This window comes from Hemitrygon akajei, unplaced genomic scaffold (assembly GCF_048418815.1).
Source record: "Hemitrygon akajei unplaced genomic scaffold, sHemAka1.3 Scf000034, whole genome shotgun sequence".
Classification (NCBI taxonomy): domain Eukaryota; kingdom Metazoa; phylum Chordata; class Chondrichthyes; order Myliobatiformes; family Dasyatidae; genus Hemitrygon; species Hemitrygon akajei.
In genome coordinates this window covers 2422518-2494606 of record NW_027331920.1, presented here as the reverse complement: position 1 = coordinate 2494606, position 72089 = coordinate 2422518, and the positions used below count along the sequence as shown (strand labels likewise).

Here is a 72089-nt window from a genome sequence, read left to right as displayed (position 1 = left end):
GGGGGGTGACTCGGGCAGCGCGGCCCCGGGGATCGGGGGGAAACTCGGACAGCGCGGCCCCGGGGATCGGGGGGGAAACTCGGACAGCGCGGCCCCGGGGATCGGGGGGGAGACTCGAGCAGCGCGGCCCCGGGGATCGGGGGGAGACTCGGACAGCGCGGCCCCGGGGATCGGGGGGTGACTCGGGCAGCGCGGCCCCGGGGATCGGGGGGAAACTCGGACAGCGCGGCCCCGGGGATCGGGGGGAAACTCGGACAGCGCGGCCCCGGGGATCGGGGGGAGACTCGGACAGCGCGGCCCCGGGGATCGGGGGGAGACTCGGACAGCGCGGCCCCGGGGATCGGGGGGAGACTCGGACAGCGCGGCCCCGGGGATCGGGGGGAGACTCGGACAGCGTGGCCCCGGGGATCGGGGGGGAGACTCGGGCAGCGCGGCCCCGGGGATCGGGGGGAGACTCCGGCAGCGCGGTCCCGGGGATCAGGGAGAGACTCGGACAGCGCGGCCCCGGGGATCGGGGGGAGACTCGGACAGCGCGGCCCCGGGGATCGGGGGGAGACTCGGACAGCGCGGCCCCGGGGATCGGGGTGGAGGGGAGACTCGGACTGCGCGGCCCCAGGGATGGGGGGGGGGGGTGGAGACTCGGGCAGCGCGGCCCCGGGGATGGGGGGGGGGGTGGAGACTCGGGCAGCGCGGCCCCGGGGATGGGGGGTGGGGGGTGGAGACTCGGGCAGCGCGGCCCCTGGGATGGGGGGAGACTCGGGCAGCGCGGCCCGGGGGATCGGGGGGAGACTCGGACAGCGCGGCCCCTGGGATGGGGGGAAACTCGGGCAGCGCGGCCCGGGGGATCGGGGGGAGACTCGGGCAGCGCGGCCCCGGGGATTGGGGGTGGGGGGGTGGAGACTCGGGCAGCGCCGCCCCGGGGATCGGGGGAAAGGCCGCTGGGCCTCAGGGTTAAATGTCTCCCCAGGGGTTTTCCGCTGGACGGAGAGCAGAGACCCCTGGCCCTTGACTCCTCAGACAGAGGAAACATCCTCCCTCACTCCTGCCTGTTGACCCCTGAAAGAATTTTGTGTTTCCATGAGATCTCCTCTCATTCTTCGAAACTGGGAACAGAGAACATAGAGCACAGGAACAGGCCCGTCATACAATGTTCACATTCATTTGTGTGTGTGAAGTGGAGGAGTGTGATGGTTTGAGACAGTAAAGGAGGTGATAATGGGAACCAGTAGGGGAGAGATGAATGGCAGATTGAACCAGGAGGGGGAGGGGTGGAAAGCCTGTGGGTGAACTGTGTGTGTAGACGTAATGAGAAGCTGGAGGGGGCAAAGATGGGGGATGAGTATTCCTTTGTCCCCTTTCCCACAACCCCATCCCCCGCAGCCCCTCATTAGGACAGGGGATGAATTTGCAGGAACCCTTAAGCAACACAGGTCCTGATGTAGTGTTTCAGTCTGAACCGTCAACTGTTTACTCTTTCCCACAGAAACTTCCCGGCCTGCTGTTCCAACAATTTGTGTGTGTTACTCTGCTTTAAATATATTCAATTATTTGGCCTCCACAGCTGCCTGTGGCAGATTCACTATCCTGTGGATAAAGGAATTCCTCCTCATCTCTGTCCGAAATGGACATCCCTATAGTCGGAGGCTGTGCTTACCGTTCTCGACCCACCCACATCCTCCCAACATCAACTCTCTCCTGACAGGTGTCAAAGAGATCTGGGGAGACCCTTCATCAGGACCTGTGTAGCTTGGATTACCAGCATCTGCAGATTTTCTCCTGTTTGATTTTTAAAGCGGATGTTGATAAGTAAACTTCTTGATTAGTCACCGAGTCTCAAAAGTTATGGGGAGGAGGCGGGAGAATAGGGTTGAGGGGGATAATAAATCAGCTATTCTTCTAAACTCCAGTGAGTACAGGCCCAGAACCAACAAACACTACTGATATGTTAACTCTTTCATTCCCGGAATCATTCTTGTGAATCTTCTGGACCCCCTCCAATGCCAGTACATGTTTTCCGATAGAAGGGACCCAAAACTGATCACAATACTCCAAGTGTGGTCTGATCAATGCCTTATAAAACCTCAGCATTACATCCTTGCTCTTGCACTCTAATCCTCTCGAAATGAAAGCAAACATTGAGTTTGCCAATCTTACCACTGACACAAACTGCAAGTTAACCTTCAGGGAATCCTGCACAAGGACACCCATGTCCCTTTGCACCTCTGATTTTTTAATTTCGCCCTGTTTACAGAATTGTCTATGTCTTTATTCCTTCGACCAAAGTCATACCTGCCTAAGTTTCTACCTGTCAAACTCTACCTGTGCTACAAGATCCTTATTACGTATACTGGTGGATTCAAATAAGACCATAAGACAAAGCAGCAGAAGCCAGCCATTCGGCCTTTCGAATCTGCTCCGACATTTTATCATGAGCTGATCCATTCTCCCATTTTGTGCCACTCTCCCACCGTCTCACCATGACCTATGATGCCCTGGCTACTCACATACCTATCAATCTCTGTCTTAAATACACCCAATGACCTGGCCTCCACTGCCGCAAGAAATTCACAGATTCACCACCCTCTGGCTAAAAAAATTTCTTCACTTCTCCGTTCTGAATGGTCGCCCTTCAATGCTTAAGTCATGCTCTCTCGTAGTAGACTCCCCCACCATGGGAAACAACTTTGCCACATCCACTCTGTCCATGCCTTTGAACATTCGACATGTTTCTGTGAGGTTTCCCCTCCTTCTTCTAAACTCCACGGAGTACAGTCCAAGAGCGGTCAAATGTTCCACATATGTTAACCCTCTCATTCCCGGAATCATTCTAGTGAATCTTCTCTGAACCCTCTCCAATGTCAAAACATCCTTTCTTAAATAAGGAGCCCAAAACTGTACACAGTATTCCAAGTGAGGTCTTACCAGTGCCTTATAGAGCCTCAACATCACATCCCTGCTCTTATACTCTATTCCTCTAGAAATGAATGCAAACCTTGCATTCGCCTTCTTCACCACCGACTCAACCTGGAGTTTAACCTTAAGGGTATCCTGCACGAGCACTCCCAAGTCCCGTTGCATTTCAGAACTTTGAATTCTCTCTCCATTTAAATAATAGTCTGCCCATTTATTTCTTCTAACAATGTGCATGACCATACACTTTTCAACATTTTATTTCATTTGCCACTTCTTTGACCATTCTCGCAATCTATCCAAGTCTCTCTGCAGACTCTCAGTTTCCTCAGCATTACCGTCCCCTCGGCCTATCTTTGTATCATCAGCAAACTTAGCCACAAAGCCATCTATTCCATAATCCAAATCGTTGATATACAACGTAAAAAGAAGCGGCCCCAACACGGACCACTGTGGAACACCACGGGTAACTGGCAGACAACCAGAATGGGATCCCTTTATTCCCACTCTGTTTCCTGCCTATCAGCCAACGCTCTATCGACGTACGTAATTTTCCCGTAATTCCATGGGCTCTTATCTCGTTCAGCAGCCTCATGTGTGGCACTTTGTCAAAGGCCTTCTGAAAATCCAAATACACAACATCCAGAACATCTCCCTTGTCTAGCCTACTTGTAATCTCCTCAAAAAATTTCAATGGGTTTGTCAGGCAGGATTTTCCTTTAAGGAAACCATGCTGAGTTTGGCCTATCTTGTCATATGCCTCCAGGTACTCCGTAACCTTATCCTTGACAATTGACTCCAGAAACTTCCCAACCATTTCTCAAGCTAACAGGTCTATAATTCACTTTTTGCTTCCTTGCCCCTTTCTTAAATACCAGAGTGGCATTTGCAATCTTCCACTCCTCCGGAACAATGCCAGAATCTATTGACTTTTGAAAGATCATTGCTAATGCCTCCGCGATCTCCACAGCTACTTCCTTCAAAACACGAGGGTGCATTCCATCTGGTCCTGGAGATTTATCTACCCTTAGACTATTCAGCTTCCTGAGTACTTTCTCTGTCGTAATTGTGACTGCGCACACTTCTCTTCCCTGACACCCTTGAGTGTCCGGTGTACTGCTGATATCTTCCTCAGTGAGGATTCATTTCCTCAGCCATCTCCTTATCTCCCATTACAATTTCTCCAGCATCATTTTCTATCTGTCCTGTATCCACTCTCACCTGTTTTTTATTCGTTATTTACTTGAAAAAGCTTTTAGTATCTTCTTTGATATTATTTGCTAGCTTCTTTTTATAGTTCATCTTTTTTCCTTTTAATGGCCTTCTTTCCTTTTGTAACCTTTTAAAAACTTCCCAATCCTCTGTCTTCCCACTAATTTTTGCTTCCTTGAGTGCCCTCTCGCTTTTACTTTGGCTTTGATTTCTCTTGTCAGCCACGGTTGCATCCTTTTTCCATTCGAAAATTTCTAATTTTTTGGAATATATCTGTCTTGCACCTTCCTCACTTCTCGCATAAACTCCAGCCACTGCTGCTCTGCCGTCCTCCCGCTAGTGTCCCTTTCCAGTCAAATTTGGCCAGTTCCTCTCTCATGCCACTGTAATTTCCTTTACTCCACTGAAATACCGACACATCGGATTTCGGCTTCTCTTTCTCAAATTTCACAGTGAACTCAATCATGTTACGGCCACTGCCTCCTAACAGTTCCTTCACCTCAATCTCTCTAATCACCTCTGGTTCATTACACAATATCCAATCCAGTACCTCTGATCCCCTAGTGGGCTCAACAACAAGCTGTTCTGAAAAGCCATCTCGTAGACACTCTACAAATTCTCTCTCTTGAGATCCAGTATTGACCTGATTTTCCCAATCCACTCGCATGTTAAAATCCCCCAAAATTATCATAACACTGCCCTTCTGGCAAGCCTTTTCTATTTCCTGTTGTAATTTGTAGTCCACCTCACTGCAGCTGTTAGGAGGCCTGTAGATAACTGCCATCAGGGTCCTTTTACCCCTGCGATATCTTAGCTCAACCCATAAAGATTCTTCCGATCCTACGTCACCTCTTTCTAATGATTTAATATCATTTCTTACCAATAAAGCCATGCCACCCCCTCTGCCTACCTGCCTGTCCTTCCGATACACCGTGTATCCTTGGACGTTCAGCTCTCAGAGACATGCATCCTTTACCCACGTCTCAGTGATGGCCACAAAATTATACCTGCCAATCTGTAGCTGTACGACAAGATCATCCACCTTATTCCTTATGCTGTGTGTATTTAAGTATAATACCTTAAGTCCAGTATTTAATACTTTTTGATTTGATTGCACTGCAACTCATCCCGGTGGCTGCAAATTTGCCCCATCACCTGCCTGTCCTTCCTGACATCTTTACTGCTCACTATCTTAGATTTATTTCTGTTTTCCCCCTCCTCTGCCCTATCATTCTGGTTTCCCACCCCCCTGCCAAATTAGTTTAAACCCTCCCTAACAGCTCTATTAAACATTCCCGCTATAATATTGATCCCCTTCGGGTTCAGGTGTAATCTATCCTTTTTGAACAGGTAATACTTCCCCCTGAAATCTCGCTTCAGGACCTTCTCCCTTTTCCTCTCTATGTCATTGGTACCAACATGTACCAAGACAGCTGGATGCTCGCCCTCTCCCTTCAGAATATTCTGGACCCGATCCGAGACATCCTGTACCCTGGCACCTGGGAGGCAGCACACCATGCGGGTATCTCTACCAGGCTCACAGAATCTCCTGTCTGTTCCCCTGACTATGGAATCCCCTATGACTACCGCATTCCTCTTCTCCCTCCTTCCCTCCTGCACAACAGCGCCAGGCTCAGTGCCAGAGACCCGGTCACAGTGGCCGTCCCCTGTCAGGTCATCCCCCTCAACAGCATCCGAAACGATATACTTGTTGCTGAGGGGGGCAGCCACAGGGGTGCTCTCCACTATCCGGGCATTTCCCTTCCCTCTCCTGACAGTCACCCAGTTTTCTGACCCCTGTAGCCTAGGGATGACTACCTCCCTGTAGCTCCTGTCTATCACCTCTTCATTTTCTCTAATAAGCAGTAGGTCATCAAGCTGCAGCTCCAGATCCCTAACACGGTCTCCGAGGAGCTGAATCTCGGTTCACCTGGTGCAGATGTGGCTATCAGGGAGGCTGGAGGTCTCCCAGGATTCCCACATCTGACACCCTGAACAAAGCACTAACCCTGCAGACATGCTACCTAATTCTACAGGAATGAAACAAAGAAAGATAGCTCTACTCACCCACAAACTTCGCCAAGCACACAAACCTTTTAAACCGTTAGCTAATGTGCCCTGCTGTTCCCCCGTCCGTCCGGGCCGATTTGCCAAGGGGAAAGAAAGAGTTGGTGCCTCGCTCTCGCCTCTTCCTGTTCCCGCCTAAGGCCGTTGAGCCAAAGCCCTACACTCTGCTGCCACCCACTCCGCTGCCCGCTGTATAGGGTGGTCATCTTTTTAAACTCTCTGCGCTGTCCTGCGCAGTCTCGCCGTTCTTGAACGCAAAGTTTTTTACAGAACTGCCTTCCTTCAGAATTTAGCTCCCACGCCGCCCTTCTTGTCCCAATCTAAAAAAACACCTTCAGTCCTGTATTCATCAGCCTATTCCACACTGTCCACATGAAATTCAGCAAGGCCTTTGATGTCGAGGATAGACCACACTTGGAGCATTGTCTGCATTTCTGGTTCCCGAATATAGGGAGGATGTCATTACACTGGACAGGAGGCTTCAGGAGGATGTTACCAGGACCGGGGGCTTGGGTTAAAAGCAGAGAGTGGATAAGCTTGGGCTATTCAGCTGTAGTGTACGATGTTCAGGTATGACCCCTTATCGAGGTAAATAATTCATAAGGAGCTTAAATAACGTTTCTTTTTCCAAGAAATGGGAGTACAGAACCAGAGGCCTCAGATTGAAAGTGAGACGGGAAATTTTTCTGAGTGGTCTATCGGGTAACATTCTCATAGAGAGGGAGGTTGGTAAATGGAATTTGCCCTCAGACGCTGTAGAAACAGGTAAAAATAAAATATTTTAAAATAAATTTGGGCAGGTACACAGATGGGAAATGGTTAGAGGGATGGGGGGGGGGGCAAACACAGACAAATGGGCCATGCTCAAGAAGACATCTTAGCCTTGCAGATTGATGAAGTTGGCCGTGAGTTCAACATCCGTTAAACCCTCCCAGATCATCCTCCTGAGGTATCTCACCCCGGAGTCTGTCTGTGAAGTGTTGATGTTACGTCACGTTAGAGGGCAGCTCAGTGCCACAGAACAGACAGACTGGGTAAGGACGGCAGATTTCAATCCTAAATGGGAATTTGTGCCTATTTCTGTGGCTGTGTGTCACACTTGATTGAGTTGTTTAAATGAATAAATGACTGTCTCTGAAGAGACTGGTTTCCAGGTTACTGAGGGAAATAACAATGTACATTGCTGAGGCTCTGGCTACAATCTGCCAGTCCTTCCTGTGTATGTGTGTGAGGGAGCTTTGCCAGGCCGGTTATGCTGTGTGTGCTTCTCCTGAGATGAAATCTTGACCCATGTCAATGCTTGTTGGTGTGTCCGAGCTCATTCTCACGATGTTTCAATGTAGTGGTCTGATCACCATAAGACATAGGAGCAGAATTAGGCCATTTGTCTATCGAGTCTGCTCTGCCATTCAATCATGGCTGATCCTTTTTTCCCTCCTCAGCCCCACTCCCTGGTCTTCTCCCTGTAACCTTTTATGCTGCGTCTAATCTAGAACCTACCAAGCTCTGCCTTAAATGCACACAACATTCCGCAAATTCAACAGCTGCAAGCTCATATTTCTTTGCATCTGTTTTAAATAGACTCCCCTCTATCTTGAGGTAGTACCCTCTTGTCCTAAGCTCCACTGCCATGGGAAACATCCTTTCCACATCTACTCTGTCTGGGCCTTTCAACATTCGAAAGGTTTCAATGAGATCCCCCCTCATCTTTCTAAATTCCAGTGAGTACAGACACAGAGCTATCAAACGTCCCTCATATGATAACTCTTTCATTCCCAGAATCATCCTTATCAAATGAAACTTCTGCGATGCCAGCACATCTCTTCTTAGATGAGGAGCAAAAAATTGTTCACAATATTCAAGGTGAGGCTTCACCATTGCCTTATAATCACATCCCTGCTCTTGGATTGAATGCTATTCTAAACCACAGATTAAAATCCAGGAGCAACAGTCTCCGGGACAGCTTCTTCAACCAGGCCATCAGACTGATTAACTCATGCTGACACAACTGTATTTCTATGTTATATTAACCAGCCTGTTGTACATATTATTCATCATAAATTACTATCAATTGCACATTTAGACAGAGATGTAACATAAAATTTTTAAATCCTCATGTATATGAAGGATGTAAGTAATAAAGTCAATTCAATTCAAATCAATTTCTTGTTTTTGTTTTCATCCCAATCATTCTTTCAGTTCCTCTCTGTAGATATTTACAAGCTTCCCAATCCTCCGTCTTCCTGCTAATTTTTGTTTAGTTGTATGCCCTCTCTTTTGCCTTCACATTAACTTGTCTTCCCTTGTCAGCCACGGTTTTACTATTTTGCCATTTGAGTATTTATTTATTTTTGGAATACACCTATCTTTCACCTTCCTCATTTTCCCAGAAACTGACACCATTTCTGCTCTGCTCTCATCCCTGCCAGCATCTCCTTCCAATTTGCTTTGGCCAACTCCTCTCTCAGACCACTGTAATTTCTTTCACTCCTCTGAAATACTACAATGTCAGGCTTTACTTTCTCCTTATCAAATTTCAAGTTGAACTCAGTCATGTTGTGAGCACTGCTTCCTAAGGTTTCTTTTAACTACTCACCTCTGGTTCAATACTTAACACCCAATCCAGTAGAGCAGTTCCCCAAATAGGCTCAACGACAAACTGCTCTAGAAAGCCATCACATTGCATTCAACAAACTCACTCTCTTGAGATCCTTTACCAACCTGCTTTTCCCAATTGACCTGCATGTTGAAATCTCCCATGATTATCATAACATTATCCTTTTCATCAGCCTTTTCTATTTCCAGCTGTAATCTGTGGGTCTCAACCCACTGACTGTTGGGAGGCCTGTATATGACTGCTGTCAGTGTTATTTTTACTTTTGCAGTTCCTTACCTCAACCCATAAGGTTTCAACATCTTCCAATCCTATGTCACATCTTGCTGCTGATTTACCAGCAGAGCCACACCACCCCATCAGCCTTCCTTCCTTCCTCCGATACATTGTGTAATCTTCAACATTCAGCTCCCAACTACAACCATCCTTCAGCCACGATTCCGTGATGGCCACAACATCATACCTGACAATCGGTAATCGTGCAACAAGATCATCCACCTTATTTCTCATACTCCATGCATTGAGATATAACACTTTGTGTACTGTATCTGTTACCCTTTTTAATTCTGCATCTCTAATGCACTGATACTCACCCTGCTGGCTGCAATTTTCTCCTCTCATCTGTCCGCCCTATCTGACAGTCTGACTGCACGCTTTCTTTGCATTTTACCATCAGTCCTATCCCTTCACTCCAGTTCCCGTGCACCCCCCCCCACCAAATTAGTTCAGACCCTCCCCAACAGCTCTATCAGGTCATTCCTCCACCAGAACAGATCCCAATGATCCAAGAACCTGAATCCCTGTCCCCAGCACCATCTTCTCAGCCATGTTTATCTGTCAAATTGTCCTGTTTCTACCCTCACCAGCACGTGGCACAGGCAGCAATCCAGAAATTACAACCCTGGGGGTGCTGCTTCTGAGCTTTCTACCAAGCTAGCCAGATTCTTTTCAGGACCTCTTTGCTTTTACTTCCAATGTCATTGTCACAAATTTACCAAAATATCTGGCTCTTTTCCCCCCCTCTCTAAAATGCTGCGGACACGATTCGAGGCATCCCTGACCCTGGCACCCAGGAGGCAACATACCATTCGGGTGTCCCGTTCACATCAATAGATTCTCCTGTCTGTTCCCCTGATGATTCAGTCCCCGATCACGACCACTCCCCTCTTCTGCCTCTAACAACAGTGAGAGATGCTGATCCGGAAGGGGGAAGACCTGTGTCAGTCAGAGTCTGCACTCACAGGGCACATGAAGGACTTGAGTATTTTCCTGACAATCCCTGTCACCACACTGATACTCATTTTTATTCCTTATAATATTAACGTCAGTATTTAATTCCCAGTTCCTCTGGTAGATCCTAACTCATGTCCTGGTGTGTTAGTGCATTTGCCTGGGATTGGAACACTGTGGTTCATTTGACAGTCCCTTGTATTGGTTGTATTGTGACCCTGTGCTGGTGTGTCCAGGGGTCTGACATCTCCAGCTGACCATGTGACAGTGATGCCTCCCAGTCGGTGGGGTTGATGTGAAATAAACTTCAGTTCCCCTTCAGCCCAGTATTACAGACAATCTTTGCCTCAAATTGGAACTAAATTGAGCTTCATAAACAAGGAGAAATGAATCTTTGTAAGTTTTACCTCGATTAATAGCATCAAGCGTTTCTCTCAGCACTGTTTTCAACAAATAGAGGTGATCGAATTTTTCAACCGGTAGGGTCTCATCTGTCACTGACAATTCCTCGATATCGTCATTAATCCTGTAAATATTAAACTGCTGGTTATAAATTGCTATTCTGAACTATTTTACAAATCCAATCAGGGTTTCAGTAAAGAGCCTGTCCTACCTTCTGTTCTGACGAGCTTCCTCCTGAAATAAATAAAACACAAATCCGATTAGACTTGGACTTACTGCCCATATCCTGAATTTCTTCCAAATCATTACCAGGTGTTGAAAATTCCCACTCCCGCAGTCACTCACACACACGGACAATACAGAACCACAGGGTAACTTACAAGGAAAGTTTCTGAATGTCAGACCATTACTGAGAGGATGAAACTTACAGGGAAGACAGGACAGGCTGTGCATTATCATCTGGATATGACGTCAGGCTGATAGGATGGAGGAATTTAAGATCAGTGATGTCTGTGATTGTGTGCGGGTGGAGGAAGTACCTCTATTTATGGGGAGACTCGTGGGGAGATGTAATTCCAGATGGATTTTAACAAATTCCACTAGAAATTTAGTGAAGAGGATGTGGAACTCAGTGCCACAGGAGTGGCTGAAATGGAACAGAAGCGACTGACTGTAATGGGGAGGCTGGATAAACACGTGAGCGTCCAGAGATTTCGGGGCACTGTTGCTGGTTGTGGTGAGTAGGTGGCAGGAGGATTGTGCAGAGGGGAAATTGAGAGGAGGAAATGGGCCGAATGGCCTGGTTATGTTTTGAATGATTGAACGTTCATTTGAATGTTATCTGTAAAAGTAAAGAGACAGTAATAGTTTCCCTAATCTGGCGGAAACCGGATATAGAAGATAAGTCTGATGTGTGGGTCAAATTCTTTGTTCTCACTGATTGACAAAGAGACCCTCACACCAACCGCACCAGACACACTCACAGCCAGTGACTGGAACTGGGAGTTAATGGAAGTTTTAGATGATATTTAATGCAGAATTAAGGACACAGTCAGCAGCTCTGTGTTACGATCAGAGTAAATAATTTCAGAGAAATTTGCATTCTATCCTGGGATGTACAGAAGTTGTGGAAGTCCAGTTTTGGGACAACAACAACCCTGAATAGATGCATCAATTGTCTAGTGTGAAACAGTTTACTGACATTTGTAAATGCTGTGTGTAGGAGTAACACGTCTGTTTTCTGTCTGCATTGTATTCTGTGTTAGGTGTTTATTACGATAACCAGTCACGTGAGTGGGGACGTGGTAAAAGCGAAGGGAATAAGTTACGTATCTGTACTTTGCTCTGCACAGTTTTGAGCTGGGGACGGGCGGATGTCATTCTGTCCTTGACCGCTGTGTTGCAGCTTACTTTACAATGAATTACCCTGAAGTTTCATCGCTTCAAGATTGTATTTTGCTAATGAAGGACTGAAAGCGTATCTTGGACATTTTGAAATGTCATTATTGGAGTGATGGGAGGGCGCATCATGCAAATATAACAACTTGTGTGAGGTCGCCAGCAGCGACAATTGATTTGTTAGAATTGGCCGCTGTGCTGTGTTTATTTCAAATATACCACTGTTCATTTAGTGCCCTTTGACAGAAACAAATTGAAATATAATCCCTCACCTTGAGAAACATCACACTGTCTTTTTGATCCATCTGTTCCTTTAACTTCGAGATTTCCTCCTGAATAAACCTTATATTCTCTTGAATCTCCAGAAGATTTTTCTCCATTGGGTTGAGAATCCTCTTCTCTTCTTCCCTGAGATCCCTGAGTAAGCTCTGCTCTTTCTCAGTGATAATCTGGCGCAGTTCAGCAAACTGGGATGTGATGTGGGACTGAAGGCTGTGTGACTGTTCCTGTCGAATGAAAGGTGAAGATTAATATACTGCATTGCTGTGCTCTGTTTCCTTTTGTCGTTAAGTTCGGTCTATTGGAGTCCATGCTACTTCTGAGTGCATTCCCGACAACACCATTCCCTCACGTTTTCCTGAAACCTATTCTCACTTATTGACCCATAAACTCCCATCTGATTCACACACACCCTCCCCACCTTTACAGGGTTAATGGTAATTAACCATTCATCCAGCATGTCCTTGGAATGTGTCTGAAACTGTCATGACCACAGGGAGAGCATGCAAACTCCACACAGACAGCAGCAGAGGTCAGGATCGAACCCAGGTCACTGGAGCTGCGATACTCTGCTATTCTGCATTAAATGGAGCAAAATTCGACAGTAATATCAGAAATTCCGCTCATGAAGCCTCACCCGAACTCCGGAAATCTTCTCTTTCTGTTGCTGTTCCTTTTCCTGGAAGTCTGATTTCTTTTTTGTGAGAGAGTCTAAGGAAGATTTTAGCTGATCCTGGAAGTCAGAGAGTGAAGGAAATAGAAACAAAGATGCATCAAAAGAAACAGGTGATCAAACCCGATTATCACACAAAATGCCGGAGGAACTCAGTGAGTCAGGCAGCATCTATTCAGGGGAAATAAACAGTCGGTGTTCCGGGATGAGACCCTTCATTAGGACTGGGAAGGAATGGGACAGAAGCCAGAATAAAAAGGTTAGGGATGAGAACCAGCTGACAGGTGACGGGTGAGACAATGTGAGGGGGAGCGTGGGGGAGGGTGATGAAGAGAGAAGCTGGGAGGGGACAGGTGGAAGAGGTAAAGGGCTGGAGAAGAAGGAATCTAATACGAGAGGACAATTCACCATGGAAGAAACGGGAGGAACCGGGCAGTTTGCGGCCGTGAATGGTGACGAGGGAGGAGGTTAGGAGTCAGGTGTAGCACTTGTCCCGCTTGCAGGTGTCAGTGCCAGGAGGGAGATCAGTGGGGAGGAGCGAGTGGATCAGGACGATACAGTACGTGGAGCGCGATCCGTATACAGAGTGGAGAGTTGTGGGGTGCGGAGGTGGGCTGTGGGACAGATAGATGCTAGAATCCCGTTGGAGACGGCGGAAGTTGCAAAGAATGAAGTGTTAGTTATGTAGGGTCGTGTGATGGTATGTAGGACAAAGGAAATGTGTTAAGTATTAAATTAACGTTAGTCTTTACCATGTAGATTTTAACAGCTTCTTTAATCGGCATGAAGCGGTGCTCTCTGTGTTCCTGCGCGTCTCTACAGACCAGACAGATCAGTGTCTTGTCCGTTTCACAAAACAGCTTCAGTTCTTCCTCATGTTCCTCGCAGTGACGTTTACTTTCCTTCCCTTTCGGATTCAGGTGTAAATTTCGAACTTTTTCAGTCAGATTTGCTAAGGCCCGATTCACCCTGAGGGTGCGGTCAGCAAACACCTCTCTACATTCCGGGCAGGAGTTTCTCTCCTCCCTTTCCGAATACTGTGTGATACAAGAGCGACAGAAGTTGTGTCCACACTCCAGTGACACAGGATCGGTGAAGAAATCCAGGCAGACGGGACAAATTACCTCCTCGGTCCAACTCTCGGTCGGTCCTTTCGAAGCCATGTTAACTCCCAGCACTTCCTGATTCAGAATGCTTTCACTTTCGGGGAGCTGCTGATCCCCTGCAGTACCACGATTGTCCACTACACGCGCTGCAGTCTCGGGGAATGAACATGGTTTTACTGGATGTGTTCAGTGGAAATTCTGGCCATTTCTATGTTGAATGTGGGATCAAAAACACATTAAACGGACAATAGATAAGAAAACGCGCCATGGACTGTCTAAGCCCAGCTACGAGCGGAGGAGGGTTGGCCATATCGCTTGAAACCCCATCTCTTAAAAACCTAGAGCGACAAAAACGTCAGCTGAATCTCCAAAGGCCCCATCCCTGCGGTGGGAAGGACCTTCTTCTGGAATACGATTGAAGTCCTGCGCTGAAAGTAGAAGCCATCTGCCCCCTGGGGTGGTTCACTACTACAATAACTGTGAGGCTTCCTCAGCCAACCCGGCCACTCCCTGTCCAGTGTAGAAGATCCCTGTAGCTCCAATGGTGTCCCTGTACTCTGCAATGTGCCAGTCGGCAGCATTCCTGTACGACAGCGGTTCCCAAACATTTTTTTAATGCCAAAGACCAATACCAGTAACCGTGGACCCCAGGTTGGGATCCCCTGCTCTCCGGATATCTCGATGTGATGGCAGGGCAACAAGTTTCAGGCGTCTTTCCCGTGCTGCTGATCTTCCAGCAGCACTCGCTGTCCGTTTTCCTGCGCGTCCTGGGAACAGCCCGAGGATCAGTGAGCCTTCTGTCACGCAGCTGCTGTGGCACAGGCCCTTGCATCTTTCTCCACAGATCTTCGCCAGCCCACAGTCCGCAAAGAGGCGAGTGACCGTCTCGTCTCCACTGCAGTAATCTCGGGGCAGCGCGCTGTGGGAGTGATCTCCGGGCATGCAGCAAGGATCAGACTGGGAGGGGCCCTCTCGCCGCCAGACAGGTGAGGTCTTGCTGCCTGTTGGTGAGATCTGGTGAGGAGGCATTCTGCCAGATGGTCTGGACTGTCTGATCAGGGAACCACTCCACTGTGTCCATCCAGTCCTTCTCCTGCAGTAACTGCAGGACATTCCGTGCTGACCACTGTCTGGTGTTCTTGTGGTCAAAGCTGCTGGTCTGAAAGAACTGTCACCAATTTCATTAACACAAGGTTCACATGGAGAAACTTCCTGATTGAGACAGACACAGTCTCACAGGGTATTTACAGGGTAGGGGCAGGAATGATGTTTCTCCTGGCTGGGCAGTGGAACGAGGGATCACAGACTCAAAATCCGAGGTCACCTCAGCAGGACTGAGATGAGGAGAAATTTCCCCAACACATTGCGGTGAATATTTGGAGTCTTCTCCACACGTTTTCTACATTAAACAGACATATTCAGGGGCTCGGCGATGTTGGGAACGTTGCAGGAAGGTGGCGCTGAGGTCAAAGATCAGACATGTTCTGAGTGAGGGGCAGAACAGTGCAACGGGCCGAATGGCCACGCCTGCTCCTGTTTCTTATTTTCTAAATCTGGAGTTTACCTTTGCGCCTTGTTCTCCCTTGGCCTTCAAACACACTTACAGCCAATCAGCGGCACTGCTGGGAGAGTCTTGCTCCTATTGGTTGAGGAGTGCCAGTGGGCGGGATGCTGAATGTTCGGAGCGGTCCGAGGTTTGGAGCTGAGAGCGAGTGGACCCGGGGAGAGGCCGGAGATCGGGAGCTAAATTTCGGGTAAAGGTTGCAACACCGGCCGGGTGAATCCTTCCCGTGGCAGAGATTCCGTGAGATGTTTCAGCTGCACGGAGGGTGCCCGGTCTTTTCCTGCCGAGAATCAGGGGCCTGTTGTCAGGAGTTTCCTCCCAGACCTGTTTCCTGCTGCTGGGAGCCCGGATCTGACCCGCAACGGCAGCCAATGGATCTCCGGTGCTGTCACCGCTCCCCTGGGTAATCGGACGGGCTGAAGGCCAAGGGAGAACAATGCGCAAAGGTAAATTCCTGCTTTCGAAAATAAGAAACAACAGCAGTCGTGGCCATTCGGCCCCTTGCCCCTGTTCTGCCTTTCACTCCGATCATGGCTGATCTTTGACCTCAGCGACATTTTCTTGCAAAGTTCCCATCTTAGCTGAGCCCTTCAATATTCCTTGTGAATTTAGAAACCTTGTGGGGAAAAAGTCCAAAGATTTGCCGCACTAAGTCCTGTCAGATGACATCGGATTCTGAGTCTGTGACCCCTTATTCAACACCCAGTGAAGAAAAACACCATTCCTGCCCCACCCTGTCAATACCCTGTGAGACTGTGTCTGTCTCATTCAGACCACCTCTTATTTCTCTAATTTTGAGACAGGCCCAGTCAAAGTGTAATCTCTCTGAGGACACTACCTCCCCCCCCCCCCCCCCCCGCCCCAAAGCAATCTCTGAAACCTTCTCTTCATTCCCTTCATCCCACTGGCTGACTCCGGGAGGGAGACCAGACCTGTGCACAGTGTTCCATGTACGCTCTCACCAGGACCCCATATACATTCAGAGGAGATCTTTATTCTTCTATTCAAACCTTCCTTCCCATTCAATGCTCTTCATTTAATATCGAACTCAAACAGTGAACAGACACAACACAGCCTCAGCCATGAATTTTTTCATGAATATTTAACTGAAGGGTCAAAGACAATACTGGTAATTTTTTCTAAACTCGAGAAAACCACTGAAATATAGTTGGAGGACTAATTTCTTTCCAATTCAATAGGATAGATCTTCTAGCCATTAATGTAACAAATGCAATCATCCGCCGGGCTGAGGGGGGATAAACGACTATTATCCACCATTGGTAAACCGAAAATTGCAGTATTAGGATGCGGTTGCAATTTGATATTCAGACCTGTTGAAATAATACCAAAAATATCTTTCCAATAATTTTGCAAACGGGGGCAAGACCAGAACATGTGGGTCAATGAAGCGATTTCAGAATGACATCTGTCACTGGTTGGATTAACATAAGAATAAAATCGAGCGAGTTTATCCTTGGACATGTGAGCCCTATGAACAACCTTAAATTGTATTAGGCATGTTTAGCACAAATAGAAGAAGAATTGACTAATTGTAAAATTTTCTCCCACTGCTCTGTGGGTATAAGACAGTGAAGTTCTTTTTCCCATTCCTTCTTAATTATTTCTGATACTCCTGGCTGTATTTTCATGATCATATGATAAATGAGGGCTACTTCACCCTTCTGGCAAGGATTCAGAGATAGAATTTTTTCTGTAATGTCCATTGGACATAATTTCAGAAAATACTAACATTCAAGAAATTTCTAACTTGCAAGTATCTAAAGAAAATGGTTTTTAGGCTGGACAGCTGTTCAAAGGACATAAAACTGTTATCTAAAAATAGATCACGAAAACATGTTATACCTTCTGGTTTCCATAACACAAAGGCTTGGTCCATAAAAGAGGGCTGGAAAAAGAAGTTAGATATAATAGGGCTTGATAAGATAAACTTACTCAAGCTGAAGATTTACGAAATTGAAACCATATTCTTAATGTATGTTTAACTATACAATTAGTTATTTGTTTATTCAGTTTAGATAAAGCAAAAGGAGGCAAAGATCCTAAATTAGAAAACAATGAAAAGTCTTGTACAGATTTACACTCCAAATTTACCCATTGTGGGCAAGGTACTATGACCGATTCTTGTGTCCAAAATATTAAATATCGGATGTTAACTGCCCAGTAGTAAAATCTTAGGTTTGTCAAAGCCAAACCACCTTCCTTCTTAGGCTTCTGTAAATATTTCTTACTTTAGCTAGGATTTTTATTCTGCCACATATACGAGGATATTTTGGAGTCAATAATATCAAAAAAAGATTTAGGAATAAAAATTGGTAATGTTTGGAATAAATATAAAAATTTGGGTAATACTATCATCTTGATAGTGTTAATTCAACCAACCAATGACAGAGATAATGGGGACCACCTAGTAGTAAGTTGCTTGATTTGATCAATTAGAGGTAGAAAATTAACTTTAAATAAATCCTTATTTTTCTTGGCAATTTTAATACCCAAATAAATAAAATGATCTGTGACAACTTTAAATGGTAAGTGTTTATAGGTTGAAGTTGCATATTTAATGGAAATAATTCACTCTTATTAAACATCACTTTGTAGCCGGAAAAGCTACTAAAATAAGCAAGCAAGGATAAAATAGCAGCAATAGATCTCTCAGGGTCAGATATGTATAGTAACAAATCATCAGCATATAATGATAACTTATAAGTCCCTTCCCTACAGATAATTCCAAAAATATTAGGTGATTCACAAATGGCAACGGCTAAAGGTTCCAAAGCAATGTCAAATAATAGAGGACTTAAAAGGCAGCCTTGCCTCGTACCACGGGACAACTGAAAAAAGGAGATCTTTGATTATTGGTAAGAACCGAAGCCAAAGGTTTATAATATATTAATTTAATCCATGATATAAATTTCAAGCGAAAATTAAAATTCTGCAACGTATTAAATAAATATGGCCATTTAACTCTATCAAATGCTTTTCCAGCATGTAATGAAATGACATTCTGGTATTTTAGATGAAGAAGTATAAATTATATTAATTAATTTTCTAATGTTAAAAGATGAATAACAGTTTTTAATAAATCCGGTCTGATCTTCAGAGATAATTTGAGGTAATACATTTTCTAATCTAGTGGCCAAAATTTTGGTAAAAATCTTAGAATCCTTATTCAGCAAGGATATTGGCCAATAGGATGCACATTCAGTGGGGTCTTTGTCTTTTTTAAGAATTAGAAAAATGGAGGCATCATAAAAAGATTGTGGTTATTTACCTACAATTAACGCATCTTTAAAAATTTTACAAAGCCAAGGAGAGAGTATAGAAGAAAAGGAGTTAAAAAATTCAGCAGTATAACCGTCCGGTTATAGGGGGCTTTACCTGAATTAATTGAAGAATAGCCTCTTTTATTTCGGTTTCCATAATAGGTGCATCTAAAAATACACAATCTTCTGCTGTTAATTTTGGGATATTCAATTTTCTTAAAAATTCATCCATTATGGAAGTATCCTCAACAAATTCTGATTGAAATAAAGAATTATGAAAATCTTGAAAGTCTTTATTTATCTCTTTATGATCACTCGTAAAAGTGCCATCTCGTTTACGAATCTTAATGATTTGTCGTTTAACCAAAGCAGTTTTCAATTGATTAGCCAATAATTTGCCAGATTTATCTACATTTACATAAAACATGGGTTCTGGATTTAATTAACTGATTTTCAATTTCAGGGCAGGTTATTTTTGAGCTTTCAGCAGTGGCCACTCCACAGTCAGGATGGATTATCAAGAAAACCTTCATTAGCAGGAGCAAGTGGAGCGGTCGTTGTTGGAGTGGACAGAGTTGGAGCGGAGACTTTGAGGCTTTAATTCTTTGAGGTTTCAGTGGGGAGAGCAGTCAGTCGGAGAAGGCAAAATCATGATGGAGGTAGAATTCTTTTTGCCCCTTCTTTACATTTTCTCAGTTGGAACAGTGGAGATGCCAGGCAGGATAGTGGAAAGCTCCTTTGCGGGATGTGGGAAGGCAGGGGACCCTCCTGTGTCCCTGATAACTACACCTGTGAGAAGGGCATCCAGCTTCAGCTCCGAACAATCCACATTACGGAGTTGGAGCTGGAACTGGATGAACTCCAGATCATTCGGGAGGCTGAAGGGGTGATAGGTAGGACATTTGAGAGGTAGTTGCACCCAAGGAGCACGGCACAGGAAACTGGGTGACAGTGAGGAAGGGGAAGGGGGAAACAGAGAGTGCAGTTTACCCCTGTGTCCATCCCTCTGAACAACACAGGTATCACTTTAGGTACAGTCGGGGATGGTGGGTTGACCTGGCAAAGGAAAGTCACAGCAACAAGGTCTCTGGTACTTAGTCTGGCTCTGAGATGAGAAGGGAAGGGAGGAGACGAGGTGAGCTGTGGTGATACGTGGCTATATAGCTCAGGGAACTGACAGGATGTTCTGTAGATGAGAATGAAATTCCAGGATGGTGTGTTCCCTCCTGCATGCTGGCATCTGGGTCATCTCAGGTTGAGTGCTCAGCATTCCTCAGGAGCGTAGACAGTGAAGGTCGTGGTCCATGTGGTTAACAATGATATGGGCTGATAGAGTGACGAGGTTCTGTAAAGGGAGTTCAGGGAGTGAGATGCTAATTGAAAGGACAGCTCCTCCAGTCCTGTGATCTCAGGACTGCCATCTGTGTGATGTGGCAGGAATCAGAAGATTATACAGTTTAACACGTGGCTAAAGAGTTGGTGCAGGAGGGAGGGTATACGATTTTTGGATCATTCGAGCTGGTGAGGATTGCTGTGTACAGAGGAATGTGAGTGTGTTGGTGGGGAGAGCACGTCGTTGATGCAGTGTGTCTGAGCACACAGGTCTCTCTCTCACGCTGTCTCTCTTTTTCTCTGTCTCTCTCTCACACACACAAACGCATCAGTGAAGTGGGAGGGACGGGAGTGAGAAGGGGAAAGCGGAATGAAGAGGATGGAGTTAGGACTTCTTCACAAAGTCCCAGACTCACGCAACCCTCCCCCTCTGGAATTGGTCCCATTCCCTCCCCCAGGCTGGGGGTGAGCGTTAAGTTGCCTTGTCAACAAGAAAAGGAATTGTTCGATAACATCTGGTTAACACACTTTGATAATAAATTTACTTTGAACTTGAACATTGAAATGTACTGTTTGTGAAACGTGTACTGATGAGAAATGGTCACAGTGAAGGTCCGAGAGTGCAAAATGAACCGGTGATCAGCCACACTGCTCCGTGCCGGACAAGAACCCCTATCGGAGTCTGTCCCATCTCCCTGTGCTTGACACGTCTCCCTCTAATGTTTCCTTTTTCTGTCCCTGTCCCAGTGTCTTTTATTTTCCTCCTCAACCCCATTTCCTGCCTTCTCCCCATGACCTTTGACACCTTTACTGATCAAGCACTGATCAGCCTCTGTTTTAAATAAACCCGATGACTTGGCCTCTGAGCCGTCCGTGGCAATGAATTCCACAGCTCCCTCATCTCTCCAAATGCATGCTGTCTGCGAGTAGACATTCTGACGCAGAAGGTTAAAAATGGCAGCTATCTACTCTGTCTATACCTCTCGTAATCTAATCAAACTCTTTCCGGTCACCCTGATCCTCCTTCACTCCAGAGAAAACAGCCCAAGTTTGTCCGAACTCTAAGTCAATAAATGGTGGGGTGTTGATTAATAACGGTGTCGAAGCTGACGTGGAGAAAGCAGCAGTATGGAGTTTAGGGGGAAATTCGAGTGGTGGAGAAGACTCAATGGACGGAATGAGTATTTCAGTTCCTACGACGAGCGGTGTAGTGGTGAGATGGCGAAGCGATGCGGAGGAAGCTGCGGGTGCAGGTAAGAGTGAGTGTCCAGGTAGGAGATGGTGTTAAGCAGCTTTTCACTACGTCTTCCAAACCAACAACAACTAACACCGAGTGGATCGATCATAAGCGCTTTTATATTTACTGGCAGAAGGGACGATGAGCGATGCACAAGAGCTGGTAATAGCTTTGTCCGAAAACAAAACACAGACAGTGCGGTCACCCCGATGGACACAAGTTCACGGACAGGGTGCACTCCGTTGTCTGCTGAATCACAGCTGCGGGTCTGAACTCAAGTGCTCAGGTACCATGTTGCACGAACATTATTAGCAAAGCTCTCTGATACAACACAGGTTCCAGCTGGTTACATGCCATTTTGGTGCGACAAGTGAAGTACATTTCCACAGTGGTGGAGAAGCATACCTGAACCCCTCGCCCCCTGTGAAAACCCTTCCAACCCTCACACCATTCCCCATTTCTGTTAACACCCTCTGTGAAAACCCTTCTAACCCCTACACCACACCCCATTTCTGTTAACACCCCCTGTGAAAACCCTTCCAACCCTCACACCACTCGCCATTTCTGTTAACACCCCCTGTGAAAACCCTTCCAACCCTCACACCACTCGCCATTTCTGTTAACACCCTCTGTGAAAACCCTTCCAACCCCTACAACACTCCCCTTCTGTTAACACCCCCTGTGAAACCCTTCCAACCCCTACACCACCCCCCATTTCTGTTAACACCCCCTGTAAAAACCCTTCCAACCCCTACACCACTCCGCATTTCTGTTAACACCCTCTGTGAAAACCCTTCCAACCCCTACACCACTCCCCATTTCTGTTAACACCCCCTGTGAAACCCTTCCAACCCCTACACCACCCCCCATTTCTGTTAACACCCCCTGTAAAAACCCTTCCAACCCCTACACCACTCCGCATTTCTGTTAACACCCTCTGTGAAAACCCTTCCAACCCCTACACCACTCCCCATTTCTAACACCCCCTGTGAAAACCCTTCCCTCACACCACTCCCCATTTCTGTTAACACCCCCTGTGAAACCCTTCCAACCCCTACACCACTCCCCATATCTGTTAATACCCTCTGTGAAAACCCTTCCAACCCCTACACCACTCCCCATTTCTGTTAACACCCCCTGTGAAAACCCTTCCAACCCTCACACCACTCCCCATTTCTGGTAACACCCCCTGTGAAACCCTTCCAACCCCTACACCACTCCCCATATCTGTTAATACCCTCTGTGAAAACCCTTCCAACCCTCACACCAACCCCCATTTCTGTTAACACCCTCTGTGAAAACCCTTCCAACCCCTACACCACTCCCCATTTCTGTTAACACCCCCTGTGAAAACCCTTCCAACCCCTACACCACTCCCCATTTCTGTTAACACCCCCGTGAAAACTCTTCTAACCCTCACACCACCCCCCATTTCTGTTAACACCCTCTGTGAAAACCCTTCCAACCCCTACACCACTCCCCATTTCTGTTAACACCCTCTGTGAAAACCCTTCCAACCCCTACACCACTCCCCATTTCTGTTAACACCTCCGATCCTTGCAGCCCCCACCATCTGTGAAAACCCTTCTGACCCTACACCCATCACCATTCTGTAAACCCGCCTCACCCCTACGCCACTCGCCATCTCTGTAAAACCCTCCACCGTCCACCCCGGCGCATTCAGGTGACTGCTGACCCGAGAAAGACACCGACCGTGGCAGGTGGCGGGGATCTCAAAACACATTCACACTGGCTGATTTAGTAAACCTATCGATTTGCATGGTGATCTTCACTAAACCTCTTCCTACCTTCCCATCTTTACTTTCCCCCTCCACTTTCTGCTTTCCACAAGGATTCCATTCGTCTCTTCCCACTATTCTCCCTCCTGGAACATATCCTTGCAAGCGAGGGAAGTTCTACACGCTCCCATTTTCTTTCCCTCTCAGCTCCATTCGTCCTTCCAGGTGAGGCAACACTTCACTTGTGAGTCTGTCAGGTTGATCTACTCTACCTGATGCTGCTGGTTCAGCCCCCGCTACGTCAGTGAGGCCCAATGTAGATCGGGAGTCCACTTTGTCAAGTACCTTTGCTCTGTCCACAACAAACGGAATTTCCCGGTCACAAACAGGTGAAAATCTGCAGATGCCGGAAATCCAAGCAACACACGAGAAATTTTTTCAACGATTTCATGTTCCCTGGCCACGATCATCTTACTGTCACTGTGGATACCCCGTTCATGTACACCTCCCCCTCCCACCAGGAAAGTCACAGAGCTCTCCGTTTCCTTCTGGACACCAGACCCAACGAGTTCCCCTCCACCATCACTCTCCCGCTCTTTGTTTCGCTTGTCTTCTTTGTTTGAGCTGAGCTCTACTGTCACCTTGCAGTGAACTGGTGCTGGTCACGTGTGTGAATGATTTGGAGGGGAATGCAGATCGAACAATTAGAGAGATTGTGGATGGCACCGGAACTGGTGTGTGGGGGAAGTGAGGGTTGTCTGAGGTTACAGTGGGATGGAGACCAGCTGGGGAAGTGAGGGTTGTCTGAGGTTACAGTGGGATGGAGACCAGCTGGGGAAGTGGGCACAGGAGAGCAGCGGATCATTACTGTTACTCAAAAACAGGTCTTCAGGAGGTCAAAAAGACCATCATTCAGATGGAGAGACAGCTTCCCTTGGGGCTCTGGATTCAGCAGACAAGACTGGTGCTGTGGTTCAGTTCATCAGGTTGGAGGGAACCAGGAATATAAGGTGTTGCTCCTCCCTCCTGAGCATCAGCTCATCAATTAGGGGAACAATTCGTGGAGCAGCTTCGCACCATCCGTCCCAAGCAGAACCTCCCAGTGCCAAACATTTCCATACTGATTCCCATCCCTGTTCTGACATGTCGATCGATGGCCTCCTCTTGTGCCGGGATGAAATCCCCCGTCAGGGTGGAGGTGCAACATTTTATATTCGGTCTGAGTACTCCAACCTGATGCGTGAATATTGATCTCGCCTGATAGACCAAACCCACCCCCACCCCCGTCTTCCTCTATTCCACACTCTTACTTCTCACCTGCCTATTACATCCGCCGGGTCCCCTCCTCCTCCCTCTCTCTCTCCCCTCTGGTGCACTCTCCTCACCGACCAGATTATTTCTTCTCCAACCCTTGACCTTTCCCACCCACCTGCCACCTTCCAGCTAGCCTCTTTCCCCTCCCCATATTTTTATTCTGGCTTCTTCTGGGTACATCCAGCACCCAGGGCATGTCCTTTTCTTACTGTTACTATCAGGTAGGCGGTACAGGAGCCTGAAGGCACACACTAGGAGATTCAGCAACAGCTTCGTCTCTTCTGCCATCCGATTCCAGAATGGACATTGTACCCTTGGACACCAGCTCACTTTTTTAATATAATGTATTTCTGTTTTTGCACGTTTTTAAAATCTATTCAATATCTGTATACTGTAATTGTTTTATTTATTCATTACTATTATTTTTATTTCATTTATTATTATTACTTTAACAAAAAGAATTTTACTCCTCATGTATGAGAAGGATGTCGGAAATAAAGTGAATTCATTCATCCGGATCGTGGGGCCGAGAGAGAGGGAAAGGAGCCGGACTGTCCCAGGATGCGGATCCATGGTGTGTCGGCATCTCACAGTAATTGTCCCTCAGTCGCGGGAAATCTCCGCCCGTAGCGCCGCTCCGACATGCTGCCAGGTCAATGAGCCTTTCGTTTACCGAGCGCAGGCGTGATTTTCGGGAAGGTTTCGACCCTTACGCTTGCCTGTGTGATCTCCTGGTCACGGCGAATCCTGGAGCGAACACGGGAGAGTCTGTGAATGTTGGAAATCCAAAGCCACTCACTCAAAACGCTGAAGGAACTCAGCAGCTCAGGCAGCATCTGTGCAAAAGAATAAACTGCCGGCGGTTCGGGACGAGTCCCTTCTTCAGCACTGAGAAGGACGGGGGAAATGCCAGAATCAAAAGGTGTGCAGTATAATCAGAGGGGAAAGGGATTAGCTAGAATGTGATAGTTGAAGCCAGGCGGGTGGGAAAGGTCAAGGGCTGGAGAAGAAAAATCTGATAGCAGCGGAGAGTGACCATAGAACATAGTAATCCACAGCACATTACAGGCGCTTCTGCCCACAATGTTGTGTCGACCATGGATCCTAATTCAGAATTTCCCTACCGTATAGCCCTCTATTTTTAAGCTCCGTGTACGGTACCTATATAAGAGTCTCTTAACAGACCCTGTTGTATCCGCCTCTACCACCTTCACTGGAAATGCGTCCCATGCTCCCTTCTGTGTGTAAAACGTACCTCTGACATCTCCCCTTGTACCTACTTCCAAGCACCTTAAAACAATGCCCCCTCGTGTTAGCCATTTCAACACTGGGAAAAAGCCTCTGGCTATCCACACTATCAAACCCCTCGTCATCTTATACACCTCTGTCAGGTCACCTCTCGGCCTCCGTCACTCCAAGAAGGCAAGGCCAAGTTCACTCAATCTATTCTCATAAGACATGCTCTCCAATCCAGGCAAGATCTTTGTAACGCTGCTCTGCACTCTCTCTGTAGTATCCACGTCCTTCCTGTAGTGAGGCGACCAGAAATGAACAGAGTGCTCCAAGTGGTGTGTAACTAAGGGTTTATATCCCTGTAACATTGCCTCATGGCTCTTGAATTCAATCCCACAGTTGATGAAGTCCAACACACTGTACGCCTTTCTAACAACACGGTCAACCTGCGGAGCAGCTTTGAGCTCCTATTGGGCACAGATCCTCGACACTGCCAAGAGTTTCACTATTAATATTTGATTGGTCAAATTTGAAGACAGAATTTGCTAACTTGCAGTCCTCTGGTACTTTTCCCGTCCTGGTTGATAATGCAAAGATCATCGCCAGAGGCTCTGCAATTTTCTCCCTCTCTTCCCACAGTTGCCTGGGGTAGATCTCACCTGGCCCCAGCGACTTGTCTAACTTAATATCTTTCCAGTGCTCCAGCACGTCCTCCTTCTTAATGTCTATATGCTCAAGCATTTCAATCCGCTGTAAGTCATCCCCACAATTGTGAAGGCCCCCTTCCCTGGTGAATACTGAAGCAAACTATTCATTAAGTACCAACGCTACCTGATCTAACTCAGGTATCGCACTCTATTGTTCCTATGATCACATTGCTCATCCTCTTGCTCTTCACATACTTGGAGAATGCCTTGGTGTTTTCCTTAATCCTGCTCACCAAGGGCTTCTCATGGCCCCTTCTGACTCTCCTAATTCACACTGACACTCCTTCCAGGTAACCTTGTAATTCTCTAGAAATCCATCTATACTCAGTTTATTGGAGCTTCCATAAGCTTTTCTGTTCTTCTTAACTAGATTTTATACATCCTTTGTTCATCTACCCCACCGTGTGCTCCCTGCCTCAATGGAACATACCTGTGCAGAACGCCATGCCAGTGTTCCCTGAACATTTGCGACATTTCTGCCGTGCATTTCCCTGAAAACACCTGCCCACAATGATTTGCAGGTAGTGATCCTGTGAAATTCATTGTCATGGCCGGCTCGGAGGCCAAGCCATCGGTTTGTCACGTAACCCGTCACCGGGTTACCGAACCAGCAGAAATGAAACACACTTTGGAGTCTGGTATTACTGTAGCTAATAGTGTTTATTAGTAAACTAAGCAATACAGTACTATAAAAATGCAAATATGTGAAACAGGTTAGCAATGATATGTACAGAAGTGCGGAAATAGGAATCAAAACCAAGCTGTTTCAAAGTCTAGGGGAAAATGGATAGTCTTACGATGGTGAAGAGTTCAGTTCAGGTGGAGGGAGGGAGAGAGAGAGAGAGGGAGGGAGAGAGAGAGGGAGAGACGTTACCATCGAACTGTCCGTTGGCTTCCTGTCCTGTTGTGCTCATCGACTATGACCATGTACGACCGTTCTTCAGTGGTGGGCCTGTCACCCAGGCAAGGGTGGACACACAAACAAGCCCCCACCGGTCGCACCTTTCACACACTGTGAGCTCCTGATCGATCCTCCAAACCCCCGCCTTCACATGGGTGCACAACGCTCTTTCAGTGTCCCGTGGTGTGTCTGCCTGTGTCTCAGCAGAGCTGCTTTTTATCATCACTTGCTGGACACCGGCTGTCCATCAAACCGGCTCCGCCTTGCTGTCTCTGCAAGAATCTTACAAGCAGGCAAAAGTGTCCTTGGAGCAAAGGTAAACAATCAGCCAAGGAGCCATAATATTAAATCATGTCTCTCTGCCTCTCATCTGTGTCGGGCGCCTCCCCCCCCCCCTCTTTTCGCTCTCTCTCTCTCATTAGCAGCATAGTTCACAGAGGGGTCAACTCTCAACCCCATTTCAGCTTGGTTTGCTCTTCACAGGTTTTATTTAAAACATAAGTTAATCAGTGCTTGATTATTAAGGATATCAAAGGTTATGGGGAGAAGACAGGAGAAAGGGAAATAAAAGACACTGGGACAGGTACAGAAAGAGGAAACATTAGAGGGAGATGTGTCAAGCACAGAGATGGGACAGACTCTGATAGGGGTTCTTGTCCGGCACGGAGCAGTGTGGCTGAACACCGGTTCATTTTCCACTCTCGGACCTTCACTGAGACCATTTCTCATCAGTTCATGTTTTACAAACAATACATTTCAATAATCAAGTTCAACGTAAATCTATTATCAAAGTGTGTTAACCAGATGTTGATGAACCATTCATTTTCTGGTTGACAAGGCAACTCAATGCTCACCCCCAGCCTGGGGTAGGAATGGGACCAATTCCAAAGGAGGAGGGGTGGGTGAGTCTGGGTCTTTGAGAAGGAGCCCTAACCTCATCCTCCTCATTCCCCTTCTCACTCTTCTCCCACTCAACCCGCTCTTCCTTACGCTCCATACTCACACTGCATATGTTTGTGTGAGAGAGAGACCTGCCTGCTCCACCCTCCATCAACGATGCCACCCTCTCCCCCAACGCAACACCGCAATCCTCGCTGGCTCAAATAATCTGAAAATCTTATACCTTCCCTCCTGCACCGATTCCTGAGCCTTCCTGTTTCTGGCACGTGGCACAGTGGCAATCCCAAGATTACAACCCTTGAACTTAGCACCACACTCCCTGAACCCCTTTTGTTGAACCTCAATACTCCACCTGCCCATATCACTGGTACCCACGTGGACCACGACGTTCACTATTCCCTTTCCTTAAGAATGCTGAACACTCGACCAGAGATGTCCCGGACCCACGGCACACAGGACCATCCTGAAATCTCGTTCTCCCCCACAGAATCTAGTCCGTTTCCTTAATGGATGCATCACCTATCACACAGCTCGACTCTTCTCCCCTCTTCCCTTCAGAGTCACAGAGACAGAGACCCAGTGGCTGTGACTTTCCCTGGCTGGATCACCCCCACACCCCGCAACGGTATCCAGAATGATACCCCAGTTGTTGAGGGGATGACCACAGGGATACTCTGTATGGCTGTTTCACCCCTTTCCTTTCCCTGGCTGGATCACCCCCACACCCCGCAACAGTATCCAGAACGATACCCCAGTTGTTGAGGGGATGACCACAGGGGTACTCTGTATGGCTGTTTCACCCCTTTCCTTTCACTGGCTGTCACCCAGTTTCCTGTGTCCTGCACTTTGGGTGTAACCACCTCTCTAAACATCCCATCTATCACCCCTGAAGCCTCCAGAATGATCTGGTGTTCATCCGGTTCCAGCCTCTTAATGCAGGTTGTTAGAAGCTGCAGCCGGATCCACTTCTCGAAGGTGTACTGATCGGGGGCACTGGAGGTGTCCCTGGTTTCCCACATCCCACATGAGGAGCTTTCCACTACCCCGTCCGTAATCTCTATTGTTCTCATTGAGAAACTGAAAAGAAGGGGGCAAAAAATCTCTACCTTCAGCTTAACTATACCTTCTGTGACTGAAGGCTCCCATCACTGACAGCTAAAGCCTCAGAATCTCCACTCGGACTCCATTCACTCTGACACTGACCGCTCCACTCGGAATCCATTCACTCTGACACTGACCGCTCCACTCGGACTCCATTCACTCTGACACTGACCGCTCCACTCAGACTCCATTCACTCTGACACTGACCGCTCCACTCGGACTCCATTCACTCTGACACTGACCGCTCCACTCGGACTCCATTCACTCTGACACTGACCGCTCCACTCGGACTCCATTCACTCTGACACTGACCGCTCCACTCGGACTCCATTCACTCTGACACTGACCGCTCCACTCGGACTCCATTCACTCTGACACTGACCGCTCCACTCGGACTCCATTCACTCTGACACTGACCGCTCCACTCGGACTCCATTCACTCTGACACGGACCGCTCCACTCGGACTCCATTCACTCTGACACTGACCGCTCCACTCGGACTCCATTCACTCTGACACTGACCGCTCCACTCGGACTCCATTCACTCTGACACTGACCGCTCCACTCGGACTCCATTCACTCTGACACTGACCGCTCCACTCGGACTCCATTCACTCTGACACTGACCGCTCCACTCGGACTCCATTCACTCTGACACTGACCGCTCCACTCGGACTCCATTCACTCTGACACTGACCGCTCCACTCGGACTCCATTCACTCTGACACTGACCGCTCCACTCGGACTCCATTCACTCTGACACTGACCGCTCCACTCGGACTCCATTCACTCTGACACTGACCGCTCCACTCGGACTCCATTCACTCTGACACTGACCGCTCCACTCGGACTCCATTCACTCTGACACTGACCGCTCCACTCGGACTCCATTCACTCTGACACTGACCGCTCCACTCGCTCCTGCCCAACTTTCAGTTCTTGCTGAGCAAACCCAAATGCTGACTGGCCGCTGCTCAAAGGTCCAACGGAAAAAAACTGCTGCAAGGCTCCGCCTTTAATCTTCGACTGAAGACCATATGCCATAGAAACATAGAAAACCTACAGCACAATACAGGCTGTGCCGAACATGCCCTTACCTCAGAAATTGCCTAGGGTTACCCATAGCCCTCTGTTTGTCTTCGAGCCTTCTATTGCTCTAACGTCAGCAAAGTTTCCTCAAGGGGAAATCTTGCCTGACAAATCTGTTGGCATTCTTGGAAGAAGCAACAAGCAGGATCGACAAAGGAGAATTTGTTTCCTCAAGTGAAACTCCTGCTGGAAAAGCAACCCGAATGAAGAAATAGATGTTGTATACTTGGATTTTCAGAAGGCCTTTGACAAGGTGCAACACACTAGGCTGCTGAATAAACCCACGGTATTACAGTGGAGACTCTAGCATGGATTCAACAGTGGCTGTGCCATAAGGTGGGCGTTGGGAACGGACCCAAATACAAGACACAGACACTGAAGTACTAGGAAGAGGACTAAGTGTATCAGGAAAGGAGTGGGGAAGAAACGACACTGGACATGACACAGGCCCTGGACAAGACTAGGTGACAGGGCATGGGCTAGGACTAGAGTAGGAAGGTGATACCTAGATGAGGAACTAAGAACTGGGAACTAGGAACCTGGACAAGGATTCCGAGCCAGAGACTGGACGGGGACCTGGAACCTGGGTCTTGACTCGGGCTCGGACTCCGGATCCAGACGAGGACTGGACGTGACAAGGTAACAGGACTGGGACCCTCCTCGGAGCCTTGAACATGGACTGGAAACCTCCTCGGAGACTTTGACCTGGACTGGACTTGACTCGAAGCCTGAGACTTGGACTGGACTTGGACACGGAGCAACAAACAACGACAGTCCACTCGAGTAGCGGCAAACAGTCTTCCTACTGAGCCTTGGACTCGAGCATGGGAACACAGAACACAGAGCCAGGACCCCTCCTTGGAGCCAGGACGTAGGGCCGGGGCTTTACATAGAGTCAGGACCCCTCCTTGGAGATAGGATGTAGGGCTGGGGCTTTACATAGAGCCAGGACCCCTCCTTGGGGACAGGACGTAGGGCCGGGGCTTTACATAGAGTCAGGACCCCTCCTTGGGGACAGGACGTAGGGCCGGGACTCATACACGGACACTAAACACGGGGACACAAAGAGACAGTTCCAAGCTCCTAGATAGATAGTTTCTTCTGTTGGCGGGGCAAGGCTCCAGTCTCACTCCAGCGGTTAAACTTGACAGTGATAACAGGGGAGGACGCAGGTGAGGTTGCAGGCAAGGCTTCAGGCGTGGGTTGCTGATAGAAGGGGAAGGGAAGGGAACAGTCCAGCCTCAGGCCTGTCTTACCCAACGGAGGCAAGGCGAGCATACTGTCAAGACGAACCCCACAGAGGAGAGAACAGGATACTGACAAGATGAACCAGCAACCACACTTGAACCCAGGGCCACTTATATTCCAGCCCCAATTTGAGAATCAGGTGCCTGTGATTAAGCCCAAATGAAACAATGGACAGCCAGAAGACCCGGAGTCCAGAGTCCACGGACCGGACCGTGAACCGGAACGCAGACGTCACGGACTGGACCATGACAAGCTGAATGGTAGGAGGCAAAGACTGGGGATAAAGGGTGCCATCTCTGGTCGGCTGCCAGTTACTAGTGGCATTCCTCAGGGCTCTGTGTTCGGACTGGTGATTTGTGTTATATTCCAATAGTTTGGAAGACGGAATTGCTGGCTTTGTCACAAGGTTTGCAGACGATATGAAGACATGAGGAGGGGCAGGTAGTTTTCGGTAGAGAGGGTACAGAAGGACTGAGATAGATTTAGAGAATGGGAAAAAAACAGCAGATGGAATACAGTGCTGGGAAGTGTATGTTCATGCATTTTGGTAGAAGAAATGAAAGTGTTAACTTCTTCGAATTGGGCAGAAAATACCAAACAACTGAGGTGCAAAGGGACACGGGGAGTCCATGTTCAGGATTCCCTAACAGCTAATGAGTCTGTGGTCTGGAAGGCAAATGCAACGTCAGCATTCATTTCCAGAGATCTACAATATATAAGCAAGGATGTAATTTGGGAAGTTGGTAATCACTGGTGAGGCCTCACTTGGAGTACAGGTTTGGGCCGCTTATCTTGGAAAGGATGTGCTGAAACTGGAGAAGGTTCAAAGTATGTTCACAAAAACAGATTCCAGGATTGAATGGATTGTCATATGAAGAGCGTTCAATGGGCCTGAGCCTGTATCAGCAGAGGAATCAGGGCTGATCTCATTGAAACTTATCAAACTGTGGAAGGGCTTGATCGAGTGGATGTGGAAAGGATGTTTCCTGTGGTGGAAGAGTCTACGACCAGGGAACAGAGCATCAGAATAGAGGGGTGTCCTTTCAGAACGGAGATGACAGAGAACGGACAGAGTGGTGAATCTGCGGAATTCCGTGCCACAGGCAGCTGTGTGTGGAGGCCAATTCTTTATGTACATTTAGGGCAGAGGTGGATAGAATCTTGATTGATCCGGGCATGAAGGGATACGGGGGCAAGACAGGTGATTGGAGCAGAGGGGAAATTTGGATCAGCCACGATAAAATGACAGAACAGACTCGATGGGGTAAACAGCCTCATTCTGGTCTTATATCTTATGGTCTGACGGTCTGTCCCCAGTGTGAACTCGCTGATGCAGCTTCAAGTCAGATGACCAAGTGAATCCCTTCCCACAATCTGAGAAAGTGAATGGTTTCTCCCCGGTATGAACTAACTGGTGTCTCTGCAGCTTGGATGACCGAGTGAATCCCTTCCCACATTCAGGGCAGGTGAATGGCCTCTCCCCAGTGTGGATTCGCTGATGTGTCAAAAGGGTGGATGAGTGAGCGAATGCCTTCCCACAATCTGAGCAGGTGAACGGCCTCTCCCCAGTGTGGATACGCTGATGTGACAAAAGGTTGGATGACTGAGTGAATCCCTTCCCACATTGAGAGCAGGTGAATGGCCTCTCCCCAGTGTGAACCAGCTGGTGTCTCTGTAGGGTGGATGAGTGAGTGAATCCCTTCCCACACACAGAGCAGGTGAACGGCCTCTCCCCAATGTGAACTCGCAGATGTATTTTCAAGTCCGATGACCCAGCAAACTCCTTCCCACAGTCTGAGCAGGTGAACGGCCTCTCCCCAGTGTGAACTCGCTGATGCACTTTCAAGCCAGATGATCGAGCGAACTCCTTTCCACAGTCTGAGCAGATGAACGGTTTCTCCCCAGTGTGAACTAACTGGTGCCTCAGTAGACGAAATGACAGAGTGAATCTTTTCCCACAGTCTGAGCAAATGAATGGTTTCTCCCCAGTGTGAAAGCACTGATGTGTGTTCAGTTCAGATGACCGAATGAATCGTTTCCCACAGTCTGAGCAGGTGAACGGCCTCTCCCCAGTGTGAACTCGCTGATGTATTTTCATGTCAGATGACAGAGTGAATCTCTTCCCACATTCAGAGCAGCTGAATGGTTTCTCCCCAGTGTGAAATCGTTGATGTACGCTCAGCTGAGCTGCACGAGCGAACTCCTTCCCACAGTCTGAGCAAGTGAACGGTTTCTCCCCAGTGTGAATTCGCTGATGTTCCTTCAGTTGAGATGAACGTGTGAATCCTTTCTCACATACGGAGCAGGCAAACGGTTTCTCCCCGGTGTGAACCAGCCAGTGTGTCTGTAGTTTGGATGACTGAGTGAATCCCTTCCCACATTCAGAGCAGGTGAATGGCCTCTCCCCAGTGTGAACCAGCAAGTGTCTCTGTAGTTTGGATGAGTGAGTGAATCCTTTCCCACATTCAGAGCAGGTGAACGGACTCACCCCAGTATGAACTCGCTGATGTACCTTCAGGTCAGATGACCGAGTGAATCCCTTCCCACATTCTGAGCAGCTGAACGGTTTCTCCCCAGTGTGAACCAGCTGGTGTTCCTGTAGTTGAGATGACCGAGTGAATCCCTTCCCACATTCTGAGCAGATGAACGGTTTCTCCCCAGTGTGAACCAGCTGGTGTCTCAGTAGGTGAGATGACCGAGTGAATCGCTTCCCACATTCAAAGCAGGTGAACGGCCTCTCCCCAGTGTGAACTCGCCCGTGTACCTTCAGTTGAGATGACGAAGTGAACTCCTTCCCACAGTCTGAGCAGGTGAACGGCATCTTCTCAGTGTGAACTGGTGACGTTTGTTCAGTTGAGATGACTAAATGAATCCGTTTCGCCATTCAGAGGTGGGGAAAGGCCATGGCACCGTGTGAACTTGCTGGTGTCTCTGTAGTGTGGTTGATTGTGTCAGTGCCTTCCCACAGTCTGAGAAACGTCTCCTCACTGGTGAATTTTTGGATATATCTTCAGCATCGATGACAGAATGAATTGCTTCCCACAGTCAGAACAGGCAGAGCATCTCACTGTGGTGTGAACTTGCTGATGTATCTTCAGGCTGGATGACTGAGTAGTTCCCCTCCCTCAAACAGAGCAGGTGGATGGTCTCTCCCCACGGTGAACTCACTGGCGTGTCTGTGGGTAGGCTGTGAGTGAATCCCTTCCCACACTGAGAGAAGGAGAATGATATCCCACTACGATCAATCATCTGGCTATTCAGACAGTCAGACGTTTGAATCCCTTGTACACTCAATGCAGTTGAAGAACTGATCTCCAGTGAACAAATGCTGGTGTGTTCTCAGTACCCCGGTTCCTGTGGATAACACGGAGTTACAACAGAAAACTTCATTTCAGACACAGATACAATTCCAACTGGAATGAGGTTCATCTTTATCTCCTAAGATCAACAACAATGCAAAATACATCAATGGGTGAAGGAGAATATTTCAGGTGGGATTTTAGTCTGTGGTGAAAACACAGCCGGTCCAGCCTGCTCAGACATTTAATTAGATCATGGCAGATCTGGCCATGGACTCATCTCCATCGACCTGCCGTTTTGCCATAACCCTTAATTCCCCTACGATGCAAAAATCTATAAAACGTTGTCTCACATACATTTACTGAGGTCGCCTCCACTGCTTCATTAGGCAGAGAAACCCACAGACTCACCACTCTCTGGGAAAAACAGTTCCTCCTCCTCTCCATCCCACATCCCCCAATCTTGAGGCAATGTCCTCTTGTAATAGCCTCACCTACCAGTGGAAGCAACTTCCCTGCCTCTGGCTTATCTACCCCTTTCATAATTTTACATGTTTCTGTAAGATCTCCTGTCAATGTGAGCTGTGGCATCACAATTTTACCCAGATCAACTCAAGCTGGAGCAACTCAACCTGAGATATACCCCGGGCTACTGTGGGAAGTGAGGTAGGAGATTGCTGAGCCTCTGGCAATGACCTTTGTATTACCACTCAGGAAGGGAGATGTAGCAGAGGATTGGAAGACATTGTTCCCTTGTTAAGGGAATGGAGTAGAGGGAACCCAGAAATTATAGACCAGTGAGTGGAGAGTGCCCCAGTGGCCATCTCCCTCAGTAATCATTACCTCGCTTTGGATGTGGTTGAGGGGGATGACCTGACAGAGGACGACCATGACGATCGGGTCTCTGGCACTGAGCCTGGTTCCGTGGTGTAGAAGGGAAAGAGGAAGATGAGGAATGCGGTAGTCACAGGATTCAATAGTGAGGGGAACGGACAGGAGGTTCTGCAAGCCTGACAGAGATACACGCGTGGTGTGTTGCCACCCAGGTGCCAGGGTACGGGATCTCTCAGATCGAGTGCAGTGTATTCTGAAGGGAGAGGGTGACCAACCAGAAGTCTCGGTACACGTTGGTATAAATGACACAGGTAGACAAAAGGAGGAGGGCGTGAGGAGAGAATTCAGGGAGTTCGGTAGGAAGCTGAAAGGCAGGACCTCTAGGGTAGTAACCTCGGGATTGCTGCCTGTGCCACGTGCTAGCGAGAGCAAGAATAGCATGATCAGGGGTATTAACGTGTGACTGAGAGACTGGTGTAAGGGGCAGGGCTTCAAATTCCTGGATCACTGGGGCCTCTTCTGGGCGAGGTACGACCTGTACAAAGAGGACGGGTTACACCTGAACCCGAAGGGGTCCAATATCCTAGCCAGCACATTTAATAGAGCTGTTAGGGAGGGTTTAAACTGATTTGGCTTGGGGATGGGAATCGGAGTGATGGGGCTGAGGAAAAGGGAAACAGAAATAAATCGAAGATCGCGTACAACAGAGATTGTAGAAAGAACAGTCAGGAGATGAGGCTTAATCAAAGCCAGTGGCATGAGGAACAGGGCAATAGAGATGTGGGGCAGTTAAAACAGAAAGCAACAAATCCTGGGCTGAGAGTGTTATTTGAATGTACAGAGAATGAGGATTAAAATGGACGATCTTGAAATTCAGCTGCAGATTGGCAAATTGGACAATCTCTGAAACTTGGATAAAAGGTGGCTGCCGTTGGGAGTTGAACGTCCAAGATTACACGGTGTATCATAATGATAGGTTACTGGGCAGAGAGGGTGGTGTGGCTCTATGGATAAAAATAATATTAAATCATTGGAAAGAGATGACATAGGATTGTAAGGTGTAACCGTCTAACCATATAACAATTACAGCACGGAAACAGGCCATCTCAGCCCTTCTAGTCCATGCGGACGCTTACACTCACCTAGTCCCACCGTCCCACACTCAGCCCATAACCCTCCATTCCTTTCCTGTCCATGTACCTATCCAATTTTACTTTAAATGACAATACCAAACCTGCCTCTACCACTTCTACTGGATGCTCCTTTCACACAGCTACCATTCTCTGAGTAATGACATTCCCCCTCGTGTTACCCTTAAACTTTTGCCCCCTAACTCTCAACTCAGGTCCTCTTGTTTGAATCTCCCCTACTCTCAATGGAAAAAGTCTATCCACGTCAACTCGATCTATCCCCCTCATTATTCTAAATACCTCTATCAAGTTCCCCCTCAACCTTCTACGCTCCAAAGAATAAAGACCTAACTTGTTCAGCATTTCCCTGTAACTTACGTGCTGAAACCCAGGTAACATTCTGATAAATCTTCTCTGTACTCTCTATATTTTGTTGATATCTTTCCTAAAATTCGGTGACCAGAACTGTACACAATACTCCAAATTCGACCTCACCAATGCCTTGTACAGTTTTAACATTACATCCCAATTCCTGTACTCAATGCTCTGATTTATAAAGGCCAGCAGACCAAAAACTTTCCTCACCATCTTATCCACATGATAGGGTCATGAGTCTCTATGGGTTGAGTTAAATGGCAAGGGTAAAAGGACCCTAATGGCAGTTGTCTAAACAGCAGTCGGGATGTGGATTACAGGAGATAGAAAAGGCCTGTCAGAAAGGCAATGTCATGATAATCATTGGCGATTTTAACATGAAAGTGAATTAGGAGGACCTCAAGAGAAAGAATTTGTAGAATGTCTGAGGGATGGTTTTTAAGAACAGCTGGTTGTTGAGCCCACTAGGGGATAGGCTGTGCTGGACTGGGTCATGTGCAATGATCTGGAGGTGATAAGACAGCTTAAGGTTAAGGAACCCTTAGGGAACAGTGATCACAATATGATCAAATTCACGTTGAAATTTGAGAGGGAAAAAATAAAATCCAATTTGTCAGTATTTCAGTGGAATAAAGGAAATTACAATGGACGAGAGGGGAACTGGCTGCAGTTGACTGAAAAGGGACATTTGCAGGAAGGACAGCACAGTAGAAATGGGTGGAGTCTCTGCGAAAAAGGAGGGAAATGCAAGGCAGATATATTCCAAATAAGAAGAAACTTTCAAAGGGAAGAAGGACACTACTGTGGCTGACAAGTGAAGTCAGAGCCAAAGTAAAAGCAAAAGAGGACATACAAGGAAGCTTGAGCTAATGGGAAGATAGAAGATAGGGAAGCTTTTAAAAACTTGCAGAAGAAAACAGAAGGTCATTCGGAAGGAAAAGATGAATTATGAGAAGAAGCTGGTGACTAATATAAAAGAAGATATGGAAAGCATTTTTTAAGTATATAAAGGGTAAAAGAAAGTCGAGGGTAGATATAGGACCAATACAAAATATCGCTGGAGTTACTGTAATGAGAGTTGCTGAGAAGTAAGAGGAACTGAATGCGTACCAGACATTCAAGAGTATCAGGGAAGTGAAGTTTGTGCAGTGCAAATTACGACTCAGAAGGTGCTCTGGAAGTTTAATGGTCTGAGGGTGGATAAATTTCCAGGACATGATGGAATGCACCCTCGGGTTCTGATGAAAATAGCTGGAGAGATTGCGGAGGCATTAACAATGATCTTTCAAGAATCGATAAATTTTGGCATTATACCAGATGACTGGAAAATCGCAAATGTTACTCCGCTATTTAAGAAGGGTCAGAGGCAACAGAAAGGGAACTATAGACCTGCTAGCATGACATCAATGGCTGGCAGTTGATGGAATCGATTGTTAGGGATGAGATTATGGAGTACCTGGAGGCGTATGACAAGATAGGCCAAAGCCAGCATGGTTTCCTGAAAGGAAAATCCTGCCTGACAAACCTACTGCAATTCTTTGAGGAAATTACAAGCAGGGTAGACAAAGGAGATGCAGTAGACGTGGTGTACTTGGATGTTCAGAAGGCCTTTGACAATGTGCTGCACACGAGGCTGCTTAGCAAGATAAAAGCCCATGGTATGACAGGGAAGTTATTAAAGTGGGTGGTGCATTGGCTGGTCGGCAGAAAACAGAGAGTGGGAATAAAGGATCCTATTCTGGCTGGCTTCCTGTTACCAGTGGAGTTCCACAGCGGTCAGAGTCGGGACCGCTGCTTTTTACGATACATGTCAATGATTTTGACTATGGTATTAAAGGATTTATGGCTACATTTCCTGATAGTGTTGAGGAAACAGAGAGCCTGCAAAGAGACTTAGATAGTTTAGGGGAATAACAAAGAAGGAGTAAGTGAAATACAATGTTGGAAAGTGTGTGGTCATGCACTTTGGTAGAAGAAATAAATGGGCAGACTATGATTTAGATGGGGAGAGAATTCAAAATGCAGAGATGCAAAGAGACTTGGGAGTCCTTGTGCTAGATACACTAAAGGTGAACCTCCAGGTTGAGCCGGTTGTGAATAAGGCAAAATTCTAGAGGTATAGAATATAAGAGCAGTGATGTGATGTTGTGGCTTTATAAGGCACTCGGGAGACCACACTTGGGAGTATTGCGTACAGGATTGGGCTCCTCATTTTGGAAAGGATATATTGACATTGGTGATGGCTCAGAGAAGATTCACGAGAATGATTCCAGGTATGAAATGGTTACTGCAATGAAATCTTAAGTTTTATTCATTATGGACTGTGCCTTTAAGAATCATGCCTGTAAGAGAGAGAGAGACGTACAGCGCAAGTAGAGGGAGAGGGTGGAGAGAGGGGGAGAGAGGGAGGAGAGAGGGGGAGGGAGGGAGGAGAGAGGGGAGGGAGGGGGAAGAGAGGGGGAGAGAGAGAGGGAGAGAGAGAGAGAGAGAGAGAGAAAGAACGAGAACGCTACATGACGGACAGCTGCTGTTCAGCACACTGGCATTTAAACAAGCGTCACTGTCTCTTTCGTGGGACACGCAGATGCACAAAGGCTGGTGGCGGAATTGCCACTGAACTTTTCAGTGCCCACAAGGGTGGGGCTGAGGATCGATTAAGAGGAATCGATCCATGACTATTAGGGCGTTTGAGGGCAACCCTGTGGAATCTACCGGTGTGTCTAACCCTTGCCTGGGTTGGTAGATTATCACTTGAAGATGGCGCTCTTAAGCTGGTCACGTTTGGCTAACTTAGAAGATTTGGAGGACATCGAGGAGGATTGACAACATCTGTTTACTTGGATTACACATCTCTCTCTCTCTCTCTCTCACTTCAATCCCGTGGACCGAATTGAATTTCCTTACCACACCATCGTAAGACTGTATCATTTACCACCTAAGCTTGAAGAAGTCCGGGGATTTATACATTTACACCTGTATATGCATAACAGCGTTAACTCTTGATTTACCTGGTTTAAGTTACTAAATGATGTGGTTACTAATAAAACAGTGTTTTGTTAACAGCAAAACCAGACTCCAGGCGTTCCACTGCTGCTGAGACTTTTGTGTTCGTAACAGTTACCGCATGAGGAACGTCCGGCAGCTCTTGAGCTGTAATCCCTGGAGTTCAGGAGAATGAGGGAGTTCTCACAGAAACACTCTGAACATTAAAAGGCCTGAACAGATTAGATATGGAAAAGTTATTTCCCATGGTAGGGGAGTCTAGGACAAGAGGGCACGACTTCAGCATTGAAGGACGACCTTTCAGAACTGAGATGCAGAGAAATTACTTTAGTCTGAGGGTTGTAAATCTGTGGAATTTGTTGCCACGAGCGGCTGTGGAGGCCAAGTCATTGGGTGTATTTAAGGCAGAGATAGATAGTTTCTTGATTAGCCAGGGCATCGAAGGGTATTGGGTGAAAGCAGGGGAATGCGGATGACTGGAAGAATTGGATCAGCCCATGATTGAGTGACAGTGCAGTCTCGATGGGCCAAATGGCCTACTTCTGCTCCTGTATCTTATGGTCTTATGGAGTCTTGCTTCAGTGGTGGGCAAGTGGTTGGAGAAGATCCTGGGAGGCAGGACTTGAGACAATTGGAGAGACATAATCTGATCAGGGATAGTCAGCATGGCTTTGTTAAGGGCAGGTCATGCCTTACGAACCAGATTGAATTCTTTGAAGATGCAACAAAGCACAGTGATGAAGGTAGAGCATTGGATGTAGTGGGCATGGCTTTCAGTAAGACTTTTGATAAGGTTCCTCAAGCAAAGCTCATTGAGAAATTAATGAGGCAAGGATCCAAGGTGACCTTGCTTTGTGGATCCAGAATTGGCTTGCCCACAGAAGGCAAAGGGTGCATGTAGATGCTGTATGAAGGATGGTGACCAGTGCTGTTCAGCAGGGATCTTTTCTGGGACCCCTCCTCTTTGTAACATTTACAAATGACCTTGATGAGGAAGTAGTGTTTAAGATGATGAGAGGCATGATCATGTGGATAGTCAGAGGCTTTTTCCCAGGTCGGAAATGGTTGCCACAAGAGGACACAGGTTTCATGTGCTGGGGAGTAGGTACAGAGGAGATGTCAGTCGCAAGTCTTTTAATCAGAGAATGGTGAGTGTGTGGGATGGGCTGCTGGCAACGGTGGTGGAGGCAAATATGATAGTGTCTTTGAAGAGACTTTTGGATAGGTACATGGAGCTTAGTAAAATAGAGGGCTAACTGGGCCGAAGGGCCTGTATCGTGCTGTAGGTTTCCTATGTTTCTAAAAGGGTGGGTTTGTAAGTTTGTCGATGACACAAATGTTGGGGTTGTTGTGGATAGTCTGGAGGTTACAGCCGGACATCAATAGGATGCAGAACTGGGCTGAGAAGTGACAGATGGGGTTCAATCCAGTGGTTCCTTTCAGTAGGTCACATTTGAAGACAGAATACAACATTAATGTTAGGACTCTTGGCAGGGTGGAGGATCAGTGAGATCTTGGGGTCCGTGTCAATCGTGCACACAAAGCTGCTGGGCAGGTTGACAGTGTTGTTAAGAAGGCCTTCATCAACAATGGGACCTAGTTCAAATGCCAGAGGTAACTTTACAGATATAAGGCCTTCGTTAGACCTCACTTTTGGCACTGTGTTCAGTTCTGGTCCCCTCAATACAGGAAGGACGTGGATACTATATACAGAGGATAGAGGAGATTTACAGATATAAGGACTTAGTTAGACCTCTCTTTTGGTACTGTGTTCAGTTCTGGTCTCCTCAATACAGGAAGGACGTGGATACTATAGACAGAGGGCAGAGGAGATTTACAGATATAAGGCCTTAGTTAGACCTCACTTTTGGTACTGTGTTCAGTTCTGGTCCCCTCAATACAGGAAGGACATGGATACTATCGACAGGGCAGAGGAGATTCACAGATATACGGCCTTAGTTAGACCTCACTTTTGGTACTGTGTTCAGTTCTGGTCCCCTTAATACAGGAAGGACGTGGATACTATAGACAGAGGGCAGAGGAGGTTTACAAGGATGTTGTATGGATTGGAGAGCATGCCTCATGTGAATAGGTTGAGTGAACGTCGGAGCGACGGAAGATGAGAGGCGACCTGATAGAGGCGAATAAGACGATGAGGGGCATTGATCGTGTGGATAGCAAGAGGCTTTTTCCCAAGATTGATATGGCTAACATGGGGGGGGGGGGAGGGAGGGTGGGCATAGTTTTATGGTGCTTGGAAGTAGGTACAAGGGTGATGTCAGAGGTATGTTTTTCACACAAAGGGTGGGTACAATAGGACCTTTTAAGAGACTTTTAGATAGGTACATGGAGCTTAGAAAAATAGAGGGCTATGTGGTAGAGAAATTGTAATTACACTGTGGATTTCCGTCTCTCTATGAACTCCTCATCTTCTAACAAGGCACGGATCAGTCATCCTGGCTGACCATCAAATTCTCTGACTGTATTCCTGTCTGGATGAGGATGTTTCTGCATTCAATCAACCTGTGACTTGGCTCAATTTGTCTCTGTCCTTTGGGATTATTTCAAGTTCTGGCCATGCTCCACAACACTACAAAGAGCAATTGTCACAACATATAGAATCCCGGAGATTTTCTAATTACTCGGATCCCCACCCCAGCTGATTGACAGTGATGAATCCATTAATGTCAATGCCAGCAATCTTGAATGGGAGGGCAGCAGTTATTCTCATTGGAGTGTGGCACTTTTGTGATGTGAAAGCCACAAGTCATTTGTCCTGGAGGATAAAGGAGTTATTTACCCAGCGGTAACTAAATCTGACGGAAGGATTTTTTTTTTTTTTGCCATACAGCACTAATTGACAATTTAATTGATTGGAAGGTAGACTTTTCATCCAAGATTAACTAGGAAATACATTTTTGTTCCGAATTACTAATCCTTGCATGTATACAGCTGGACCTCGGCAGTGTTTGAGAGAGAGATTCGCTCACATTTCCTCCCGACTGTACCGGGACAACGCTGGCAGAGTCACACATGGCTGCCTCTTTACCCAAAAGGCCGCACGAGCGAGAAACCTGTCTGTCAGCCACCGAACGATCTAGCGATGCGCATGCGCCACAGAAATGGCGGAGGCTCCAGCGCTCGTCAGCTGAAAGCTCCCCGGGGCCCGGGTACGGATCGTGGGGCAGAGGAAGAGGGAACCGACCGGGACTGTCCTGGGGTGCAGGACCAGTGCGGCAGGAGCTCACAGTAATAGCCCTTCAATCGCGTTTCAGACACCGGAGATTAATTCCCTCCCGGAGACCCTCCTACCTGCAGCCAGTCCTTGTGAGCCTCTCGTCTACTGAGCGCATGCGCAGTAGTTCGGACCGCCTCAGACCTCTGCGCATGCGCATGTGAGCAAACGAGGAAAATCTGCAGATGCGGAAATCCAAAGCAACACACGGGAAATGCTGGAGGAAAATCAGAGGGGCCGGCAGCAACTATGGAGAGGAGACAACAGTCGGCGTTTAAGACCGAGACCCTTCTTCAGGACTGGATAGGAAGGGAGGGAGTAAGAATCTGGGGGAAGGTGAGGTGATAGGGTAAACGGAGACGGGGAGGAGTGAAGAGCTGAGAAGTTCATTGGTGAGAGTGATAAAGAGGTGGAGAATTATTATTATTAAATACTATTAATCCCGAGTGGGGAATTCTTTCGTTACAGCAGCAACATTTAAAAACATACTTAGCACTGTGCAGACTTTACTAAAAATAAAGATTAACAATATACACAATAATTATATATTAAATAATAACGCAGAGACTATTGAACTACTATGTGTGTTCTCCTGTGTCCTGGGGCTGATACCGACAGGGTCAGCAGATGTAGTCTGTCCGGCTGTCTCCTACCCTGACCAGTCACTGTCAGACGGGTCAGCAGATGTAGTCTCTCCGGCTGTCTCATACCCTGACCAGTCACTGTCAGACGGGTCAGCAGATGTAGTCTCTCCGGCTGTCTCCTACCCTGACCAGTCACTGTCAGACGGGTCAGCAGATGTAGTCTCTCCGGCTGTCTCCTACCCTGACCTGCGGTAACTGTCAGACGGGTCAGCAGATGTAGTCTCTCCGGCTGTCTCCTACCCTGACCTGCGGTCACTGTCAGACGGGTCAGCAGATGTAGTCTCTCCGGCTGTGTCCTACCCTGACCTGCAGTCACTGTAAGACGGGTCAGCAGATGTAGTCTCTCCGGCTGTCTCCTACCCTGACCTGCACTCACAGTCAGATGGGTCAGCAGATGTAGTCTCTCCGGCTGTCTCCTACCCTGACCAGTCACTGTCAGACGGGACAGCAGATGTAGTCTCTCCGGCTGTCTCCTACCCTGACCAGTCACTGTCAGACGGGATAGCAGATGTAGTCTCTCCGGCTGTCTCCAACCCTGACCTGCGGTCACTGTCAGACGGGTCAGCAGATGTAGTCTCTCCGGCTGTCTCCTACCCTGACCAGTCACTGTCAGACGGGACAGCAGATGTAGTCTCTCCGGCTGTCTCCTACCCTGACCAGTCACTGTCAGACGGGTCAGCAGATGTAGTCTCTCCGGCTGTCTCCTACCCTGACCAGTCACTGTCAGACGGGTCAGCAGATGTAGTCTCTCCGGCTGTCTCCTACCCTGACCTGCGGTCACTGTCAGACGGGTCAGCGGATGTAGTCTCTCCGGCTGTCTCCGACCCTGACCAGTCACTGTCAGACGGGTCAGCAGATGTAGTCTCTCCGTCTGTCTCCGACCCTGACCAGTCACTGTCAGACGGGTCAGCAGATGTAGTCTCTCCGGATGTCTCCTATCCTGACCAGTCACTGTCAGACGGATCAGCAGATGTAGTCTCTCCGGATGTCTCCTATCCTGACCAGTCACTGTCAGACGGGTCAGCAGATGTAGTCTCTCCGGATGTCTCCTACCCTGACCAGTCACTGTCAGACGGGTCAGCAGATGTAGTCTCTCCGGCTGTCACCTACCCTGACCAGTCACTGTCAGACGGGACAGCAGATGTAGTCTCTCCGGCTGTCTCCTACCCCGACCAGTCACTGTCAGACGGCTCAGCAGATGTAGTCTCTCCGGCTGTCTCCTACCCTGACCTGCAGTCACTGTCAGACGGGACAGCAGATGTAGTCTCTCCGGCTGTCTCCTACCCTGACCTGCGGTCACTGTCAGACGAGTCAGCAGATGTAGTCTCTCCGGCTGTCTCCTACCCTGACCAGTCACTGTCAGACGGGGCAGCAGATGTAGTCTCTCCGGCTGTCTCCTACCCTGACCAGTCACTGTCAGACGGGTCAGCAGATGTAGTCTCTCCGGCTGTCTCCTACCCTGACCTGCAGTCACTGTCAGACGGGTCAGCAGATGTAGTCTCTCCGGCTGTCTCCTACCCTGACCAGTCACTGTCAGACGGATCAGCAGATGTAATCTGTCCGGCTGTCTCCGACCCTGCGGTCACTGTCAAACGGGACAACAGATGTAGTCTCTCCGGATGTCTCCTATTCTGACCAGTCACTGTCAGACGGGACAGCAGATGTAGTCTCTCCGGCTGTCTCCTATCCTGACCAGTCACTGTCAGACGGGACAGCAGATGCAGTCTCTCCGGCTGTCTGCTACCCTGACCTGCAGTCACTGTCAGACGGGACAGCAGATGTAGTCTCTCCGGCTGTCTCCTACCCTGACCTGCGGTCACTGTCAGACGGGTCAGCAGATGTAGTCTCTCCGGCTGTCTCCTACCCTGACCTGCGGTCACTGTCAGACGGGACAGCAGATGTAGTCTCCCCGGCTGTCTCCTACCCTGACCTGCGGTCACTGTCAGACAGGATAGCAGATGTAGTCTCTCCGGCTGTCTCCTACCCTGACCAGTCACTGTCAGACGGGACAGCAGATGTAGTCTCTCCGGCTGTCTCCTACCCTGACCAGTCACTGTCAGACGGGTCAGCAGATGTAGTCTCTCCGGCTGTCTCCTACCCTGACCAGTCACTGTCAGACGGGTCAGCAGATGTAGTCTCTCCGGCTGTCTCCTACCCTGACCAGTCACTGTCAGACGGGTCAGCAGATGTAGTCTCTCCGGCTGTCTCCGACCCTGCGGTCACTGTCAGACGGGACAGCAGATGTAGTCTCTCCGGCCGTCTCCTACCCTGACCTGCGGTCACTGTCAGACGGGACAGCAGATGTAGTCTCTCCGGCTATCTCCTACCCTGACCTGCGGTCACTGTCAGACGGGTCAGCAGATGTAGTCTCTCCGGCTGTCTCCTACCCTGACCTGCGGTCACTGTCAGACGGGTCAGCAGATGGAGTCTCTCCGGCTGTCTGCTACCCTGACCTGCGGTCACTGTCAGACGGGTCAGCAGATGTAGTCTCTCCGGCTGTCTCCTACCCTGACCAGTCACTGTCAGACGGGTCAGCAGATGTAGTCTCTCCGGCTGTCCCCTACCCTGACCAGTCACTGTCAGACGGGTCAGCAGATGCAGTCTCTCCGGTTGTCTCCTACCCTGACCAGTCACTGTCAGACGGGACAGCAGATGTAGTCTCTCCGGCTGTCTCCTACCCTGACCAGTCACTGTCAGACGGGTCAGCAGATGTAGTCTCTCCGGCTGTCTCCTACCCTGACCAGTCACTGTCAGACGGGTCAGCAGATGTAGTCCCTCCGGATGTCTCCGACCCTGCGGTCACTGTCAGACGGGACAGCAGATGTAGTCTCTCCGGCTGTCTCCTACCCTGACCAGTCACTGTCAGACGGGTCAGCAGATGTAGTCTCTCCGGCTGTCTCCGACCCTGCGGTCACTGTCAGACGGGACAGCAGATGTAGTCTCTCCGGCTGTCTCCTACCCTGACCAGTCACTGTCAGACGGGTCAGCAGATGTAATCTGTCCGGCTGTCTCCTACCCTGACCTGCAGTCACTGTCAGACGGGTCAGCAGATGTAGTCTCTCCGGCTGTCTCCTACCCTGACCAGTCACTGTCAGACGGGTCAGCGGATGTAGTCTCTCCGGCTGTCTCCGACCCTGACCAGTCACTGTCAGACGGGTCAGCAGATGTAGTCTCTCCGGCTGTCTCCTACCCTGACCTGCAGACACTGTCAGACGGGTCAGCAGATGTAGTCTCTCCGGCTGTCTCCTACCCTGACCTGCAGTCACTGTCAGACGGGTCAGCAGATGTAGTCTCTCCGGCTGTCTCCTACCCTGACCAGTCACTGTCAGACGGGTCAGCAGATGTAGTCTCTCCGGCTGTCTCCTACCCTGACCTGCGGTCACTGTCAGACGGGTCAGCGGATGTAGTCTCTCCGGCTGTCTCCTACCCTGACCAGTCACTGTCAGACGGGACAGCAGATGTAGTCTCTCCGGATGTCTCCTATCCTGACCAGTCACTGTCAGACGGGTCAGCAGATGTAGTCTCTCCGGATGTCTCCTACCCTGACCAGTCACTGTCAGACGGGTCAGCAGATGTAGTCTCTCCGGCTGTCACCTACCCTGACCAGTCACTGTCAGACGGGACAGCAGATGTAGTCTCTCCGGCTGTCTCCTACCCTGACCTGCGGTCACTGTCAGACGAGTCAGCAGATGTAGTCTCTCCGGCTGTCTCCTACCCTGACCAGTCACTGTCAGACGGGGCAGCAGATGTAGTCTCTCCGGCTGTCTCCTACCCTGACCAGTCACTGTCAGACGGGTCAGCAGATGTAGTCTCTCCGGCTGTCTCCTACCCTGACCTGCAGTCACTGTCAGACGGGTCAGCAGATGTAGTCTCTCCGGCTGTCTCCTACCCTGACCAGTCACTGTCAGACGGATCAGCAGATGTAATCTGTCCGGCTGTCTCCGACCCTGCGGTCACTGTCAAACGGGACAACAGATGTAGTCTCTCCGGATGTCTCCTATTCTGACCAGTCACTGTCAGACGGGACAGCAGATGTAGTCTCTCCGGCTGTCTCCTATCCTGACCAGTCACTGTCAGACGGGACAGCAGATGCAGTCTCTCCGGCTGTCTGCTACCCTGACCTGCAGTCACTGTCAGACGGGACAGCAGATGTAGTCTCTCCGGCTGTCTCCTACCCTGACCTGCGGTCACTGTCAGACGGGTCAGCAGATGTAGTCTCTCCGGCTGTCTCCTACCCTGACCTGCGGTCACTGTCAGACGGGACAGCAGATGTAGTCTCCCCGGCTGTCTCCTACCCTGACCTGCGGTCACTGTCAGACAGGATAGCAGATGTAGTCTCTCCGGCTGTCTCCTACCCTGACCAGTCACTGTCAGACGGGACAGCAGATGTAGTCTCTCCGGCTGTCTCCTACCCTGACCAGTCACTGTCAGACGGGTCAGCAGATGTAGTCTCTCCGGCTGTCTCCTACCCTGACCAGTCACTGTCAGACGGGTCAGCAGATGTAGTCTCTCCGGCTGTCTCCTACCCTGACCAGTCACTGTCAGACGGGTCAGCAGATGTAGTCTCTCCGGCTGTCTCCGACCCTGCGGTCACTGTCAGACGGGACAGCAGATGTAGTCTCTCCGGCTGTCTCCTACCCTGACCTGCGGTCACTGTCAGACGGGACAGCAGATGTAGTCTCTCCGGCTATCTCCTACCCTGACCTGCGGTCACTGTCAGACGGGTCAGCAGATGTAGTCTCTCCGGCTGTCTCCTACCCTGACCTGCGGTCACTGTCAGACGGGTCAGCAGATGGAGTCTCTCCGGCTGTCTGCTACCCTGACCTGCAGTCACTGTCAGACGGGACAGCAGATGTAGTCTCTCCGGCTATCTCCTACCCTGACCTGCGGTCACTGTCAGACGGGTCAGCAGATGTAGTCTCTCCGGCTGTCTCCTACCCTGACCTGCGGTCACTGTCAGACGGGACAGCAGATGTAGTCTCCCCGGCTGTCTCCTACCCTGACCTGCGGTCACTGTCAGACAGGATAGCAGATGTAGTCTCTCCGGCTGTCTCCTACCCTGACCAGTCACTGTCAGACGGGTCAGCAGATGTAGTCTCCCCGGCTGTCTCCTACCCTGACCTGCGGTCACTGTCAGACGGGTCAGCAGATGTAGTCTCTCCGGCTGTCTCCTACCCTGACCAGTCACTGTCAGACGGGTCAGCAGATGTAGTCTCTCCGGCTGTCCCCTACCCTGACCAGTCACTGTCAGACGGGTCAGCAGATGCAGTCTCTCCGGTTGTCTCCTACCCTGACCAGTCACTGTCAGACGGGACAGCAGATGTAGTCTCTCCGGCTGTCTCCTACCCTGACCAGTCACTGTCAGACGGGTCAGCAGATGTAGTCTCTCCGGCTGTCTCCGACCCTGCGGTCACTGTCAGACGGGACAGCAGATGTAGTCTCTCCGGCTGTCTCCTACCCTGACCAGTCACTGTCAGACGGGTCAGCAGATGTAATCTGTCCGGCTGTCTCCTACCCTGACCTGCAGTCACTGTCAGACGGGTCAGCAGATGTAGTCTCTCCGGCTGTCTCCTACCCTGACCAGTCACTGTCAGACGGGTCAGCAGATGTAATCTGTCCGGCTGTCTCCTACCCTGACCTGCAGTCACTGTCAGACGGGTCAGCAGATGTAGTCTCTCCGGCTGTCTCCTACCCTGACCTGCAGTCACTGTCAGACGGGTCAGCAGATGTAGTCTCTCCGGCTGTCTCCTACCCTGACCAGTCACTGTCAGACGGGTCAGCAGATGTAGTCTCTCCGGCTGTCTCCTACCCTGACCGGTCACTGTCAGACGGGACAGCAGATGTAGTCTCTCCGGCTGTCTCCTACCCTGACCAGTCACTGTCAGACGGGTCAGCAGATGTAGTCTCTCCGGCTGTCTCCTACCCTGACCAGTCACTGTCAGACGGGTCAGCAGATGTAGTCTCTCCGGCTGTCTCCTACCCTGACCAGTCACTGTCAGACGGGTCAGCAGATGTAGTCTCTCCGGCTGTCTCCTACCCTGACCGGTCACTGTCAGACGGGTCAGCAGATGTAGTCTCTCCGGTTGTCTCCTACCCTGACCAGTCACTGTCAGACGGGTCAGCAGATGTAGTCTCTCCGGCTGTCTCCTACCCTGACCAGTCACTGTCAGACGGGTCGGCAGATGTAGTCTCTCCGGCTGTCTCCTACCCTGACCAGTCACTGTCAGACGGGTCGGCAGATGTAGTCTCTCCGGCTGTCTCCTACCCTGACCAGTCACTGCCAGACGGGACAGCAGATGTAGTCTCTCCGGCTGTCTCCTACCCTGACCAGTCACTGTCAGACGGGTCAGCAGATGTAGTCTCTCCGGCTGTCTCCTACCCTGACCAGTCACTGTCAGACGGGACAGCAGATGTAGTCTCTCCGTCTGTCTCCTACCCTTACCTGCGGTCACTGTCAGACGGGACACTCCCAGCTACTCACACTCTAAGATGGTGCTGTGCTTGTGACAGCTTGTTGCTGCAGCTCCTACGTTTTGCCGTTTTTTTCAGTGTTCTGTGTGTCATTCTGTATCACTCTGTGTCAGGAGTGGACAATCCCATGTGCTAGAGCTTTTGGAAAGCATCTGTTGGATAAGTCACCGGCACCCAATGGGATGTACCCCAGGACACTGTGGGAAGTGAGGGAGGAGATTGCTGAGCCTCTGGCGATGATCTTTGCATCATCAATGAGGACGGGAGAGGTTCCAGAGGATTGGATGGATGCAGATGCTGTTCCCTTTTTCAAGAGAGAGAGTAGAGAGAGCCCCGGAATATCAGAGGTTACAGCGGGACATTGATCGGATGCAAAACTGGGCTGAGAAGCGGCAGATGGAGTTCAACCCAGATAAGTGTGAGGTAGTTCATCTGGTAGGTCATATATGATAGCGGAACGTAGTATTAATGGCAAGACTCTAGGCAGTGTGGAGGATCAGAGGGATCTTAGGGTCTGGGTCCATAGGTCACTCAAAGCTGCTACGCAGGTTGAATTTGTGGTTAAGAAGGCACGCGGTGCATGAGTTTATGAGCTGAGAGGTAATGTTGCAGCTATATATGACCCTGGTCAGACCTCACTCTGATTACTCTGCTCATTTCTGGTCGCCTCACTACAGGAAGGACGTGGAAACCATAGAAAGGGTGCAGAGGAGATTTACAAGGATGCTGCCTGGATTGGGGGGAGCATGCCTTCTGAGAATCGGTTGAGTGAACCCGGCTTTTCACGATGGAGGATGAGAGGTGACCTGATGGAGGTGTACAAGATAATGAGAGGCATTGATCATGTGGGTAGTCAGAGGCTTTTCCCCAGGGCTGAACTGGCGAGCACGAGTGGAGATATTTTGCAGGTGCTTGGAAGTAGATACAGAGGAGATGTCAGGGGCCTGTGTTTTTTACGCAGAGAGTGGTGAGTGCGTGGAACGGGCTGCCGGCGACCGTGGTGGAAGTGGAAACGGTAGGGTCTTTTCAGAGACTCCTGGACAGGTACATGGAGCTGTGGGCAAGCCTAGGCAGTTCTACGATAAGGACATGTTGGGCTCAGCTTTGTGGGCCGGAGGGCCTGTGTTGTGCTGCAGATTTTCTTTGTTTCCGGGTTCTATCATCCACCTGTTGCAGTGAGCTCACTCCCACCGGAATGATGCTGGTGGCATTGTGAGAATCATAATTTTAGATCGCTCTAGTGCCTTCAGTGCAATCCATCCGCGTCTTCTGAGCAAGAAATTGCAAAGAATGGGTGTAGACAAATCCACGATCTCCTGAATCACTGCCTTCCTGACTGATAGAGCCCAGTTTGTACCGCTGGGTGGTTCTCTGCCTGAGGTGGAGGTGAGTGTCACTGGAGCCCCACAAGGGACTGTCCTGTCTCCGTTTCTGTTCACACTGTACACCTCAGACTTTCAGTACAACTCTGAGTCTGGCCACTTGCAGAAGTTCTCTGATGACTCTGCGGTAGTTGGTTGCATCAGAGATGGGCAGGAGTCGGGGTACAGAGGACTGGTGGGCAGGGTTGTGGAATAGTGAGGGAGGAATCACCTGCTCCTGAATGTGGCCGAAACCAGGGAAATGGTGATTGATTTTAGGAGGAAGAGGACATTGATGAGTCCTGTATACATTCTGGGAGAAGAGGTTACTGTGGTGGAGGAGTACAATTAGCTGGGTGTTTACCTCGGCAATAGATATGACTGGAAAACCAACAGAAAGGTTGTTTTCAAGAAGGGGATGAGTAGACTCTATCTTCTATGAAGCCGAGATGCTTGAATGTGTGACGCGGGTTGGTGCAGATCGTTTACCAGTCTGTTGTAGCGAGTGCGGTCTTCTTTGCTGCTTTCTGTTGGGGGAGCAGCATCGGTGCAAAACGACAAAATAAACTCACCAGAAAACATGGATCCATCCTTGGACAGAACCGGACTCTTTCGAGTTAGTGGTGGGGAGGGGGTCACTGAACAAACTGTTAGCGATTATGGACAATCTGTCATATCCTCTCCATGACCTACCCGACAGGCAGCAGAGTCCCCATCCCTCTTTCCAACATCCCCGCCGTCTCAAGCATTGTTACACAGATTGTTTCTTACCAAATGCAAGAGTTCATCTTTCTGCGATAGGTGAACACACATCTTAGTTCAATAACCCCTGCATTATTATTTCATGCAATATTATTCCACATTGGTACAGTATTACTGTATATATTATTATTGTCTACTTTCTTTTTAGTAAAGTCTGCACACTGCTAAGTGTGTTTTTAAATGTTGCTGCTGTAACGGAATGAATTTCCCACTCAGGATCAATAAAATATTATTATTCTCCAGCCGTTTATCTTTCTCACTTATTAACTTCTCAGCTCTTAACTCTCCCCGTCTCCCGGTTTACCCTATCACCTCATCTCCCCCCACATTCTTACTCCCTCCCTTCCTTTCCAGTCCTGAAGAAGGGTGTGGGTCTGAAACGCCGACTGTTCTCTCCTCTCCATTGTTGCTTTCTGCCCCCCCCGAGTTCCTCCAGCATTTTGTGGGTGTTGCTTTGGATTTCCGCGTCTGCAGATTTTTTTAAATCCTGTTTTATCCAATGCGCATGCGTGGGCGGCACAGCCAATCGTGAACATTGCGCATGCGCTCAGCAGACGAGAGGCTCTCGGGGATCGGACGCAGGTAGGAGCGGGGCCGCGGGTGGGAACTTAATCACCGGCGTCTGAACCGCGATTAAAGGAAAATTACTATGAGCTCCGTCCACACTGCTCCCGCACCTCAGGACAGTCCCAGTCCTTTCCGTCTCTCTCAGCCCCACGATTTACCCGAGCCACGGGGAGTTTGCGGCGCCGCCATTTCTCCGGCGCATACGCATCGCTGTTTCCTTTGATGGCGGATAGACAGGTTTCTCCACCGTGGTGTCTTCTGGGTAAGGAGGCAGCCATGGTTGACGCGCCAGCGTTGTCCCCATAGAGAATGTCCCTAACGCAGCGACCTCCAGCCATGTAAATCCGAGGATCAGTACGTCGGAACAAAAATGTAGTGTCCAGTTATTCTCGGATGAAGTCTACCTCCCAGTCAGTGAAAATGTCAATTAGTACTGTATAGCATAAAAAAATCTGCCGGTCAGCTTTAGTTTTCTGGGTAAATAACGATATGAAACACCTTTGTCCTCGATGACAGGTGACTTGTAGCTTTCACATCACAAAAGTGCCACACTCCAATGAGAATAATTACTGCTTACCCCTTCGTAGTCATTGGCATTGCCATCGATGGGTTCATCACTCAATCAGCTGGGGGGGGGGAGGGAATCCCAGTAATTAGAAAATCTCAAGGATCAGACATGTAGTAACAAGTTCACTTTGTGGAACATGACCTGAACTTGAAATATACCAAAGGACAGAGACAGATTGAGCCAAGTCACAGGTTGATTGAAGGCAGAAATAGCCCATTCTCATACAGACAGGAATACAGTCAGAGATTTTGTTGGTCAGTCAGGATGCCTGATCCGTGCCTTGTTAGAAGATGGGGAGTTCACATATAATCACAGAAACATAAGTCTGCAATTCATTACAGGCCCTTCGGACAACATCATGCCGACTATATAACCTACTCTAGAATCTGCCTAGAGTTTCACTACCAAATAGCCCTCTATTATTCCCAGCTCCACGTACGTACCTAACAGTGTCTGAAAAGACCCTTATTGTATCCACCTCTACCACCGTCGCTGGCAGTACCTGCCACTCTCTGTGTGAAAAACATACCTCTGGTAGCCCCCTTGTACCTACTTCCAAGCACCTTAAAACTATGCCCCCTCATGTTGGCTAGTTCAGCCCTGGGAAAAAACTGCTGCCTATCCACACGATCAATGCCTCTCATCATCTTATACAGCTCTCTCAGGTCACCTCTCATCTTCCATCGCTCCAAAGTTTACTCAACCTACTCTTGTAAGGCATGCTCTCCAATCCAAGCAACATCCTTGTCAATCTCCTCTGCACCCTATTTAGAGTATTTTTTCCTGTAGTGAGTTGATCAGAATTGAACACAGTGCTAAAAGTAGGGTCTAACAAAGGCCTTTTATATCTGTAATAGTACCTCACCGCTTTTGAACTCAGTCCCGTGGCTGATGAAGGCCTTCTTAAAAACATTGTCCAGCTGCATAGCAGCTCTGCATGAACTATTGACACAGATCCCAAGATCTCACTGATCCTCCAAACTGCCAAGAGTCCTATCATTAATATTGTATTCTGTCTTCAAATTGGACCTACCAAAATGAACCACCAGGTTGAACTCCATCTGCTTCCCACAGTCACCTGTGGTATATCACAACTTGAGATGAACTGGGTGATATTCTGATGCCAGAGCTCACATTGAGAGAAGATCTTATAGAAACATGCAAAATTATGATTCAGATAGATAAGATAGAGGCAGGAAAGTTGTTTCCACTGGTAGGTGAGAGTAGAACTAGAGGACATCACTTTAACATTCAGGGCATTTGGGATGGAGATGAAGAACTGCTTTACCCCGAGAGTTGGGAATCTGTAGATTTTTCTGCCCAATGAAGCAGTGGAGGCTACCTCAGTAAATGCATTTGAGACGAGGTTGGATAGATGTTTGCAAAGTAGGGGAATGAAGGGCGATGGGGAAAAGGCAGGTTGGTGGAGACGGGCCAGGTGATGTTCTCCTACTCCTCTTTTTTTATGTTCTCATCACAGACTAAAATCTCACCTGAAAAACTGTCCTTCACCTATTGATGTCCTTTCAAATATTTGTACAGGTTTGAAATGCCAGAACACTTGTGCATGGGCTGTCTCTTTCCGGATATATAAGGAGTGGCCAAATATTTTCTTTGCAACACCGAAGCATCTGTTGTCAATCCTTGGAGATGAAGACTTATCTCATCCCAGCTGGAAATGTGTTTTGTGTCTGAAATGAAGTTTTCTGTTGTAACTCAGTGTTATCCACAGGAACCGGGTGCTGAGAACACACCAGCATTTGTTCACTGGAGATCAGTTCTTCAACTGCATTGATTGTACAAGGGATTCAAACATCTGACTTTCTGAATTGCCAGATGATTGATTGCAGTGAGATATCATTCTCCTTCTCTCAGTGTGGGAAGGGATTCACTCACAGGCTACCCACAGACACACCAGTGCGTTCACAGTGGGGAGAGGCCATTCACCTGCTCTGTGTGAGGGAGGGGAACCACTCAGTCATCCAGTCTGAAGATACATCAGCAAGTTCACACCACAGTGAGATGTTCCACCTGTTCTGACAGCGGGAAGTAATTCATTCTGTCGTCGGTGCTAAATACACATCTGAAAATTCCCCAGTGAGAAGACAGTAACCTGTTTACATGGTGGGAAGGCATTCACACACTCAACCATGCCACAGTGACACCAGCAAGTTCACACCGGGGAGAGGCCAATCACCTGCTCTGTGTGGGAAAGGATTCACTCAATCATCTCAACTGAATGAACACCAGTGAGTTCACACTGAAAAGATGCCGTTCACCTGCTTAGTCTGTGGGAAGGGATTCACTCGTTCATCCACACTACAGAGACACCAGCGAGTTCACACCGGGGAGAGGCCATTCACTTGCTCTGAATGTGGGAAGGGATTCACTGACTCATCCAAACTTGTGAGGCACTACCGAGTTCACACTGGGGAGAGGCCGTTCACTTGCTCTGAATGTGGGAAAGGATTTGCTCGGTCATCTCAACTGACTGAACATCGGCGAGTTCACACTGGGGAGAAACCGTTCAGCTGCTTTCAATGTGGCAAGGGGTTCACTCAGTCATCTCATCTGAAAGTACATCAGCGAATTCACACTGGGGAGAAACCGTTCAGCTGCTCTGAATGTGGGAAGGGATTCGCTGATTCATACTCCCTCGTGAAGCACAGCCGAATTCACACTGGGGAGAAGCCATTCACATGCTGTGAATGTGGGAAGGGATTCACTGACTCATCCCACCTCGTGAAGCACAGCCGAATTCACACTGGGGAGAAGCCATTCACATGCTGTGAATGTGGGAAGGGATTCACTCAGTCATCTCATCTGAATGTACATCAACTAATTCACACTGGGGAGAAACCGTTCAGCTGCTCTGAATGTGGGAAGGGATTCACTGATTCATACTCCCTTGTGAAGCACAGCCGAATTCACACTGGGGAGAAGCCATTCACATGCTCTGAATGTGGGAAGGGATTCTCTGACTCATCCCACCTTGTGAAGCACAGCCGAATTCACACTGGGGAGAAGCCATTCACGTGCTCTGAATGTGGGAAGGGATTCACTGCGTCATCCAACCTGGTGAGGCACAGCCGAATTCACACTGGGGAGAAACCGTTCACCTGCTCAGATTGTGGAAAGGGATTCACTCGGTCATCAGGCTTGAAAGTTCATCAGCGAGTTCACACTGGGCGATGCCAGTCACCTGTTCTGATTGTGGGAATGAATTCACTCAGACATCTCAACTGACTGAACATCACCTGCTCAGACGGGAAGGAATTCACTCAGACATCACTGAGCGAACATCAGCGAGTTCACACTGTATAGAAGCTGTTCATCTGCTCTGACTGTGGGAATTAATGCATACATTCATCTCGGCTGACGACACACCGGACTGATTTCAGCAGTGAGAGGACGTTGACCTGCTCAGACTGTGGGAAGGCATTCACACACTGATCCACACTGCAGAGACAGTGGTGGGTTCACACTGTGGGGAGGGTGGTCACCTGCTCAGACTGTGGGAAGGCATTCACACACTGATCCACACTGCAGAGACAGTGGTGGGTTCACACTGTGGGGAGGGTGGTCACCTGCTCAGACTGTGGGAAGGCATTCACACACTGATCCACACTGCAGAGACAGTGGTGGGTTCACACTGTGGTGAGGGTGGTCACCTGCTCAGACTGTGGGAAGGCATTCACACACTGATCCACACTGCAGAGACAGTGGTGGGTTCACACTGTGGGGAGGGTGGTCACCTGCTCAGACTGTGGGAAGGCATTCACACACTGATCCACACTGCAGAGACAGTGGTGGGTTCACACTGTGGTGAGGGTGGTCACCTGCTCAGACTGTGGGAAGGCATTCACACACTGATCCACACTGCAGAGACAGTGGTGGGTTCACACTGTGGGGAGGGTGGTCACCTGCTCAGACTGTGGGAAGGCATTCACACACTGATCCACACTGCAGAGACAGTGGTGGGTTCACACTGTGGGGAGGGTGGTCACCTGCTCAGACTGTGCGAAGGCATTCACACACTGATCCACACTGCAGAGACAGTGGTGGGTTCACACTGTGGGGAGGGTGGTCTCCCTCTCAGACTGTGGGATGAGTTTCAATCAGTCCTTCATCCTTGTGTCCCCCTACCGAGCTGTGATCCATCGTGAATCGGAGAGGTCAGTAGCTTGAGAGGACGTAATTCACTCAGGTTCGCCAATGGAGTATTAAAGGCAGTGGTTCAGGGCAGGTTATTTTTGAGCTTTCAGCAGTGGCCACTCCACAGTCAGGATGGATTATCAAGAAAACCTTCATTAGCAGGAGTAAGTGGAGCGGTCATTGTTGGAGTGGACAGAGTTGGAGCGGAGACTTTGAGGCTTTAATTCTTTGAGGTTTCAGTGGGGAGAGCAGTCAGTCAGAGAAGGCAAAATCATGATGGAGGTAGAATTTTTTTTGCCCCTTCTTTACATTTTCTCAGTTAGAACAATGGAGATGTCAGGCAGGATAGTGGAAAGCTCCTTTGCGGGATGTGGGAAGGCACGGGACCCTCCTGTGGCCCTGATAACTACACCTGTGAGAAGGGCATCCAGCTTCAGCTCCGATCAATCCACATTACGGAGTTGGAGCTGGAACTGGATGAACTCCAGATCATTCGGGAGGCTGAAGGGGTGATAGGTAGGACATTTGAGAGGTAGTTGCACCCAAGGGGCACGGCACAGGAAACTGGGTGACAGTGAGGAAGGAGAAAGGTGGAAATAGAGAGTGCAGTTTATCCCTGTGTTCATCTCCCTGAGCAACACATATATCACTTCAGATACTGTCTGTCATGGTCTGGTCCGTTAAGTCCGCATTCCGGATCACAGTCTGGTCCATGCTCCTTATTCCAGGTTTTCCGGGTTTCCCCAGTTTCTATTGAGGCAGTTGATTCTTGTTTGGGCTGGTCTCATAAATAGCGTCAGGATTCAGCCTCTGGCTGCTGGATTGTTCCTGTCCAAACCCCCGTCTGTATCCCTTCCCTTCACCTTCATCCTGGAACCTAGCCTAGCCTAGCTTTGCCTTGCCTCGCCTCTGACTGGAGCCTTGCCTCGCCTCGTCTCTGCCTAGGGCCTTGCCTCGCCTCTGCCTAGTGCATCGCCTCGTCTCTGCCTAGGGCCTTGCCTCGCCTCTGCCTAGGGCCTTGCCTCGCCTCTGCCTGGGACCTTGCCTCTGCCTGAAGCTATGCCTCGCCTGAGCTGTCTCGTCGTGTTCAGCGTTCTGTGTTATGAGTCCTGGCCCTACGTTCTGTACCCAAGGAGGGGTCCCAGCATTGTGTTCTGCGTTCCTGTCCTTCCCCAACTTAGGCTGTGGGTTCTCGTTATGTCCATGTGCCTCGCCCAGTACAGGAGTACCTTGTCCAGCCCGGTGCTGGGATTCCCTCGTCCTGTGCTGGGGTTCCCTCGTTCAGGAGTCTCACGTCCAGTCCTGTTGGCTCTCCCTCGACGACTAAGGCTCTGGGTTCTCGTCATGTCCCTGTGCCTCGCCCAGCACAGGAATACCTTGTCCAGCCCGGTGCTGGGATTCCCTCGTCCTGTGCTGAGGTTTCCTTGTCCCGTCTAGGAGTCTCTCGTTCCATCCTGTGCCTTTCCTCGTCCTGTAGCCTCGTCTTGTCCTCGCCTGGATCTGGAGTCCGAGCCCGAGTCAAGACCCAGGTTCTGGGTCCTTGTCCAGTCTCTGGCTCGGAGTCCAAGCCCAGGCTTCTAGTTCCCAGTTCCATGTCGTGGATCCGCTGTCCTGGTCAATTCCTAGCCCAGACCCAGAATTTTTGTCTTGTCCAGGGCCAGTGTCATGTCCAGTGTCCTTTCTTCCCCATTTTCCTTGCTTCCTTCTCATGCCTAGTTCTGTTCCTGGTAGTTCAGTGTCTGTGTCTTGTTTTTGGGTCCACTCCCAACGCTCCCCTTATGACACTGTCCGGGATGGTGGGATGACCTGGCAAAGGAAAGTCACAGCAACAGGGTCTCTGGCACTTAGTCTGGCTCTGAGACTGAGAAGGGAAGGGAGGAGACGAGGTGAGCTGTGGTCAGAGATGATTCAGCAACAGGGTCTCTGGCACTTAGTCTGGCTCTGAGACTGAGAAGGGAAGGGAGGAGACGAGGTGAGCTGTGGTCAGAGGTGATTCAGCAACAGGGTCTCTGGCACTTAGTCTGGCTCCGAGACTGAGAAGGGAAGGGAGGAGACGAGGTGAGCTGTGGTCAGAGGTGATTCAGCAACAGGGTCTCTGGCACTTAGTCTGGCTCTGAGACTGAGAAGGGAAGGGAGGAGACGAGGTGAGCTGTGGTCAGAGGTGATTCAGCAACAGGTTTTCTGGCACTTAGTCTGGCTCTGAGACTGAGAAGGGAAGGGAGGAGACGAGGTGAGCTGTGGTGATACGTGGCTTGATAGCTCAGGGAACTGACAGGATGTTCTGTAGGTGAGAATGAGATTCCAGGAAGGTGTGTTCCCTCCTGCATGCTGGCATCTGGGTCATCTCAGGTCGAGTGCTCAGCATTCCTCAGGAGGGTGGACAGTGAAGGTGGTGGTCCATGTGGGTAACAATGATATGGGCCGGTAGAGTAACGAGGTTCTGCAAAGGGATTTCAGGCAGTGAGGTGCTAATTTAAAGGACAGGCCTGTGATCTCAGGACTGTCATCTGTGCCAGTTGCCAGTATTAGGAAGATTATACAGTTTAACACGTGGCTAAGGAGTTGGTGCAGGAGGGAAGGTATAAGATTTTTGGATCATTTGAGCTGGTGAGGATTGCTGCGTACAGAGGAGTGTGAGTGTGTTGGGGGAGAGAGCGTTGTTGGAGTGTGACTGGGCACGCAGGTCTCTATCTCTCTCTCACACACAAACACATGCAGTGGAATGAGAGGGAGGGGAGTGAGAAGGGGAAGGGGAATGAGGAGGATGGAGTTAGGGCTCCTTCATAAAGTCCCAGACTCACCCAACCCTCCCCCTCTGGAATGGTTCCCATTCCCTCCCCCAGGCTGGGGGTGAGCATTGAGTTGCCTTGTCAAGAGACAAAGAATTGTTCGATAGCATCTGGTTAACACACTTCGTTAATAAATTTACGTTGAAGTTGTATTGTTTGTAAAACATGTACTGATGAGAAATGGTCTCAGTGAAGGTCCGAGAGTGGAAAATGAACCGGTGATCAGCCCCACTGCTCCATGCCAGACAAGAACCCCGATCGGAGTCTGTCTCATCTGTCTGAGCTTGACACATCTCACTCTAAAGTTTCCTCTTTCTGTCCCTGTCCCAGTGTCTTTTATCTTCCTTCTCAACCCCGTTCCCTGCCTTCTCCCCATGACCTTTGACACCTTTACTGATCAAGCACTGATCAGCCTCTGTTTTAAATAAACCCGATGACTTGGCCTCTGAGCCGTCCGTGGCAATGAATTCCACAGCTCCCTCATCTCTCCAAATGCATGCTGTCCGGGATTAGACATTGTGACGCAGAAGGTTAAAAATGGCAGCTATCTACTCTGTCTATACCTCTTGTAATCTAATCAAACTCTTTCCGGTCACTCTGATCCTCCTCCACTCCAGAGAAAACAGCCCAAGGTTGTCCGAACTCTTAAGTCAATAAATGGTGGGTTGTTGATTAATAAGGGTGTTGAAGCTGACGTGGAGAAAGCAGCAGTCTGGAGTTTAGAGGGAAATTCGAATGGTGGAGAAGACTCAATGGACGGAATGAGTATTTCAGTTCCTACGACGAGCGGTGTTGTGGTGAGATGGCGAAGCGATGCGGAGGAAGCTGCAGGTGCAGGTAAGTGTGAGTATCCAGGTAGGAGATGGTGTTAAGCAGCTTTTCACTACGTCTTGCAACCAACAACAATTAACTCAGAGTGGATCAATAATAAGTGTTGTTATTTTCCCTTGCAGAAGGGACGATTAGCAGTGCAAAACAACTGGTAGTAGCTTTGACCAAAAGGTACACAGACAGTACGGTCATTCCTTCATACACAAGTTCAAGGACAGGGTGCACTCTGTTGTTTGTGGAATTAGTGTGTTTGGCATTAAACATCTGCAAAGTGTTGCACGAAGATTATTAGCAAAGCAATCTGATACAATACAGGTTCCAGCTCGTTACAGACAAAAATACCATTTTGGTACTGAAGTACATTTCTACAGAGGTGGAGTAGCATTCCTACACCCCTTGCCCCCTATGAAAACTATTCCAACCCAGACACCACTCCCCATTTCTGTTAACACCTCCGATCCTTGCAGCCCTCACCATCTGTGAAAACCTTTCTAACCGTACACTCATCACCATTCTGTGAAACCACCTGAACCCTACACCACTCGCCATTTCTGTAAAACCCTCCGCCATCCACCCTGGCGCATTCAGGTGACAGCTGACCCGAGAAAGACACCGACTGTGGCGGGTGGCGGGGCTCACAAAACACATTCACACTGGCTGATTTAGTAAACCTATCGATTTGCATGGTGATCTTCACTAAACCTCTTCCTACCTTCCCATCTTTACTTTCCCCCTCCACTTTCTGCTTTCCACAAGGATTCCATTCGTCTCTTCCCACTAATCCCCCTCCTGGAACATATCCTTGCAAGCGAGGGAAGTTCTACACGCTCCCATTTTCTTTCCCCCTCAGCTCCATTCGTCCTTCCAGGTGAGGCAACACTTCACCTGTGAGTCTGTCAGGTTGATCTACTCTACCTGATGCTGCTGGTTCAGCCTCCGCTACGTCAGTGAGGCCCAGTGTAGATCGGGAGTCCACTTTGTCAAGTACCTTTGCTCTGTCCACAACAAACGGAATTTCCCGGTCACAAACAGGCGAAAATCTGCAGATGCTGGAAATCCAAGCAACACAGGAGAAATCTTTTCAACGATTTCATGTTCCCTGGCCACGATCATCTTACTGTCACTGTGGATACCCCGTTCATGTACACCTCCCCCTCCCACCAGGAAAGTCACAGAGCTCTCCGTTTCCTTCTGGACACCAGACCCAACGAGATCCCCTCCACCACCACTCTCCTGCTCTTTGTTTCGCTTGTCTTCTTTGTTTGAGCTGAGCTCTACTGTCACTTCTTTCTGTCACCTTGCAGTGAACTGGTGCTGGTCACGTGTGTGAATGATTTGGAGGGGAATGCAGATCGAACAATTAGTGAGATTGTGGGTGACACCAGAACTGGTGTGTGGGGGAAGTGGGGGTTGTCTGAGATTACAGTGGGGTGGAGACCAGCTGGGGAAGTGGGCATAGGAGAGCAGCGGAACATTACTGTTACTCAAAAACAGGTCTTCAGGAGGTCAAAAAGACCATCATTCAGATGGAGAGACAGCTTGCCTTGGGGCTCTGGATTCACCAGACAAGACTGGTGCAATGGTTCAGTTCATCAGGTTGGAGGGAACCAGGAATATAAGGTGTTGCTCCTCCCTCCTGAGCATCAGCTTATCAATTAGAGGAACGCCTCGACGAGCAGTTTCACACCATCCGTCTCAAGCAGAACATGCCAGGGCCAAACCTTTTAGTAGTGATTTCCATCCCCGTTCTGACGTGTCGATCCACGGCCTCCTCTTGTGCAGCGATGAGACCCCCTGTGATGGCATGAATATTGACCTCGCCTTCCGATAGACCATCCCCAGCCCCACCCCCGCCTTCCTCTATTCCGCACTCTGACCTTTTACTTCTCACTTGCCTATTATTTCCCCCGGGTCCCCTCCTCCGATCAGATTCTTTCTTCTCGAACCCTTGACCTTTCCCACCCACCTGGATTCACCTGTCACCTTCTAGCTAGCCTTCTTCTGGGTACATCCAGCACCCAGGGCATGCCCTTTTCTTACTGTTACTGTCAGGTAGGAGGTACAGAAGCCTGAAGACACACACTAGGAGATTCAGGGATAGCTTCGTTCCTTCTACCATCGATTCCAAAATGGACATGGTACCCTTGGACACGACCTCACTTTTTTAATATACTGTATTTCTGTTTTTTGCACATTTTAAAGATCTATTCAATATACTATACTCTAATTGATTTACTTATTCATGTTAACAGCAGCATGATTAACTGCTGCTCAGTTAACAAATTTCATGCCGGTGATAATAAACCTGATTCTGATTCTGATTCCCCGTTGTTTCTCAGCCCTGCAGAAGGGTCTCGGGGCAAAACGCCGGCAGTTTATTCTTTCTCATGGATGCTGCCTGAGCTGCCGAGCTCCTCCAGCGTTTTGTGTGAGGAGCTTTGATCAAAAAGTTAGGTTCTCCCAACTCATGCCGGGAGACCGAGTCCTCATAAGGAATTCGATGCTCACTGGGAAGTGTAAGTTGGCTGACTGCAGGGCCTGTGTTGTGGAGAGTCAGATGTCAAACGTACCAGTTTTCCGGGTGAAACCAGAGGATGAGAACGGGCCTGTCAAAATTTCCATCGGACCCACCTTCTGCCTCTGGGACAAGAGTTGCGGGTTGACCCGGAGGCTACAACTAGTGAGAGGATTCTGTGAGCGACTGAAGGAGAGATTATACCGGCCCCCGCCCCTGAAAGGGATAGTATTTCGGAGGATGAGGAAGTGGGGGTGTGGTATATGGTGCCTTTGCAAACTCGCCACTGATTTAGGAAGAGATTCCTAACCCTTCTCACGGTGAGTGGTGAGTTAGATGAAATCGGAGGAGTGGGGAGGATGTCTATCTGTGGACAGACTGGATTTCAGCGGGACGCCGGGAAGGGATGAAGTGGGGCTCAGCCAAGTGGCAGAGGGGTCCGAGTTTCAGGAGGGCACGAGTGACAGACCGGGGGCGGCTTCGGCACGTGGACCGGAGTTTCAGAACCTGAAGAGGTAGATGATGGGGTAAGGCGGTCTCAAAGAACAGGAGACTACGAGATAGGCTGGCCGATGGAGCACCGGGGGAACAGACTGTGGCACCTATCGCCTTGGTGAGCTGTGTCACTGCCATTTACACCTGGGTTAGTCTGTGTGCTTTGCATGAAGGGGTGGCAAATTTTTCCAATGTCACACCAACATGATTAATTTTGGAGGGGGACAGTGTAGCACCCTGTTTCACTGCTAACACAATGTTCTTTCTATAGAAGGAGTGTTTGCGTTATGGTTAGAGATAAGGGGTGCATTGGAATGTGAGCTGTCCAATGAAGGGAGTGCGTTTCACGCCACCTGCCTGACACCGGGGTGATCCGGGTGTTTGTCCGGTGGGACATGAAGGGAGTGCGTTCCACGCCACCTGCCTGACACCAGGGTGATCCGGGTGTTTGTCCGGTGGGAGATGAAGGGAGTGCGTTTCACGCCACCTGCCTGACGCCAGGGTGATCCGGGTGTTTGTTCGCTGGGAGATGAAGGGAGTGCGTTTCACGCCACCTGCCTGACACCAGGGTGATCCGGGTGTTTGTCCGGTGGGAGATGAAGGGAGTGCGTTTCACGCCACCTGCCTGACACCAGGGTGATCCGGGTGTTTGTCCGGTGGGAGATGAAGGGAGTGCGTTTCACGCCACCTGCCTGAAACCAGGGTGATCCGGGTGTTTGTTCGGTGGGAGATGAAGGGAGTGCGTTTCACGCCACCTGCCTGACACCAGGGTGATCCGGGTGTTTGTCCGGTGGGAGATGAAGGGAGTGCGTTTCACGCCACCTGCCTGAAACCAGGGTGATCCGGGTGTTTGTTCGGTGGGAGATGAAGGGAGTGTGTTTCACGCCACCTGCCTGACGCCAGGGTGATCCGGGTGTTTGTTCGCTGGGAGATGAAGGGAGTGCGTTTCACGCCACCTGCCTGACACCAGGGTGATCCGGGTGTTTGTCCGGTGGGAGATGAAGGGAGTGCGTTTCACGCCACCTGCCTGACACCAGGGTGATCCGGGTGTTTGTCCGGTGGGAGATGAAGGGAGTGCGTTTCACGCCACCTGCCTGAAACCAGGGTGATCCGGGTGTTTGTTCGGTGGGAGATGAAGGGAGTGCGTTTCACGCCATCTGCCTGACGCCAGGGTGATCCGGGTGTTTGTCCGGTGGGAGATGAAGGGAGTGCGTTTCTCACCACCTGCTTGACGCCAGGGTGTTCCGGGTGTTTGTCCGGTGGGACATGAAGGGAGTGCGTTTCACGCCAGCTGCCTGACACCAGGGTGATCTGGGTGTTTCTCCGGTGGGAGATGAAGGGGGTGCGTTTCACGCCGCCTGCCTGACACCAGGGTGATCTGGGTGTTTGTTCGGTGTGGGATGAAGGGAGTGCGTTTCACGCCACCTTCCTGACACCGGGGAGATCTGGGTGTTTTTTCGGTCGGAGATGAAGGGAGTGCGTTTCACGCCACCTGCCTGACACCAGGGTGATCCGGGTGTGTGTTCGGTGGGAGATGAAGGGAGTGCGTTTCACGCCACCTGCCTGACACCAGGGTGATCCGGGTGTTTGTCCGGTGGGGGATGAAGGGAGTGCGTTTCACGCCACCTGCCTGACACCAGGGTGATCCGGGTGTTTGTTCGGTGGGAGATGAAGGGAGTGCGTTTCACGCCACCTGCCTGACACCAGGGTGATCTGGGTGTTTGTTCGGTTGGAGATGAAGGGAGTGCGTTTCACGCCACCTGCCTGACACCAGGGTGATCTGGGTGTTTGTTCGGTGGGAGATGAAGGGAGAAGATGCCGGAGTGGAGAGGGTGTAGAACTCCACCTGGAGCGGTGCCATGATCCGACGAAGGCCGGGGAGATCGAAGGAGGGGAAACCGTGAGCTTCAACTTGTGCACATCGAACCGGTTCGTTAAAATGGACCCTTTTCTCTTTTTGTTTGCTTTCTCTTTACTAACCCTTTAGTCAAATTAAGATTTATAAAGCTAAATCGTTTAATTTTGTATGGTGCACTGTCTGTTGTTTCTTGGTACTGATTTGTAACAGGGTAAAAAATCACGCAGCTTCCACCCAAACGGGGGGTCTCGGGTGAGATCACACCTCAATCTCACGTGCTTGGCGGGGCCACAGATGGTTTTCTCCAGAATTACACAGCCAACAGTGCCCGAGTGTTTCACCGTCATCTCCCCGTTGCAGCGAGCATCATCCCACCGGGATGGTGCTGGTGCCACTGTGGGAAGCATGCTTTTGATTTCTCTTCTGCTTTCAATACAATCCAGCCACGTCTTCTCAGCAAGAAGCTGCAAAGGATGGGTGTAGACAAATCCACTCTCTCCTGGATCACTGCCTTCCTGACTGATAGAGTCAGTCTTCTGGTTCTAGAAAACCGTTTGTTGCTAGTCAAGAAATTAAATTGGTCCCTCCATTTAGTGAAACAGAAGTGGAAAGATATTTCCAACATTTTGAAAAAAATTGCTCAGATTTCAGAGTGGCCGAAAGATAAATGGTCAGTGTTGTTACAAAGTGTAATTAAAGGCAAAGCACAACAAGTTTACACAGCTTTAACTGCTGCGCAAGCACTTGATTATACTATTGTGAAAAAGCATATTTTAAAAGCATATGAATTGGTCCCAGAAGCGTATAGAGAAAGATACAGAAGTTTGAAGAAGTCTGTGGAAAGAACTTATGTGGAATTTGCCTATGATAAAGCTGTGTGTTTTGAGAGATGGGTTTCTTCTGAAAATGTAAGTGGGGACTATGATACATTGAGAGAGCTGATTTTGATGGAGGAATTTAAAAGAAGCATCCCTGTTGAAGTAAAGACCTACTTAAATGAGAGGGATACTGACACATTGCAGAACTCTGCTAGATTAGCTTATGAGTATGTTTTAATCCATAAGAATAAATTTCCGCAGGGCAGAATTTTTAAGAGGAAAAATAACACGGAGACTCAAGGTAAATCAGAAATTAAATCAGAAGTTAATGAGAAAGGTAAGGAGAAAGGAAAACCTGTGAAGGAAAGACAGTTTGGTATTATTTGTAACTACTGTAAGAAACCTGGCCATGTAAACTGTTTCAGATTGAAAAAGAAAGAGAAGGAAGCAGTTCCAGATATTTGTGTGCAACATACTGAAGCACCTGTAAAATTACAGGGTTCGATAAACACAAATGAGCTTTTGTTAGAGTCTGACCAAGTTAGAAAGGGATATGATCATTTTATAACTGAAGGGTTTGTATCCTTGAAAGAAGGATCTACTCTGGTGCCAATAAAAATCCTTAGGGATACTGGAGCTTCTCAATCACTGATGTTAGACAGTGTATTGAAGTTCAATGAAGAGTCCGATACTGGTGAGGTAAATTATGTAAGAGTTGTTGGGACTGATTTTATGCCTGTGCATTTGCATAAAGTAGATTTAAAGTCAGGGTAGTTACAGGATTTGTTAAAGTAGCATTACAGCCTAGCTTACCTGTGAAGGATATTTCTTTATTGCTAGGTAATGACTTGGCGGGTGGACAAGTTTTACCTGAAGTGCATTTGACAATGGAGTCAGAGGAACCAGAGATGAATTCTAACACAGATTCTTCCTGTGTTGTGACTAGAGCTATGGCTAAAAAGATTGATACGCAGAATGAGGTTGTTACTCATGACTGTTCAACTCAGGATTCGAGTTTTGAGAATGTGTCAGAGACTTTCTTACCTTCGTTGTTTGAACAAGATTCTTGGAGTAAGTCTGACTATGAAGATTTATCTCTGTCTCGGAAGGAGATGATAGCAGAGCAGAATAGAGACCCTGAGATTATAAAATTAAGAGAACAAGCTCTACCAGATAGTGAAATTGAGAAGGTGCCAGTAGGATATTATATGGAAAAAGGAGTGTTGATGAGGAAGTGGATTAGTAAGGAAATAAACACTAATTTGTTGGACTATGTTTTGAAATTTAAGGACAGTTTACATAAAGCTTGTAGCTTAACCAAGGAAATTTTAAAATTGGCTCAGGAGAAAGTGAAAATTTGGTAAGATAAAGAAGCTAGGATGAGGATGTTTAAGCCTGGAGATAAGGTGTTGGCTCTTTTCCCAGTGCAAACGAATCCTTTACAAGCTAGATTTCATGGTCCTTATGAAATTGTGTCTAAAAACAATGATGTGGATTATGTGATAAAACCTCCAGATCGTAGAAGGTCAACACAACTTTCTCATATTAATATGATTAAACCATATTTTGAGAAACAATCTGATACTGTGACTGTTGTGGTTAGTGATAATGAGTTTGATTTAACTAGGAACATGATAGATGATTCATCTGAATTTCATTCTAAATCCAACAGTTTTTCTGTTAGGTTATCAAATTCAACCATTCTGGAAAATATTGATGAGAAATTAGCACATTTACAGCTGGAGCAGGAACAGCAGATGAAGGAATTAATTTTTAAGTATAAGGATTTGTTTCCAGATGTTCCGAGAAGGACTACTATAGCTTCACATGATGTAGATGTTGGAGATGTCAAACCTGTTAAACAACACCCATATAGGATGAACATAGTAAAATTGTGAACTTGCTGAGAAAGAAATTAAATAAATGTTACTGAATAATAGTATTAGACCTTCTAACTCGAATTGGAATTCACCCTGTGTTATGGTGCCAAAACCAGATGGTAGTGTTAGGTTTTGTACGGACTATAGGAAAGTGAATGCTTTAACGAAAACAGATGCATATCAAATTCCTAGAGTAGATGATTGTGTAGATAAAGTTGGAAAAGCAAAGTTCCTTACAAAGATTGATTTATTGGAAGGGTATTGGTGTGTTCCATTAACGGACAGAGGTAGAGAGATTTCTGCATTTGTAACTCCATCTGGGCTATATGAATATAATGTTCTTCCATTTGGGATGAAAAATGCCCCAGGTACTTTCCAGAGGATGAATAACTCTGTGATTCAGGGATTGAAAGATACTGATGCTTATATTGATGATTTAGTGACAGGAAATGATACTTGGGAAGCACACATTATTGCGGTGGAGAAATTATTTGAAAGGCTTTCAAAAGCTAACTTAACTATTAATTTAGCTAAGAGTGAATTTGGACATGCCACTGTGACTTACCTTGGTTATGTTGTGTGTCAAGGTAAGGTAGCTCCTGTTCAGGCAAATGTTCGGGTAATTTTAGAGATTCGCACTCTAACCGGGAAAAAAACTCTCAGAAGATTCTTGGGAATGGTAGGATATTATCGGAAATTTTGTAAGACTTTTGCTAATGTTGCCCTTCCATTAACTAACCCTTTGCAGAAGAATGTGAATATAGTGTGGACAGTGCCTTGTCAAGAAGCATTTGAAAAATTGAAAACAATGATATGTCAAAAACCTGTGCTCAAGGCACCTGACATTGCTAATTTTTTTTCATTAGCTGTAGATGCTAGTGATGAGGCTGCAGGAGCAGTATTAATGCAAAGGAATGAGGGTGATGAGGTTGATCATCCAGTAGCTTACTTTTCTAAGAAATTTAATAAGCATCAAAGAAAATATTCGACAATAGAGAAGGAATTGTTATCTCTTGTTTTAGCTTTAGAATATTTTGAGGTATATGTTGGTACAACTCAAAAACCACTTATTGTTTAAGCTGATCATAATCCGTTAGTTTTTCTGAGTAAGATGAAAAACAAAAACAGAAGGTTATTAAATTGCAGTTTGATGTTACAAGAGTACAATATTGTGATAACTCATATTAAAGGTAAAGATAATGTGGTTGCTGATTGTCTATCTCGATGTTGAATGTACAATGTAATTTTTTTATGGAGTGTTTTTTTACAATTGTAACACCCTACTGTATTGTAAGTTGTAAGATATTATATGATGATACTGTATTGTATATTGTGTATGTTATAAAATTTATACATTTGTTTTTTTTGTAAATAATTGTTAAAATTTTTGTTCTTGACAGAGAATTTTTTTTTGCAGAGAGTTATTACGTACCCGTGACACGTGACAGTGGTGTACTTGTCACGTGACAGGTGTTGAAGCTATTACTGGACTTGAGGTAATGGTCCTGCGATGGTGGAGTGACGTCATTTTTCCGCCATTAGAGGTCATGTGACGGTTTTTTTTACAGGGTATAAAAGGAGGACCCCTGCCTTTGAGGAGGGGCAGTTCGTGGCTGGATTTGCCATGTTGACTTAATGCCACTGCGTGATTTAAAGTTATGACGCAGTTTAGTTGAAAGATGAAGTTTTATTTAATGCCTAAAGTTTAAAAGGTCATTGCCAGCAATTTCTTTATAATACTGCTAGTTGAGAATTAGTGGAGAGTGAAGATCGGAGTTCGGGAGTTAAAAGATCGAGGAAAGTCGATTTCGACGGCGAAACAGGTTCGACCTTGTCTGATCCTCATTCGGAAGGATTTTGTTGACTGTACCCGTGTTAAACCCTGTGAATAGCAGAAAGGATTGGGAACAGTTTTGTAAAGGAATGGTCAGTGCCTTTAAGCCGTTTCATTTTTCCATCTCCGTAAATTCTTCGTGGGAAGTAGTTTGACTGGGAACTGAAACAACACGACGTGAAAGAGAATTTAAATCGTCTTAAAACTGTAAGCATTTTGAACTTTTGCAATACTACTTTTTTTGCAACATCGCTTTAAGAACTGTTTAAGCTGCCGCACAACAGCTGATTTCCGGTTACGTTAGTGATTTGTTTACTTTTGGGGGTTTGTTTTTCAGTGTTTTAATAAACTTTTTTATTTTTTATCAAAACCCTGCCTCACTCATATATTTATTGTTGCTGAGTCCGTAACAGGATAAAGACCTTCCACCCGGCAAAGCAGAAGCTAAGGGGTTGGTGGGATTGAGAATTATAGCAAGACTGTTGGGTTAATGAGCATAAAGGAAACACCACTGCAGAATGCGTAACTATTAGCTTTATGGGGGAGCGGAGTAAAACAAAAGGGAAAGAATTTTATCAAAAGAGTAGCAGTGAAGGTTTTATTTTCTAATTCTCTGCACCACACTCCAGTCCAGTTATTGGCGGGAATCCGACTTTAATTTGTTCTGTCAAACGCCTTTTAACCAGAACCCGCCCTATTTCGTTACATTAGCAAATCATTCAAGGGGAAGGCGGAGAGTAGTGTGATTGACATTGGATTCGGCAGTCAGTAATCGACAGGATCCCCGCCGTTTTGTGGGCTGTAAGGTTGATGGGCCGCAAAGGGAATAGATGGACATATGCACAGACCAATGGCTGGACAGCGTTTCGGTGCAGGTCTTTGACTGTCATCTGGCAGGTCCAATGCGGTACTGAGTCTCCAGGACGGGGCCTTGCCCCTCACAAAACACATACTATCCTAACGTTCCAGAGCTGCCGGTCGATGCGACAACCTGCCGGGAATAACACCTGGGTGACCAGGGGGTGAATGTGAGGAGCTGGAACCCTCACTGCAACCGCCTTTGGCTTGTGCTCAGGTCGCGGCTTTATTAATGAACTGAAGCACCGTAGTGAAGGGATATTTCACCGC

The 72089-nt window shown here is 48.4% G+C and overlaps 1 protein-coding gene and 1 pseudogene across 1 annotated transcript; one reads left to right on the top strand and one right to left on the bottom strand.

Annotated features, from left to right (window-relative positions):
- Window positions 1-31252: 31252 nt before the first annotated feature.
- LOC140720020 (uncharacterized) lies at window positions 31253-43517 on the bottom strand. Its single transcript, XM_073034925.1, has 2 exons — window positions 43491-43517; window positions 31253-34891 (listed from the first exon to the last, which is right to left on the bottom strand). Exon 2 carries the CDS (start codon window positions 34419-34421, stop codon window positions 32823-32825), a length of 1599 nt encoding a protein of 532 aa, XP_072891026.1. The 5' UTR covers window positions 34422-34891; window positions 43491-43517; the 3' UTR covers window positions 31253-32822.
- A 9630-nt stretch (window positions 43518-53147) lies between these two features.
- Window positions 53148-57214, top strand: LOC140719996 (uncharacterized; annotated as a pseudogene).
- The last annotated feature ends 14875 nt before the right edge of the window (window positions 57215-72089 follow it).

Coding starts and splice junctions, on each gene's coding strand:
- LOC140720020 (XM_073034925.1), bottom strand. CDS start 34,421: ATGGCGAAACGGATTCATTTAGTCATCTCAACTGAACAAACGTCACCA.